Raw genomic sequence first — 55,882 nt, 5'->3', positions numbered from 1 at the left:
TGCCCGAGTTAAATTTATAACATTTTGGGGTCTGTATCTCAGGTTCCCTGAAGGCTAGCAATGCGATCCAGGGCTCATTGGAAAGGACACATCTCACTCTACTGACCTTCATCACATAAGTTGGAATTAAAGTCACTTGTTGCAAAGCATTCCCTTCTCCTGTGGTTTTATAAATGATACCATCAGCGTTTAGTCAACATCAACTTGACTTTCATCACATAACTGTCGACTTTAAAAAGTGAGGTCATTCAAAAGCTACGGTATGCATGTGAATGCAACTGTTGACTCAGTGAGATGGATATGTGACCTGAATTTCTTGTTTAGTGATCCAGATCTAAGGTCAGCCGTCCAAAGTCAAACACAACACAGTCTACTGCAAAGCAAACCCAAACAGAGTGTAAACACAACTAAGTTCAGGCAGTCGGGCAAACAGACAGAAACAGAGCAGGAATACCATATACAGGCAGAATGTCTGGTACAAATTAGATACAAATTAAACAGCAATTAAACTTTCCCAGAAGTGAATTAGCAGTAGTGCAGTAGGAGTAGGGCTGCTATCATTATGCCTATCACCAAATATATCACCGACCGCTCTTAAGAAATTTCTTTTTAAAACCCACTTATGCAGTTTTCACGAAGATTCTTACATTCATCAATGTTTTCTTAAGTGGGATAAAAACACAGCACTGCTGTGTCTGATTCACTCAGACCAGCGCAACACACACTAACACACCACCACCACATCAGTGTTACTGCAGTGCTGAGAATGATCCACCACCCAAACAGTACCTGCTCTGTGAGGGTCCATGGGGGTCCTGACCACTGAAGAACAGGGTAAAAGGGGGCTAACAAAGTATGCAGAGAAACAGATGGACTACAGTCTGTAACTGTAGAACTACAAAGTGCACCTATATAGTAAGTGGAGCTGATAAAATGGACAATGAGTGTAGAAACAAGGAGGTGGTCATAATGTTATGCCTGATCAGTGTATATTATTTTGGAAATTATATCTTATCTTAAGTGAGGAAACTGTTGTATCTGTCAGGGGCGTCATGAAACCAAAATTCTGAGGGGGCATGGGGGTCCTTCCCCAGAAAAAAAGAGAAATATAAGGACAATTATCTGCAGTTTGAGATATATGAATTTGAGGAAGCTGGCAAATAAAAATCTGACTTCAGCTCTGTGAAAGAAAGTGCTAATCAATTGTGAATATCTATATGGATTAAGGAATGCTGCAACTTACCAACATTGCTAGCTATGCTTTAGTCTAGTTCCAGTAACAGCTCAGTTTAGACTACAAGCTCAATAACTGCCTAATATTAGTTATTGTATGGCTTTGACTTTTCATACCAGACTGTAACTAGCCCAGGAAAGTTCACTGTTAGCTGGCTTATTGATAACAGAGTAGCATGTTACATAACTAAGAAATCAACAGGCACATTTGGTGGTGAAAAGCTCAGAAGTAAGGCTGTAAAGGCCGTGTTCTCATATGAATCTCCAACACTGCAATCAAACAGCTTCAGCACCGACATCTTTTCCTCATAATGGGCCTCCTTCAACAACCCTTTTTAAGAAAACATTTCTTCTTAATCACCAACAATTTTGACAAAGATTCTGATTTTCTTATTTGGGATTTGTTCTTAGGTAAGAACAGAATCTACACACACTAAGAGCACAAAGGTGAGAACACAACATGAATCTGACATAGACTTTTTCTTTAAGACCTTTCTCAAGAACACTGTCTGTCAGCACCAACACATGCAGCTGCCATCTTCATGTCTTAAAATAAATATTAATAAATATTCATAAATTTAAACAACTAATTATAAATCTGCTTTTCACCACTGCTTTCCCAAAAACTTGTCCTCAGCATGCTGGAGAAGCATTTGGTGTTCCATTCGACAAACACTATCATGAAGATGCTGTACAACAGTAGTCTAACAGTGGGACAGTGGGACATTTGGGACAGTGCAGCTCCCCAGTCTGTACTGTGTGTACGGGTGCATATTTAATTTTGATAATAACCCCTTGAAAACAAGTCACAAAGTCCAAATTTATTTTTCTGCTAAAGTAAACAGAACAAAGAGCATTCATGTAATGCTCACCAAGTCATTTCTGAGAACTCATACACTGAGCATAGCACTGAATTCTTTGATGCTCATTTAAATATGTATTATATTCACAATACTACAAAACACTGAATGCTCAGAATTAGGAACTTAACGATTAGGTTTCTTGTGAGCGGCCGCTCGAGTCTGCTCAGGATGGCCAGAAAAGTAAACTATAGTCGTCACAGAAACCACAAAGACAGAATGACCTCTTCCCTCCACTGAGTGTGGGATATATTGTGTGGCACGAATTGCTGACATAATTATTTCAGGCTCTGCTACAGTCCTTTATAATGTTAGAGCTTCTTTTCTGTCTCTTGTTTCATATGCAATGGACAGCAACATTTAGCAAGAACATTATTATCTAGATGGGTAACAAATTAATGAAATTCTTGAATTAAATGACTGGAGAAATTCCAGACAGGTGTACTGCCAGATTCAATTTAGCACTGAACATCCTGCTCGACACCCAGAAGAGCTGCTGTTCCTCAGGTGTCTCAGAACATCAACGCAGGATGTGATCAGACTGATCTGATATAGCTGCAGTACAACTTCTCTTTACGACGACCAACAATCATGTAAAAGGTCAGTGGTGTAAAACCCCTTAGCATCGGTCTGCACAGATGTGGAAAAGATTGCATGATGCACTGGTGGGGTGTTTGCATTTCTGGGGGAGGCTGACTATCCCCTAAGGGGATAAGATGAGAGGAAGTGTCAATTGGCTGCCCTTCACATGGGAAAAACTGATTGAGTGCCCCCTAGGGTGCCCCTCAATACAATAAATTATGGTGATGTGCCATCAAGAGCAAGAAAATTCCATAACGTGTCTTACTGAGTGCCCTTGTAGTGGAGAAAAAGTGATACAGTGCTCTTTAAGGTGCCCTTACAATGGTCTAAAACTTGCCATCAATACCCCCCTTCCTGACAAACAGATCATAACATACCATATATATTGTTCATATAGTTATATGTTTCATAGAAATGTTAGATTTATGCCCATTATTGCACATTTGCACTGTCTGTTTTGCACTATTGCTATTATTTGCACTTCTGGTAGATGCTAACTGTATTTTGCTGCCCTGTACTTGTACTGAGCAATGACAAAAAGTTTAATCTATCTATCTATCTAGCTAAGGAGCTAACTAACTAAACAGGTAAGCCATTCCATGGAAACATCCATTTTTGTGTCCCTAGCATTTACAGATATATTACACTTCAAAAACATGTTAGGGTTACAATTTATTTGTATATTAAAATTAAACAATAAGTTACTTTAACAATCTGAAATGTTTCTCATTTAGCTCATGATTTCATATGAAGCTTTTAGTTGACGTCACTGGCATTACCTACTTTATTCTTAGGTAATTGTGAAAAATAGAATACAAAATGTCTCATGTTAAGAAGTTAATATCTTGCTTTTTCCTTGTGATGCTCATTTTGGACAAATCAGTCACTCACTTTAAAATTCTTAAAAAACAAAGAACAGTTGTCATTGGACGTCATTGTACAGTACAGGTACTTACCATCTGCGTCCTTTCTGCAGGAAGCTGTTCAGATGGAGTTATATTGTTGTAAACAAACTTCTAAACATTAACCAGTGAACTAACATCACACTCTCTGAAGCCAGCCAGTCATGATTTACTCTCATACAACATTCAGTGAGGCAACATGTCTTAGAGCTGCTAAGGCAGCAGATTTTAGTTCCTACACTATCCAATTCTATATCCTAGTATCTAAAACTTTGATGTATTCATATTTTCTTAAACAACCCATTCTGTGTTCCGTAATCTCTCTAATTAAATATCCTAATGAAGCCAAAACACAATCCCAATTTACAGCACTGGTCCAGAAAGTAAAACAAATGCATTCTATACTTTAATTGTTTTCTGCCTAGTTGTATGTTTTAAATAATTCAGTGCTAAAAACAGCCATTTAAAATTAAATGTTTTCAAAATGCACTTATTGAGATTAAGGCTGGTTCGGTTGTTTGCAATATGTGTTGAAATATATGGTAATATGAAATTATTTCAATGTTTAAATATATTTTCTGCATTTATGAAACTGAACCAGACAGAAAAAGAAGAAAAAAGGTGGTGCAAACCTGGGTCTTCTGAATTTTGATTTCAATGTGCACTGTAAGACCTGATGAGTTAAGTCAACTGTTTTGAGGAAACTGATCGCCTCAAATGTTTCAAGTTAAATAAGTCATTCACACTTAAGTAAATTAAAGAAATTGTACTAACTCCATTTGTTTTGTTGATATTAAAATGATTGAGCATTTGGGACTTTTGTTTAAGCTGTATTAACTCAATATAATTAAGTAATCATTAATTAAATTCACTTTTATGATAAACTAGACTATCATTTTGACAAATTCATAATGTATTGCAGAGATATGATTATAGACATTTGTGACAATGTCTTGTCCAACTTAATGTTACTCCAGATCACTGCACCAAACACTGACAGCTCAATGCAGAGTGCAGATGTAGCCTCCGTAGCTTTTAGCCACAGCAAAATCACACTCAGCAGATATGAACTCAGTAACTCAGCTCTCTCAACACTGATTTTTAATCAGCACTGATTGGCATGAATCACATATGTTTATAAAATCTTGTTGACACAAAGGAAGGTATGCTAGGGAGAATGACAACATACAGACGGTGAAGAGACATGCCCGATATGTAAATATATGGTACTAAGAGCCAATAGGAATGATGTGAGTTTTACTCAAGAAGGTTGCATTGACCAAATATTTATCAAGTAAAGCCATGAGTCTAAACTACATTGTAAAGTCCATCCTGTTTGATGGGATCTTTGAGTCTGAAATCATCAAAATAAAGTTATGGAAAAAGCATGAGAGTCCAAATCATTTAAATATAAACATTTATGCTCTCTATCAAATTTTCAACAGTCAACCCATTAGTGGCCTGTTTGTATTTGCATGTAAAGTCTAGTTAAATAAAAATAGTGAATATAATACATTTAAATAAAGTTACCTTAACTCAAAATATGCTGAAAAAACAATCTTACTCAAAATGACTGAGCTACTATCTCAACAATTCATTTTTGAGTTCATTTAAATTTTTCAAATTAAGTTACTCCAACTTTCTGTAGTATTTAAGTTGTGTTAAAGTTATTCTTTCATTAAGATGTGCAGTGAGTTTTACAGTGTGAGATGAAATGCACAACTTCCTTTTATTTCATGATTCTTATACAACTTCATCACTTGTCTCTGTGCATGAAATCATTATATTTCCTTCTAAACCAGTGGTATTATTTCTTTTTTACGCTTAAATGGTAAATATTGCAGTAATATTGTTACTGTTTTATGCAATTACCTATTTTTTCTTAACTTAAGTAATATATACAGTTCTGTTCAAAAAAAATACAAAGCCAATTTTGTTGAAAGTAAATGTATAAATTAAATCTAATATGATGCTGATACTCTACTACTTTACTCAACTTCACACGTGGTAAAAAAGTTGTAAAATAAATTTCGAATGAATTAAGAGGACAAGAATCAGGACAAGAAAATTAAAACCCCTATTTTTTTACAGTACAGGTAATACTAATACTAAAACTAATACCAATAATAAATAAAATGAGGCTGTAAAAAGAAATGAAGAAATGCCAGAGATGCCCAGAATGATGAACAGAGCTTGAACCAATACCTTCACAAGAAATTACTTCAAATTTATAATTACTTCATTGAATTTATGAAGTAAATAATTTGTTATTTCCAAAATAACTGAATAAGTCTGTACTGTTGAATTAAGCATCTAACACCTGTTTATGTTTAATTGACAACATTTAAAGTGAGTTAAACGAAAGTTAACACGTGAGTGATTCTAAACTTTTGAATGGTAGTCTATGTACAAAATGGAATGCTATACACTTTGACCAACAGTGATAATGTTATGCCTTAGGCAAATTAATATATTTTACAGTTTTATTAGCAAAGTGTCTACGCGAGTCATTCGGTTCCACATACATAGTTTTATTCAGTTTGCCAACAAAAACAAACACCAAAGTAATGTACAGGTTAAAAAAGGAAAACAACATTTTATTCTTTTTTTTTTTTACTTTGAGTGATAAGGAACTGGACCAAGATAGAATGCATCTGTGCTTCATTTCAGCTGAATGGAGTTCTTCTGTGAGTCCTGCAGAACATTTTACCTTCTGACTGACAAGTGACACGAAGACCGAACCCAGTTTGCTGATAAATGAAATTACGCCAGTTCCTTCATATTGCTTGCTGTGTGGGTGGGAGTTGGCTGCCTCTATGCGGTGGGATTGGTTATCTTGCCCATGAAGAGGATGCTCTTGGTGCTGTCCTCCACAATCAAGACCACGAAGGGTCTGTTGAGGTTCATGGTGTCTGGCAGAGACATGGGCATGATCTCTATGGTGGTGGCAGCAGCTGCTTCAGTGCCCTTCTCATCAACTTTGAGGACGGCCTGATGGAGGACCTGTAGGGAAGTGGGAGGTGAATTTCTTTCCAAAGTCTAAAGAACCTGAGAAAGAGTTGTGGATCTTTTTCTAATCATGGAATATCACATTTATCAACCACCATGTTAAGAATGTAGAGAACTGTGTATATCTCTTGTAGACTACATTGTTTTGCCTAATTGCTTTATTTGTCCCATGTCTACCAAAAGCTTTGCTGAATCCAGTGCATTTTTGCAATGTGTTTGAAACCTTCTCATCTCCCATCTATTGGTACACAAGCATGCTCAAGTCTAAAAAAGTAATGGGAAAGGTATGGATGCATTTCAATGATGCTTAAGACGTGGATGCTTAAGGTTCAAATGACACTCTTAAAAATAAAGGGGTTCTTTGCATGATCCTTAAGGTTGTTTCTTCTATGACAGTGGTTCTGAAACTGATCTTCAGGGTCCCCAAGATGGTCCACATTTTTGGTCCAACCCAGCAATGCAGTGGGATAAGCAAAAATTTGGACTGTCTGGGGGTCCTGGAAGACCAATTTGAGAACTATTGCCATAGAAGAAGGACATTAGGTTCCCTGAGAAACCTCAACCTCAGTGGGTGGTTCCCTTAATTCTCTCCAAAAAATCCCACCTCACATTAACAAGACACTTCAAGCTACATAATTGCTCAGAGAAAAACAAAATCAGAATATTGTCTGATGTTTTCTTGTCAAAAATCACCTTTTTATTGTACTCACTAACACTTTGAGATTGCAGTTTTGGTGGGATACAAATGAGACTGCAAATTTCTCCACATACCTTGGAAGCCTTCACTTTGGTCCCCTCACTGATTCCTGAGAAGTCTGCGCTGCCTGAGAATGCATCGACAATGCCCATTTCCTTCAGAGTTTCCGCAAGACAGGAGGATGCAGAGATGGAGAACTTGGGCATGAAGAGATCCACAGAGCTGGAGAACAGAGAGGATTGCAAAAATGTCTTACATGCAATAAATTTGTAGAAGTGATTGGATGGTCAATGTAGTCTGCAGCAAACTATTGGAAATTTTTTTTTTCTGCAAATGTTAATGCATGATCATAAGGAATCATGAGCTGGTGACAATTCTAGAGCACAAGCAGCTGGTTAAGGATCTGCTCACAATTTCCATTGTCTGGAAAGTCATTATGAAATGGCAATTAAAGGGAACTGTGGAATTCTGAGCAAGATCTTGAAGAACAAGAAAACCCTCAGAAAGAACTGCTCATATGCTACCTTAAAGGCAAAGCAAAACCCCCAAGTGACAGCATAGAACCTGCAGAAGGTTTAGCAGACAAAGGAGTGTTGGTGCACTGTTCTACTGTGCAGCATTGCGTTCACAGACATGATCTGCATGGAAAATTGACCTGTGAACTCATCATGAAAGTCAACACTCAAGTACGCAAAGCAACATCTAGCTCAGCCAGAGGCATTTGGAAGAAGAAAGGAGCAGCACTGTGGCAACTGTTAAGCATGGAGATGGATCTGTTATGCTTTGGGTTCTGTAGCAGTTAGGCACAAGAAACATTGCATGAGTAACTAGAAGAATGGATTACACAGAATGTCGGCAAATTCTGGAAGCAAAAGCTGAAAAGAGGCTGGCTCAAAAAAAAATACCTCAAAATCTACCATAAACTACTACTGGAAATGCAAACTGACACTTTGGGAATGGCCCTTACAGTCCACTGACTTGAACATCTTTAAAAATCCATGCTGTGTATGCAGGACGACCCAAGAAAATTGCAGAACTAAAGCGTTCTCCAAGGAAAAGTTGGTGAAAATTCCTAAAATAAGACTTCTACAAAATAAGCTTTCTACAAAAAGCCTTTGCGAGCTATGATTTCTACTAAAGGAGGTGTTACTAAGGACCTACTTAGTAGGGTGTCCAAACCTTTACGCATGCCGCAACATTTGCAGAAAATGTAGTTTGTTTAAATGCAATTATGCATGCAACATAACATTAGCTAAAGAATCAGTCTGCAGTTTTTGCAGTTGGAAAATATAAATGTTTCCAAAACTAAAATTTCCTGCAGTGTGATGATATATGTAACTGGAAAGTTGTTTTAAACCAAAAGCAAATAGTGCATTACCTTCTGAAGAGCTTGGAAGTCCATTCCTTGAGATGCTCCTTGCAGATGTTTTTCTCCAACTCTTCCATCTTTCCCTCTGCAGGAAGAATGATCATCATGGAGGTGTTGCCTTTGTAGGGTACCATGATGATGGCGGTAGAGCTGTCTCGGTCGTGGTAGAAGTCATATCGGCCGGTTCTCTTCATCATGTCCACAGACACCTTGGTGTTCTCATCCACGTGGAAGTCAGCTTTGTGGGTGTGTTCCACTTCAAAAGGCTTTTCCCATTTACCTTAGAAGATGAAATTCAAGTCTTGTTAATGTTATCACCAGAAATCATGTTTCAAATCTCATATTTCAAGAACAGTACCCACTTCTTCATAGAACATTTAGGTGGTAACTGTACCTCTGAAATACATGTAGTTGATCAGCATCATCACAGTATCCTGGTCCAGGGTCTTGACCATGTCAGTGATCATATCTTTGGTCTTTTTGGCGATGTACTTGTTGACTTCTTGCACAGCGACATCAGGTTTGGAGAAGTCCACACTGAAGGCCTCTCCTTGGTAGTAATGCTGAGCGTCCTTTAGAAACTTGTCTACAGGTTTGAAGCCTTCTCGGACGGCTACAGCACTTCCTGCCTCCAGCAGCATGGCGTCCTGGCTGTGACCCAGCATGTGAAAAAGGTGCTCATAACCTTCATTGACCTGATCGGGAGTGAGGGCACTGTAGCCCAGGGTGCTGAAGATCTGTGAGTGGGTTTCACCTTTGGCTCCCAGGGCCAGCATGGACAGAGCCATGGAGATGCTCAGTGGAGAGAAGAAGATGTTCTTGCCTTTGGCGTCTGGATGGGCTGCCAGCTTCTTATAGAGGGAGAAGGTAAAGTCAGCATTGTGGGGGGCGAGTCTGTGGGACAAGGCACCTGCTCCATCGTGGCTGGGGTGAGGTTCATCCTTGCCATGGTGGAGATGTTGATGGTGGTCTGCTGAATGGTCATGGTTTCCCTGAGGGGCTGCCCAGACCACTGCCAATAGGAGGGAAACCAGGAAACAGCAAGAGATCTTTCCCAACATTTTATCTCCTGGAAAAAAAGGTTAGTGCTGATTTAAATACACATTACAGATGCAAACTACAGTGTTTAATCTTGAAATAGAAGCATAAGAAACGTAAGAGTCCAGAATGATGAACAAAGCTGTAGAAGACTTTAAAATGCCAGAAGAATGTGTAGAACATCAAGAATGTGAAGAAATATCCAGAATTAAATTATAATAAAATTTATGTTCAGATTGATGTTCTACTAAAATGAATATCCAGAATAAAGTTATAATAAAATTAATTCTCAGAATGCCTCTAATGGTTTTGCACATTTCTAGACATTTTTACTTCTTTACGGTAATTTTTTAAGTAAAATCATCTCACTATACGGGCAGATAATTTTGCTGGTTTCAAGCACATGTCTTAAAACAAGCAAAATTATCTGCCAATATTGTGAGATAATTTTACAGTTAGAAGGTAAATAATCTTAAATTATGTTAATAACAATCTTAACAGGAGGAATATTAGATTTATCAACTATATTTAAGATAATTTTACTTGACAAGATACATTTTTTTGCAGTGTTAATTATCAACTTGATTATCAACTTTTCAAGATTCTTTTTATAAAATTCCAGTGTTGTTTATCATTTAATAATGTCTTGTTTTTTCCCAGATGATTGAAATTTAGAACTTTAGATATGTACATCAAATATTTTATTTTAGATTGTATAAGTTATTAAGGAATAACCAGCATGAATATGATGGTTTTTAACAGCAGCATAAAAGCAGATTCATGGAAAAATGTAATTTCTGATTTAATGAAATATTCTCAAAATAAGACAAAATGTGTTATTCAAGACCAGTTTAGGGCCTGGCAGGTCACATGGGAATCAATGAAATAATTCATAGAAATCACTGTGTGAATTATTTAAAGATGCCATCCGAGAGACTCGCTGACCCCTCGCAGATGCCCGACAGATATCTAACATGCTAAAGATCTGGACCTGTCGGGGTCCAAATCCAGCAGTGTGAACCGTGACCTTCAGTGAATGTAGCGCCAAGCTACAGCCAATGAAACTGCAAGACACAAGGGAGGAGAAACCTGGGGGAGGAGCTATGCAACATCAACAAACGTAGTTTGTAGACAGATTTGTGGATATTCGTCTTGGAGAAAGATCTTGTAATGTAAGACCCCCCTTGCTGATTAGTCAAGTAGTGATCAAACCACGACAACGTAAACATTCCCGATTACAAGATAGCAAGTTATGTAGAGTGAACAGTGCAGCCACCTGACAACTTTGAAAGTCACATAGTGTGTCTGTGGCTTTAGTCAGCACATTTGAAAGGTTTTAGCTTAGCTTAGTTCAATTCAATTAGATTTTATTGTCATTATACCAATACAGGGTTGTACAGTATAACAAAACACTGTCTGGCTACTTCTCCATGCAGTGATTAAAAATAGGTTTAAAAAAAGGCTTTTGAATTTGTTGAATTATTGCACATAAGTGCTTACTGAATGCTGATATCTGACTGAAGTGAAATTTTAGCCAACATTTTTCAATTTGTTCCATGTTGATAACACTCTCATTTGCTAAAGTACGTACTTTTAGGCCCAAGCATAAAATATTTCATCTTTCTGATTTAATTTTATTCAGCTTTATAAAGTACATTTGCAAAATGGCATATGAATTATTCATTTTTGCATGTAACTTTTGAAGTCAGACTAAGACTTCACAAAAGTTCATACGTTTTTCATACAATAATATCTCAAAAGGGGCTAATCTTATTTGCATCAGACCTTTTGCTGAACAATGACAGTTATTCTCAGTAACATAAAAAAATTGCTCTTCCATGATTTCAATGTTTTTTGAAAATGACTTGTTTGATTAACATGCACAATAAAAATAAATAGGAAAACTAAAAAAAAAGCTTATTATTTCCCATTATCCTTTATAATGCTCCTTTTATCTTGTTGTTGGAGGATATATTATATGGCAAATCTTTTGCAGAAGCTCTCAAAAAGTAGTTTTTTTTTTTTATTTGCTTGAAAGAAAACCTCATAAGAACATTAGGAGATTTTTTTTTAATTAGTTAAAAGTACACTGGCTGTGGGTGCGATGGGACATGGTGGATAAAGTGTTAATTGATATATCAGATGATCATGTCTTTGTAAAGTTTGTGCTAATTTATTTTCATGGTGTTGATAGGTACTCTTTGGCAGCCCCTGTAATATATTTAATGTGTAAAAGATCCTCCAGCAAATGGAAGAATATATCACCTCTCAGAAAGAATATAGACTTTAAAGGTTTACTTTGGAATGTATTGTTTTTCTGTTCATTGTTTTATATTTATTTATATTGAGATTGTTAGTCAAATACCTCATGTGTAAAAAACATTAACCCATGCATGCTTTTTAAAATGTTAATTAGAGCTGCCTGTGTTCAAGACAAAGTTTGAAGAAAAAATAATTTAGTTCCTTTTTAGCTCCCTAATTTTGAAATTTGAAAAAAAAAAGTAACCTGTTGAAGAATATGTTGATAAATGTATGCATTTCGTTTCAGTGTAATCAGATAACAGCAATGTCTAATCTTAGCTTCAGTATTTAAGATGCTATTTATGTGATTTTTGACCTCCTGAGATTATCTTTAAAAATTCATAACTACAAAACTCTTTGGAGCTGAATTTTAAAACTTTGGTTTTATAAATGAAATCGATTAAGTGATTTAAATTGCTTTGAACTGATTTGGCACAGAGATAACTACAATGGCATGTAGTGTAATATTTAAAAAAGAAAATTCTACAATATTCTACAAACATTATCTGCCAGCATCTGTCTTAAGGAATCAATCACCCATGTCAAATGTATATATTTGGCTACTTACCACCAGTGCCCTGTCCACAGGAGACAACCTAAACAGAGTTCTACCCTTTTATAGGTTCTTAATGTCAGCTGACCTCAACCTTTAAACATTAACCACCGAGCCAACATCACATTCTTTGAAACCAATCAGTCATGATTTACTCTCGTACAACATTCAGTGATGCAACATGTCCTGCAGCTGCTGAGGCAGCAGATTTTAGCTCTGACACTGAGTGGGAATTTTCAAATAGAATCAAATATCTGATACAGTAAGGTCTATGAGACACTCATTTGCTCAAATTAAGCAACAAGTTCTGTGTTCAGTAATCTTTCAAAAGGATTCTTAATGAAGCCGTGATACAATTCCTACTTACAAAGATGATACAGATCAACTTTTTTTCATCAAGGTACAGTGTAAATGTACCCTTGAAGATACAGCAGTGGTTTTAAGATGCAACTGTGTACCTTAAATACGTTCTTCCTAAAAAATGTGTTTAAAAACTTAATATTTTAAAATTAAACAATAAAATAAAATGGCTGAAGACAAAACAGAGTCTTTGGAGTCAATACAACTTTAAAACATATAATTTAATTTAATTTCAAAAAATAATTTAGTTCCTTAACTAAAGGTAGCGAAGACATACCATTGAGGGTTCCACCCCGGTGACAGTTTAGTACCTTTGTTTCTAAGAATGTGCTTCAGTACTATTTTACATTAAGTGTCGACTAACTAACATTAATTAATATAGCTAAGTGATGTTTAGTAGATGGTGCTGATGCATTACTAAGTGAAGTGGAGGGCAGTGAGGGGCAGTGAGAGCAGTCAGGGGCAATGAGGGGCAGTGGCAGGCAGTGAGGGACAGTGCAGGTAGTGGAATGCAGTGAGCAGCCATGTGGGTAGTGAGGGGCAGAAGCATTATAAAGATCTGGAAAATGAATGTTTTTCTATTTACTGTTTTATTTTTTATTCTTACTCAAATGCTCATGTATGGAAAGCAGTGCAAGTAGTGAGGGGCAATGAGCAGCAGTGGGCGGCAGTGCAGGTAGTGGAGGGCAGTGGGGCTGTTTTTCACTCTGTATTTACATACTCTAAGAGCACTTTGTAAAATTGATCAGTCACTCCTGTAAAGTACAGTGAGCTGAGATAAGAAGGAGCAAACATCACGGTTCATAAACATACTGTGTATATGTGCCTCTTTCACTGGAAACCTTCCAAAAGGGGCTCAGTACATAAAATACAATTTCCATTGAGTTCATGATGTTATATAACTGTTACATCATTTTAGTGCCTGAAATTGTTATATTATTGCTATTTTGTATGACTTCTATTTAGATTTTTGGTTTTACATCCAATTGTAATATAACTACACTTATATATCATATATTACATATATATGTTAATAAACAATGCAAAACACATTAAAAACTGATAGACATGTAATTTTACATGTAGTCCAATGCAGAACACTCTCAGTTAAATCTCTCCTACACATATACAGTCACATGCAAAAGTCTGTGCGCCCCTGGTCAAATTCCATGTATAAGTTGATTTTCTCAGTGTAAATCAGTTACATATCCTCTACAGAGAGCACATTTCTGCACATTGTAATACACAGTTACTGTTTATTTACTGAATTTAACATAAAAAATAAACAACACAAAATGTGGCTTGTGCATAAAGTATGGCACATTTTATATTTTATGTTTAATTTTGTCCAGCATGTTAAACAGTAAATAGAACTCGTGCACTAACAATGGCAAAATATCATATTCAAGTGTGTTCCTGGGAGATGATGTATTAACTTATTTTCACTTAAATCAACAAAACATTTGATTTGACCAGGGGCGCCCAAACTTTGTATACATGTAGGAGTGAATGGGACGCAACCTAACGTGGGGTAAAATGTAGCATGGATATTTAATGTGGTTAAATGGGTTCCAGTATAACATGCTTTGGGTCATTTTTTCCCTGTTCCCATAGCAACATCATCTGTGAATGTTCAGCAGAACCTTCAAAAATATTGTTACTGTTAGTCTGCTTTAATATCAGACTAAAAGCTTCTATCAGGTTCTCTACAAGTACCTCAACATGGACAGAATAGAGCTCCACCCTTTTTTAATTTCAGCATGGTACACTTGTTCAGAAACAAACAAAGACATTTAAATTATTTTTGATGAAAATGTCAGACTAGTTCACAATGGTCATGATAGGAACCGGAGGTCCAAAGTGTTTAAAGCCTCTAAACGTGGCTACAAATAATCTTATTACACAAAATATAATAATAATAATAATAATAATAATAATAATAATATAAGAAACATACATCCAAAATTATAACAGGGGAGGGCAAAAACATTTCTTACTATTAATGTAAAAGTTATTGTAAAGAGATTTTATTCCAACTGATTTTGAAGAATTTCTGTTGGTCCATTCCTCATGAATTTTCACACAATGTAAAGGGTTTGTGTACTCAAATAATGTAGAAAATTAAAAAATCAAAAAAGAAATGGAAATTCCTTTTTTAGTTTTTTTTTTTTTGGACAGTGGCTATATGTTGCACACATTTACATTAGTTGGTTACCAAGGAAGCACACCATTTATTACAGTCGGAGGGCAGCAATGCTGACTCTGGGTGGGTGCAAGGCATCAAGAAAAAGGGCTTAAAATGACTTCTGAGTTGATCACCAAAATAAGCAGCTTCACTAAAAACAAATGCTTTGAATCTGCCCTTTGTGGATAAGATTGAAGCTCTAAACAGACTCACCCCTCAGTACCTGAGTGAACTTCTCTCCCACTATGAACCATCACGCCTACTTAGATCACAAGGTACTGGCTTACTTTTAGCACCTAGAATTAATAAAGTTACATGGGGGGGGGGGGCCTTCTCATACAAAGCCCCCCAGCTTTGGAATAGTCTTCCTGTTAATGTTTGGGACTCAGACACAGCCTCAGTGTTTAAGTCTAGGCTAAAAACTTGTATAGTCAAGCCTTTGGTAATTAGTTTTCCCTGTCAGATCCAGACCTGACGGAGTCTCTGCTGCTCTGTTTATACTGTAATCTGTGAGCAGTCACTCATTACAGAACTGACTCTTTGTGCCTTGATCGGGTGCCACTGCTCGCCAGCCTTCTGGACCGGCTTGACCACCATTGAGCTTCATGCTGTACAATGCTGTGCAATCCTCCGATGCTGCTGCTGCCTCTGCATAATCATAAACTAATCAAATTAACCATTGCCCCACCTGTTTTTCCCGCTCTGTACTGTAATACCTCTACTAAAAATGTTTGCTATCCGGTGTTGACCAGAGGAGGATGGGTTCCCCTTCTGAGTCTTGGTTCCTCTCAAGGTTTCTTCCTGTTTCTTAGGGCGTTTTTCCTTGCCACTGTCACCACTGGCGACGCTCATGGGGGCTTGGACCCAGATTTTCTTTCTGTAATGCTGTTTTTTTTTTTCTTTCTGTAAAGCTGCTTTGTGACAACACCCGTTGTAAAAAGCGCTATATAAATAAACTTTGCTTGCTAGCTTGCTTGCTGATTGATGTACATGTTTTCTATTATCTTTCAGTCAATGGTGAATTGGGTTCTAGTAGAGCTAGACCTTCTTTTCAAGCAATAAATGTCAAAACTCCTCTACGATAATGCCTGCTAGCATCACTATAATTATTAATAGCATTTTAGCACTAAGCTAACAGCAATTCGCATGAAATTTGTTGGCCATTTTAGATTAAACATGGAACTGTTTTACTTTCCCAACAACTACACTCTCAAAAATATGGTTTTTCAAGGGTTCCTTAGTAAACAAAATGGTTCTATATAGAACCTTGAACATTCAAAGAACCCTCTGCATGATTAAAGGGTTCTTTGCATCATGAAAGGGCTCTTCAGGTTGATGGAGAATGTGCTGTAGCTATATAGTTCTGTATAGAACCTTTTTGTTGTTCTATATAGCACCCAAAGCAGAACCCTTTTGGGTGCTATATAGAACCCTTTTCAAAAAGCCCATGGCTCATAATAACACATAGTGACATATCTAGAACCTCAGAAGGACTAGAGTGACATTTTTTCTCACTCATTGTAAATAAGAGTGTGATTGGTTTATTCCCCTGTCACTCCCTAATTATGTTGGTAGTTAATGTAACATGTAAGGCCTTCAGCTCCTGAAGTCCTAACCAATGGGAAAGCAGCTCAGCTGCATCTACTTAGATACCACAGAGGGAACAATCTTGATAATTTTCTGTTGGACTCTAACCCTTCTAACCCTTTTGGGCCCAACCAAACTTGAAATAAGAGAATTACTACAACACTTACAGAGTTTAAATACAACAAGCTTGATGGTTCTATTAAACAAAATTGGATGAAACATCGCAGATGTGTTTTTTTTTTTATTTCACAGAAATCATTAGGCCTTCTCTGACCATCTAGAAGACGCTGAGGTTTCCAAATGCTTCTAGTTTACGCACTTATGGTGTTAAAGCTATATATTTATACATGTGAAACCTATGTATAACCTCTAACTGACAGCAGTTGCACAATATTGGCTTTCTACATTCACACTAATGTAATGTTTGCACTCACTACACTGCACTGCTCTGTATTTGCTCACCTCAGACAGTACTAGTTTGCAGCCTCACACTTCAGCATCTCTTATGTTATTAGTTAAAATACAAATCTGCTGTTGTGAGGCAATATAAGACTCTTAAGTTAATTCTGCTTGCAAGGATGGCTGAAATGTATCTGCTAGCAGTATGAAACATGTTTAACCACCCCACATCCTCCACCCCTCCCCATGCTTTGGAGAAGCTTCATGCAAGTGTCCAAACTCCAGCTGAAGTTGTTTTTTTTCCCCCTGTGATGAAAGGTATTGATTCTGCTGACCCTGAACCAGCAGGCAAATTCCAGACAAACAAAGCCTTCTTAGAAGCGGCTGGCTGCCTCAGAGCTGGCACGGATCCTACAAAGGCCATGCTAGGGAGAAACATAATGGTATCACTTTACAATAAGACCAGACTCTTAAAAAGATGTGCTTCAAGGGTTCTTTGGTACAGACAATAGTTCTACATAAAATCATGAATGCTCAAAGACCCTTGCATGCATAAATGGTTCTTTGCATTGAGAAATGGTTCTTTAGATTGAGGGAGAATGTGTTGTATATGGTTCTATACAGAACCAAAAAGGGTTCTGCTATTGTATACAAGCTTAACATCAATAATAGGAGAAAACTTGAAGAACCATTTCACCATGCAAAGAATTGTTTAAGCATGCAAAGAAAGGCAAGTTTATTTTTATAGCACCTTTCATACAGAGTGGCAATTCAAAGTGCTTCACACAAACAGAAAAATAAAAGCATTAGATGATAATACAGCTTATAACATTCCTGAGATCCAGCCCCTCAGAAAGACTTCTGCTAATATAGTTACAAATGCATAATTAAAAGAACAAAGTAGGAAGTGATGAAAACACAGTTAAAATAGTCAAACAACAACATCTGAGGTTTAACAGCGTAGACGAATGTGAGCTGACTAACAAGTTACTGTTGCCCTTTTTATTGATATGTTATAAGTACTTTTTAAGTAAGGTTTAATTAAGGTTGATGACATTTATAAACTAATTTTAAACAACTGAAATGTCTTAATATAAAGTGGTACCACATTAATTAACTTCCACATTTCTGGACAAAATATACAAAATTGATTAATAAGAATATGCAAATGCAGTAATAGTCTAGAAAGTGTTTAATTAATGAGATGAAAGCAATAAAAAGAATACAAACACAATATAAAGTGTGCAGTGGATGTAATTTGACATGGAATTACTCTTATGCTAAAATCAACTGGCCATTCTTAAATCTCATGTTACAGTATCTCCTGCTGTAGTTCCAGAAGTCCAGACCTCGAATGACTTCACACAGCACAAGACTGATACAGGTTATAGAGGACGCTAGTTCATGTAAGCGTCCTTGTTCTGGTTTGAGTAATTTCTACCTAAAAAGGAACCAGATCTCTAACTGACGCAGCATGAAGATACAGTAGGTGAGAATCCACAGCAGCAGAACCGTGTGCAGCACCTCAGTCTCAGAGTTTATAGTGTCTTCAAGCACAGTGATACTCAAATCCCTGCAAAATAGAGAGAATGTTTAAGCTATGAGTTAATAAAGCAGACCTAATGACATAAAAATGTAGCTTCAAAGATATCTACACACTTAAAAAAAGATGGTTTAGTGAAGAAAGTGAACACTCAAAAAACCTTTTGCATGATTAAATGGCTCGTTGCATCGTGAAAGGGTTTTTCAGATTGATGGAGAATGTGCTGTATATGGTTCTATACAGCACCAAAATGGGCTCTGTGGCGCAATGGATAGTGCATTTGACTTCTAGACATAGGTTTGAGGCCATTTAAAGGTTGTGGGTTTGAGTCCCACCAGAGTTGGAAGTTTCTTAATCTTAAAAAATAAAAAGAAGAAAAAAAAAAACTGCTCCCCGGGCGCCGTGGATAGGGCTGCCCACTGCTCTGGGCAAGTGTGCTCACTGCCCCCTAGTGTGTGTCTTCACTAGTGTGTATGTGGTGTTTCACTGCATAGATGGGTTAAATGCGGAGGTGAAATTTCCCCATTGTGGGACTAATAGGGGTCACTTAATTGTAATCTTAATCAAAAAAGGGGGAAAATCATAACAATAAAATAACTCTTTTCTCAAGCACATTTCTTAAAACAAGCAAAATTATCTGCCAATATAATGACATAAATTTACTTAATAAAATCACTTAAAACAATAAATGATGCCTAGAAATAAGTTAAATAATCTTAATTTAAGTTTACAACGATCTCAGCAATAGAAATATTAAATTTATTGACTACATTTATGATCGTTTTACTTAAGATACCATTTTTTGCAATGTTATGTTATGATGTTATGTGTGTACAGCTGTTCAAAACTGTTTGCTAGTCATGTACTCATGTGCTGTGTTTTTGAGTACAAAATGAGACTAAAAATAGTCACTAAAAATATTATCAATTGAAAATGTAATGTAATGTAAAAACATTCTGTACAGGTAAATTAATTTAATACCACCTCTTATCACTTACTTTGCAGTCATCTCAGCTACAAAGCTGAAATGAGTCTGTTGTGTAAAGTTTCTTGGTTGAGGTTGGTCTTCATCTTCTAGGCTGTTAATCTCACTGAGTTTATCTTCCTTTCTGAGTGCGTCCTCTGTTAAACGCTTCACTGCAGACAGTGACTGAAGGTCTGTGCTATCGCTGGAGATAACATTGTGAAGACCACCTTCTTTTGAAGAAGTATTGACTTTATTTAAGCCCTGATCTCTCTCACTGTCTTTGTGTTTTTTGTTGTTGTGAAACTTATTTAGGTCATCATTCAGGGTGCAAAGTGTTGGATGTTCCTCAAGTGTTTCTCTGCGGCCTTCTGACCAGGGTTGGCGACTTTGCTTCTGTATCTCCAAAAATGGACCTAAATGGTGGCTTTTCCCATCTGCTTGATGAAAATCATTTGATATGTGATGGGCTTTTTGAGCATTGATGGTTGGACTAGAGTTGAGCTCATTATGAAGCTTCAATTCTTCATGATCCAGTTCTAAAATGTACTTGTATGCAACCTCCTCATCTGAGTCCAGCTCAGGCAGAATGTGTATGCCTTCCTCTGAACCATCTGATAGGCCTCCATCATCATCCTCCATACTCGCTGAAAGGCTCTTCTTCTGGGCTGTGGAGTTCCAACAGTGCCCCTTGATGGAACTGTGGAGGTACTGTCCATTTGAGAAGCTGGATTTCTCTGCCACTCCCGAACCACCATTCAATAAACCAGCTGACTTTGGGCCTCTGTAAGAGGAGGAGATATCAAACTGCTGTGAAGAGAAATCACGTTCTACCAGTGAAGAGTAGGACAGTGAAGAACGTCCATAAACTCCACTGGGGTTATATTCCTCCAGACTCAGTGTTGATACATGAACCTGCACATAAACAACATGAAGCAAAATAATCAGGATGAGAAATTAATGTAATATTTGACATAATTAATTGAACTGTTCTGTCGAGGTGGATACCAAACAGTGAAATGTGGTTTTACCTTTTCTACAAGTTCTACAAATTGCTAAAAAATGGACTTTAACGTAAATGTACTGATTCTTTTCATTTATTGTTGTTTACACATTTCTAGAAAGCATCAGATATACCACAGCAACCATCAGCAACTCCTTAACAACCACCTGGAATGCCATAGCAACCACCTAGTGCAGGGGTTGGCAACCCAAATGTTAAGAAGAGCCATTTTGTCCCTTTAACAAAAATCAATCCACCTTGGGAGCTTCAACATTTTATGTCCGTTTTACCATCTTGGCTGTAAATATGTCTCAGTATGTGCTAATGTACTAGCATAGGCTAAAAAAATTGAATCTAAACGAAAACACAGACTTACTTTGCTCTGCTTTAAGCTTGAGCTTAGCTATAGCCGGTTTTCTCACATCACTGGCAGGAAACTTTTCCAAAAGTAGAATAGTTTCTTGTAAAATGTTTTATGAGGCTGAAGTCAGCTTCTCATTCACCAGCTTCTTGTTCGAAATTTCCCATTTCACCTTAAATGGTGCCTGAGGTGCCAAAATGTAACTGCTGCAGCATTTAAGGTGGAACAGGAAAATTCAAACAAGAAGCTGGTAAATGAGAAGCTGACTTCAGCCTTGTGACTTTTTAGTGTTTGACATTTTCTCGTCGCAGACTAAATGTATCAGGAAACTAGCTGGAGTTATTTTAAGAGCAAATAAGTTCATTCACCTCCAAATTATTGATGTTTGTCTTAAATCTTTCTCTTTGTCGTTTCATTAGCTACTAGCTTGTTGACTGTTATCTGTGTTGCTATGGTGACCAGCACTCTGTGTACTAATCTTTAGGGTTAAAGGGTGAATTAGCAGTTCTACATTAACTCCAGCATTTTATTGTTAAACTGTGTTAGAATGACCGGCAGAGCTTTATTTTACTGCAAAGGAGGATTATTTTATTTTTACCTAAAAATCTAATTCTGCTGTGGAGCCGTAACAGCGCAGTAAATGAGCCGCATGTTGCCGACCCCTGACCTAGCGATACCCTTGCAACCTTAGCAACCACCTTGAATGCTGAGCAACCACCTAGCAACCATCAGAGAAACCATAGTAACCAGTTAACACCAGTTATTTCCAGTTATTATTCTTATCATTTTTATTAAAATAATTAAAGTTTTAAAATTAGCAACATTCAGGGAGTTACTCACATCTCTGTTCTCTGGGAAATGCTGGAGGAACTGAGCCACATAGGTGATGATGGACTGCTCATCTGGAGAACGCATCATCACATCTGCACCATAAAACATCCAAGCAGAATCAAAGAACAAACTAAAACTTCATTTCAAGGCAAATTCTATCTTTAATACTTTACAGGGTCAAAAAACAATCAAAAACAAGGTTGATAAAAGAAGCAATGAGGCAGATTACTGATTATAACTGTAATCAACAGTGGTAATTATAATACAATATGGTTGTAATATATTATAAATAAATATATTAACCCCTGAATAATTTAAAGTAGTAGTGCAAAATTCATAGCAGTTCACAAATAATTCATAGTAAATACAAAATAATTCATAGTAGACACTGAATAATTCATAGTTGATACTGAATAATTCATAGCAGATGCTGAATAATTCTTAGGAGATACTAAATAATAATTCAGATACTGAATAATTCTTATTAAATACTAAATAATTCATTGTAGATAGTGGATAATTTATAATAGATACTGAATAATTCATAGTAATTGCTAAATAATTAATTGTACATACTGAATAATTAATTGTAGATATCGAATAATTTATAATAGATACTGAATAATTCATAGTAGATACTGAAAAAGTCACAGTAGATACTGAATGATGTAGATCTTGCATAATTCATAGTAAATACTGAATAATTTATAGTGGATACTGAATAATTCTTATTAAATACTAAATAATTCATTGTAGATACTGGATAATTTATAATAGATACTGGATAATTCATAGTGGATACTGAATAATTCATAGCAGATACTGAATAATTCATAGCAGGTACTGAATAATTTATAGTAGATACTGAATAATTCATAGTAGATACTGAAAAAGTCACAGTAGATACTGAATGATGTATTGTAGATATTGCATAATTCATAGTGGATACTGAATAATTCATAGCAGATACTGAATAATTCATAGTAGATACTGAATAATTCAAAGTAGATATTTGATAAATTAATTGTACGTACTAAATAATTCATAATAGATACTAAATAATTCATTGTATCAGTTACATCAGCAGTAATTACAAAACAATTTAAAATAGTTACTGAGTTATTATTCTTAAATAATCTCTATTCTTATTCCAACCTAAGATTTATTATTAGTATCTACATGAAAACTGTGCAAATTGTCATTCTTTTTTCTTAATTCATAGGAGTGAAGAGAAGAAGCTCTACAGCTCCTGGACCTTTAAATGGTTAAAGTATCAATACTGAACCACTAAATGCTTTTAAATATCTCAACTCCTGATCCTGTTTATGCTAAACATCCAAACTGAAAGGTGTTGCATGTTCTACCCTCAGGTTCCAGCAGTGGTGGGACTCCCAGATGGTGCTGTGCTTCTCTGAAGGCCTGAATGATGTTCTCTCTGGGGCTGGAGGTCAGAGCTTCTTTCATGTCCACCAGCTCAGGCCTGGCACACTTCACCAGCGCCAGAAGCGCTAACCCACTCCTCCAGCTTTTCCCAAAGTCATGGACCTCCACACCATACCTAAACACAGAACACGGAACTTTCATAAATGAGGTTTCTGTAAGAATATTATGAGATTATTCAACCTGTTTCTAGACTTACCAAGAGAAATGATCTTGTATATATGTAATATTGGCAAAGTAATTTTGCTTTTTTCAAGCAAAACTGCTTAAAGGAAGCAAATTTACCTGCCAGTCTAATGATATAATTTTACCTAAGAACAGCTTTTGGAATTGTCAGAAGAGTATTCTAAGATAATTCTATTATTATTATTATTATTATTATTATTATTTCAGGACATGTGTATCTCATTACATCTAGTGAATTTGTCTTATTGTGTTGGCAGATAACTGTGCTTGCTTTAAAGCATCATGTATAGAAGCCCAGTTTGCCCTTATTCATTGTTTCTTTCTGTATTGCATACCAGAAACAGCCAGAAATATTTCTAGCATTACTTCTACAATTTTAGGCATCAAAATCTCTTTTTTCTACCTCAAATATATATATATATATATATATATATATATATATATATATATATATATATATATATACACAAAAGCCCATTTCCAAAAAAGTTGTGAAGAATGTAAATAAAAATAGAATGTATGTTTTAGAGTTTAAATTAGCATTTGTGGATGCAATGATGAACTGTGTTCACAGAAAGTGGTTTTCAGCAGTGTTCCTGAGCCCCTGCAGTGATGTGCCCTACAGAATCATGTCTGTTTTTAATGCAGTGGTGCCTGAGGGCCTAAAGATCACGGCCAGCAAATACTGGTTTTTGGCCTTGTCCCTTGCATACAGAGATTTCTCCAGACTCTTTGAATCTTTAATGTTATTATGTACCATAGATGATGAAAAGTTCTTTGCTATTTTATGTTGAGAAACGTTATTCTTGAATTGGTGCACTATGTCTGTGCAGTCTTTCACAGAGTGGTGAACCCCTCCTCATCTTTACTTCTGAAAGACTCAGCCTCTCTGGGATGCTGTTTTTATACCCAATCATGTTACTGACCTGTTGCCAATCAACTACCAGATGTTTCTTTTTTGTTTTTTTTTTGCATTACACAACTTTACCAGCCTTTTGTTGCCCCTGTCCCAACTGTTTTGGAACGGGTTGTTGGCATCAAATTCAAAATGGGCTTATATTTTTAGAAAAAACAATAAAATTTCTCAGTTTCAACATTTGATATGTAGTCTTTGTACTTTTTTCAATAAAATATAGGGTTTAAACAATTTGCACATGGGCAGCTGTTTTTCCCCCTTACCCTTCAGAGACCGGGTGAAAAAGAAGACTTATGCTAATTGTTAGCCATTTAGCTCCCCAGACCATCTAAATGTATCAACCTCTGATGCTGCCTCTGTTGCTCCTGTCCATCCTCATCACCCCACAATTATAATATTCTATATATCCTGTTGGTTGTTTCTCTCTCCATCAGAGCTGGTTCTTGTTTGCTCATGTTTTTTTTTAAACTCTTGGTTTGATGTTTTTCCTCCATTTTGCTCCTCTGAGCGGATTAAACTAAATAACAGAAATAACAGTTAATACAAGTGACAGCGGAAAGCTGTTTTTTCTATTTTATTTTTCTCACCTCTTTCTTGATCTGTTACCCGTATTTATTTTTTTGGGACTGTATAAGAATTTACTGTCTGAATGGAAATGGAAAAGAAAGAAAGACTTACTTTCTCGTTCTTAAATAGTTCTGGGTTTGAAAGTGCAGTTCTATAAAATTAGAATCAGTATAGACCGTTTGATTGTGTTGGTTCTTTAATCTTTAAAAAGGCTCTTCACTCTTACAGTCTGTGAGGACTGCAGTCCCTCCTGTTCACCACCTGAGGGCAACACAGAGTTCTTTTCTCCACTTCAGCAACTATCTGTATCACCTGTGTTTCACTGACACACCTCACCTGTGATTCTCTCTTTAAGACCTGCAGTCTTAGCAAGTGAAATGATCTCATATCAAAACAATACCTTTATTTCTCTTATCAGATTAATTCATTTTACAAAACACTGTAAGATCAGTTTGTTCAGTTCAGGAACTTATACACTCGTAAAAAAGATGGTTCTTCAAGGGTTCTTTAATAAAGAAAATGGTTCTATATAGAGCCATAAACACTCAAAAAACCCTTTGCATGATTAAAGGGTACTTTGCATTGTGAAAAGGTTCTTCAGATTGCAGAGTGCTGTAGATGGTTCTGTAGAACCTTTTTGAAAAAGGTTCTATATAGCACTAAAATTGGTTTCGCTACTGATACGATGTCAAGCTCGTAACAACAGAAGAACCTTTTTTGTTGAGTAACTCAGTGATGTGAGTCACGTAGGATCTCGAGATAAGATTGAATGGACAGTGGACAGGGCAACTCTACAGATTCAGGAAATGTTTGAACTGGATTTCTATGCTGGATTATTATCATCAGCATACAGGCTAATTTTGTGTTTCATGTTAGAAGTTTGTATTCCTTTCATATTTATGTTTTGACGTATTGTGGCTGATAGTGGTTCGATAAAGATAGAGAAAAGGTACGGAGAGAGTGACTGTTAAACTGTTTTAAACCATATTAAACCTGTGTTAAACCCTGTTAAACCTGTGTTACACCCATGTTAAAGCCAGGTCAGATATCAGCTCTGTCCTTACTGTGCAGTGCATGTCTGGGTCCAGCTCAGCAGTGTGCTGATGGACCTGCTGCGGTAGTATTTGGGTCGACCGAATGTTCTTTTCCTCTTTGATGGGAGAGTGCTGCAGGGGTCTTCACTGGGGGGCGCTGGAGAGCTGCGGGCTGAGTCACTGCTGTCAGTCAGAGACACCAGACTGGACACACTGGAGGAAAAGCGTCTCTCTAGATTTCCTGTGACTTCCTTTAACTATCAGAGGAAAAAAAATCACGATTAGACCTGATCAAAGACATCAAAGAGATCTAAGACTAGAATAACTTTATTACAGCAAATAAACCACAAATTATATGAATGATTTAATTGCACAGAATTGTTTTCTTCTATAATGTGTAACAACGCTTTTATTTGTTGAATTTTACCTAAACCATAACGTAAAAAAATAATTATTACTATAACTGTAAACGTTTTATAGATTATATATCATTGTATTATATAAATGTATTAATAATAGTTTAAATAAATAGTTCATATTAATCATAATAATGATAATGCTGGCAACAAATTAACTGGATAATAGTTTCATAATTGATGATAATTAATGTTCTGTTCATGTTACTCTTTACCTGAAAGTAAACTATGATATTCCAGATCAGCGCGAGAATGACCGAAGGCCGTCCGTCAGCGATGTCTGCGGCGTCTATATTTACAACTCTCACCTACAATAAAAATACATATTATATGAACGTGCAAAATAATAAAATCATTCACAGAAATTAAATTTAGACAACTGTCCCCTTTTCTGAAGTAAGTTTTGAAAAAAAAAAGGTATGGACATGTATTATATATTTGAAATACATTCCAAACACCAGTCCAAAATTTCAGACACCAAACTTGGAGGTCAGCAAAATATGATGAGGACATATTACACAAACAGGACTCACATTTCTGTCCTCAAGGAACTCCAGCACTTTAGCAATGTTGCTGAGGGTGAAAATGCGATGTGTAGATGGTCTGAACCTGTCAAGCTGGAGAGAACATTGACATCTCTGATTGAAGACTCTTCTACACAAAGTCCTACCAACCTCCACAACGACACCCAGCAAACACCTTAACATGCTAATGTTTCTACACACAGTAGCCATCTTAAAGCCTTATGCAAAAAATAGCATCTTCTCAAGTGAAATGATCTTAAATCGTGTTAGTATATCCACTATTTCTCTGTTGAGAAGCTTAAAATTAAAATTAATCTGATTTATGCTAGTTTATACTGGTCAAATGCTGGTCTAAGCTGATTTATGCTAGTTTACGCTAATCTAAGCTGTTTTATGTGGAAAGGGACCACTGTATGACAACCACTGTCCAGATATTTTTTGGGTGGTGAACCATTCTGAACACAGCAAGCAATGACATTGTAGTGTGTGTGTGTGGTGCTGGTACGAGTGGATCGGGTGTTTGGTAGGTGTTTCTATTAATATGACCAATGAGTATCATACTTTTTTTCCATTATTTTGTGTTATTTATATTGTAAATTTAATTTGAACTTTAATTGTACACTTATTATATGATTATTTAACCTATTCCTTGATTTTGAAGTAAAGTGATCTCTCTGTACTGACAGATAATTTTGCTTGTTTTATCATTTTTGTCACCATCGGTTTAAATATTTACTATTATTTTATGATGAAAATTATGATGATGATGATTTTTATAAATAATAATAATAATAATAATAATAATACTAAGCAGCAGCATATATAGATAAATAAAATGACGACATAAAGCCTCACCATCTTACAGCCTGACAGTTCCTCTATCAGAGCCATCAAAATCTTTCCATCCTGAACATCTGTAAACAAATGGTCCACCTGCAGCGGAGGGTCACACTGACAGAGAAAAGCTCATTCAGATGTTAGAATGCAACACATACAGTTTCAGTCAAAGTTCGGACCCTCCTGACTGAGAGTATGTTTTTCATAATCTTAAAGACACCCCTCCCTTTCCAAGCGTGTAGTAGAACCTACAGTGGCTTTCAGGTTTTCTGCCGTCATCCATCCTGATTTTGTTTTGCTTCTTCATGTTTTCTTCACCCTCGCTCACTTTTTCTTGTGCTAAATAATAAGTTTGATCCTCCACTTGTCAAAATTTGGGCTCTCAAATTTCTCACAACACAAAATGGTCATCCAGCACCGGCAGCAACCACTTTCTTTCTACGTCTTCTGACCAGAGCTACAGCACCACCAAATTCAAGCTGTCACTTCAGTGTAAAAACGTGAAAGGCGCCCTCTAGAGCCAGTGTTTATCTGTTCTGGGCTGCTGTAGAAACATGGCAGCGCTACATGGTGGCCTCTGTTGGAAGAGGAGCCGCTTCCTATGTAGATATGAACAGCTTATTCTAACATAATAAAAACCAATTTGTAGTTACAGGTTATACACTAATTAAAACGTATTCATTTCTGCTAATAGATCCACCTAAATCTTACACGCTGCACCTTTAAATGCTTAAAATGTGTTCTAAGACAAATAAACAGTGAAGACAATGCTTATGCATGAATGTATTTCCAAAACAAACATTTTAAATGTAAAAAAGCATCTCAGGTGGCTCCTCATGAATCTCCTGAGAGAATGCCGAATGCCTATTTTGGTCACCATATAATTCCAAATATCCTAATTATTTTAAAAAAATGTGGAAAATCATGAAAATTGTCCATTTTATCAGCTCCACTGACCATATAGGAGCACTTTGTAGTCCATCTGTTTCTCTGCATACTTTGTTACCCTGTTCTTCCATGGTCAGGACCCCCACAGGACCCCCACAGAGCAGGTATTATTTAGGTGGTGGGTCATTCTTGGCACTGCAGTGACACTGACGTGGTGGTGATGTGTCAGTGTGTGTTGCGCTGGTCTGAGTGGATCAGACACAGCAGTGCTGCTGGAGTTTTAAACACTGTGTCCACTCACTGTCCACTCTATTAGACACTCCTACCTTGTCAGTCCACCTTGTAGATGTAAAGACAGAAACGATAGGTCATCTGCTGCTGCACAGTTTGTGTTGGTCATTCTCTAGTTCTTCATCAGTGGTCACAGGACGCTGCCCACAGGACGCTGTTGGCCGGATATTTTTGGTTCTCAGTCCAGCAGTGACACTGAGGTGTTTAAAAACTCAGCAGCACTGCTGTGTCTGATTGACTCACACCAGCACAACACACACTTACACGCCACCACGTCAGTGTTACTACTCTCAGTGTTACTGAGAATGATCCATTGGTCATTTTACTGTTAGCTTGTTCATGAAGACAAAAAGTCTCACTCTTTTCAGACGTGAGTTGATCCAGCGTGTGAAAGCTTGTTTCCGGACCGCTTCTCTGGCTCCTGGAGTCAAACACAGCAAACAGATTTACCAACAGATTAAAAGCCATAGGGGCCTCTTCACAGCACAGCTGCAGATTCAGAGATTTGGCACTCACTCGTACGTTTTCATTACTTAAAGAATTGCTAACATGCTAGTATGGCTCGCTGTGAGTGAAAGGGCATCAGTTAGCATGACCTGACCTAACCCTGACACCAATCTGACTGCTCCTCTCAGTGTTCAGTCATTACTCCAAAAAATCTGAAATTATTTGCATACTCAGAATCAGCTTCTACTGACTGGTTTTAAATACTCCAAGCTTACGTATTCACTGTAGCATTCATTTTGCCTTCTCATATGCAAAATTAAATGTATTTACATATATTCATCAAAGTATCTCTCATTTTGTTTGTTTGTAATATCTTTCCATGTCTTTGACATAATTGTAAATATTAAAAAATGACACTATTACACATCATCACTTCTTGAAAATAAGACATAACAAAACAAAAAAAAAAAAACATGTATCTCAATTTTTTTATTGCTTTTTTGCTTTTCTCTCTTTTTTTAAAGTTAATTTGTCCTTTATATGAACATTTTGTGATGAATGGACCAAAAGAAATGGGCCACTGTGCCGCCTCATTTATTGATTACATTTTTTTTATAATTTACTGCTATGAGTATTATTACTTTTTAGCATTTGTCTCAATCCCTGATGTTTGTAATGGCTCAGCTACACTGTAAATAAGGGTCTCCCTCAATGTACTGCAAGTTTAAATAAAGGGTCATTGATTGATTGACACTTTTTTTTCTTTGGACAGCGACGATTTATGTAATGTACCTTTGTGTGTATGTTTTATATATTTAGCACCTACTGAATATAGTATGGATACTTTTAATATAAGGAAACGAATGTTGATTCAATTTTCTTCCATATGGTTTTATGGTTTTCATTAATGCTTTCTTCTCTTAGCACACATTTTGTGAAGTACCTTGTTTTTGTTTTTTTTTTGTACATAAAGTGCTACAGAATTAAATATAACTATTTCTGTTATTGTAGGTGAAGCACTCATTTAAGAATGCACTCAGAGTGCAGGTGAGAACACGTACTGGCTGGATTTCGTCCCATCTGGAGGAGTAAGTCAACTATTCTACATTCTTAATAATGAAGAAAGGCTCTAAATGGTCCTTGAAGTGGAAGTATGGTTCCAGGAAAAACCTTTAACTGGTTTAGAACCTTTATATTATAAATAGAGTGATTCATGAGTGGTTTGGTGTAAAATGATCCATTCTAGAAAAACTTACCTGTTAGTCAGAATTGTTCACAGTGATGGCACCAGACGTCCTCTTCTAAAAGCTCCGTCACAGAAAGGTATTACATAAAATGGTTATGAATTCACTGCCTGATGTCTGAGACACTGTTTTATGATAGTTTTGATACTTAAAGTCCAAAGAAACCCCCAAAGAAAACATATTATTTCAGATTTTCCGCTATTTTAAATCCTCATTATTCCATATAAAACTCAAAAGACTCGTGTAGGTTCACTGGTGGTTTTGGATAGTAAATAAAATGTCTATATTTGTGTTGTAGAGTTTGCCTGTTCTCCCCGTGTCTGCGTGGGTTTCCTCCGGGTACTCCGGTTTCCTCCCACAGTCCAAAAACATGCAGTCAGGCTGATTGGACATGCTAAATTGCCCCTAGGTGTGAGTGTGTGAATGTGTATGTCTGTCTGTCTGCCCTGCGATGGACTGGCGACCTGTCCAGGGTGTATCCTGCCTTCCGCCCAATGACAGCTGGGATAGGCTCCAGCACCCCACCGCGACCCAGAAGGATAAGCGGTTTAGATGATGTATGTATGTATGTATTTGTGTTGTAGTCATGGTGACCCCTGGTTCCTATCACCACCACTGTAAAGACATCTGAACCATTTCATACCAAACCACTCTAAATCACTCTGTTTACATCTGAAACAGTGAATAAGGTGGAATTTTGGAAAATTGGTGAATTCCCCTTTAAGAGTGTAGCCTATGGGGTAATACATTGGAATTTTAATGAAATAATCTACCTTTCTAAGCTTTCCCTCCTTCACTTACCTTTTTTCACATAATTTAGAGTATGTACCTTATAATACGGCCCTAGAAAGGTGTATATTACAGGACTGAGTTAGCAGCCAAACAGCAGGGCCGTGCTACAGTAGATAAAGTTTGATTTGTGACACAAGAGTGAACCTGTCTGAACGTGTCGTCTCTTACCTCGACCTTTTGGGATTGTTTTGTCTTTCCTGGGCTCCGTAACTTTCTCACGCTCTAAGCGCCTGTCCACCAGGTGACCCGCAGGTGAGGACATTTCACTCAGGAGGCCGTATCCAGCGCAGAAAAGTGAAAAACTCGTGGCTGGATGTGAAGCATAGTGCACACGCAGTTCCCTCTGCATGCCTTGCCTGTACACGCCTGCACTCACCTGAATACCTGCGGTACCTGTTCACAGTGATTCACCGCCTGAAGAACTGTTTAAGGGCTTAAAGCAGATACACTTCTCTGTGATAGACACTTCACATCAAATCAAGACACAGCAAAAGAGTTATCAAAACATGAAACTATTCTTTTGTAAAATGAATAAATGCTTTTAAACTGTACTCTGCAGACCTCAAGAAAAAACTGACAAAAAAAAAAAATACCACACAAAATCTCACCAGCTAAATATAATATCAGCTGTTTGACTGTTGAGTGTCACTCTTTACATTCATTACAGCTTCTATTCTTTTCAGGAGACTCTCTTTCAGTTTTTCACAGAAATGTGCAGACACACCTCCAAAGTTCAGTCATCAAAGTTGGTTGAATCAGGCCCTCTAGTGCTGCCTATAATATGTTTTTCTGTGTTGTGCATTACAAACACATTTACTGTATATTATAGTTCCAGATTTTTCCTCCAAGCCAAAAACTATATTTTTCTATTTTTGCCTTTTTTTTTTTTTTTGAAAACTCCAATACATCCAAAATTTATGGTGAAATGGAATAATTACTTATATAATTACATACATACATTCATACATACATATATATTTTTTCTGGGCCTCAGGAGTATATATATATATATATATATATATATATATATATATATATGATATATATATATATATATGATGTGTGTGTGTATATATATCCTCCTGAGAGCCAGAAAAAATTAACTTTGAGAATTTGTATTTTTATAATATTATATTTTAAAATAAAATATGTCTATTGGCTGAAAAAAACTTGTCACAGTGATCACAGTTTTTATTTATTTTTTATGTAACATCCTTAGTGGACAACAGAATGTTACACAGTAATTATGCTGATGTTTCTTGTTTCCTATACTGCATCAGACCAAAACCCTGTGGCAACATCAGCAACAACTTCAAAAACCTTGTCATCAATCGTCAAAGTCCTTATCAACAATGTACTGCTCAAAGTCATTCCAGGGGGTCCAATCAGTACAGCTTTGGGTGTCATTTAGCAGCAAATTATTGCATGGTAGGGATGAGTCTTGGGTATAAATGGAGAGGAAATAGAATTCATTTATCTTTAATGTTTTAATTTTTAAATCTACAACTGTGAAGATTTTCTAATTAGGAAACTCAATAAAGCTCAGATCCCAAGTTTAAATGCCTGCATACATATCCATTTAACAGTAAGATTTAAAATACTGGCTGTACAAAAAAATGAGGACCAAAAAGAAAAAAAAATAGATACAGTAATATCACAGTAATGTATTTAACTGCTAAGCTTATATGTTGTTGTTTCTAACCCAAACTGGATCAGGAGGAGTGAGATCATCCTTTAATTTTCTCTACCTTACATTGTGCAAAGTATGTGTCTTAAGTTAAAGTGCTGAGTGCAGCAGCAGTTAAAGGGTGTATAGTGGCAAAGAAAGGGAGAAGTGAGTAAACAGTCAGATAAGGCAGGTTAGTAAGTTGCTAGAAAAAACACTGGTCAGAGACGGTACTTTCAGGGGATGGAATGTTGAGTGGTATACTATATACCAATATATTTAGAAGTGCAGTTTAGAAGATGGGAGTGTCTAACAGAGTGGACAGTGAGTAGACTCCAGCAGCACTGCTGTGTCTGATCCACTCATACCAGCACAACACACAATAACACACCACGACCACGCCAGTGTCACTGCAGTGCTGAGAATGACCACCCCCCCTGTTTCAGTATGCACTGAAACAGATGGACTACAGTCTAAACTGATAAAATGGTCAGTGTGTGTGTGGAAACAAGGTAGGTGTTCCTAGTAAAGGCCTCAGTAAATGTAGGTTAATCTAGGTGCATGGATCAGCAAGAAAGTATTCAGTCTGCACCTGACAATCACACAAGTGAGTTCTCTGTGCTTCACCAACCACACGGCCAAATCAAATCAATCAAGCTTTGTTTTCACTTGGAAAAACATTGAGGGAGACTCTCATTTTCAATGTATCTGAGCAATTACAACATTAAATTCAAGTGTAATCTCTTTAATCAGGTTAAACTAAAATGAACAAAAATACACAAACAAATGACCAGAAAAAACAGATGTGATGCATGGCAAAACAATGAGAGAGCAATTAAGATTTGATTAAAAATTTCACTACATGGTCATTTCATTTTACAGTGTTAATGTGTCACTCAACAGCTCCTTATTATGCCTCTTTTTCCTCTCAGATCTTTTATAATTCTGAGAATGTCTTTACAAGTTGTTCCTCCACTTGAACTTGGTTCAGGCAGCCAAGACAGATCCGATCCACCTACAGAAAACAGAGAGAGAACAGGTCAGTACAGGAAGCAGCCATTACTGTAAGCAGCTGAAGCAGCTACACAGTAAGAATGTGGCAGCTCAAAGTGCCTGAGAGGTCAGCTCGTCCTCACAGACAATATCTAGCTGCTCATCTGCTCTGCCCGTTTGTAGATCGGTAACAGTACAGGCCAACCGTTACCGCCGTGGAAACAGGGCCAAAGGGTGAATCTGTAGGAAGAATATCGCACGAAACACCTCGCCGCCTCCAGAGGCCTCGCCTTCGGTTCTTCCATCAGTCTGGGCAGTGCTGCTGGGTCACTCGCCATTGATGGGAGAGGACCATGCAAGAAAGACTGCAGCACTGCCACATTAAAGAGCCAATAACATACATTTTTAGTCTTTAACTCATAAATAGAAAACACTTATTTATTTTTTACATTTTAAGAACTAAAACTCAGCATGTAAAAGTGCAGCTTTCACAAGTAAAAATCATTTTAAACGTAGTAATGAGAATTTTAGAATTTCACTAAATGAAAGAGCCTTTTGGCTAAATCTGGCAGAAAGCAAAGAGCTTATCACAAAAAGATTTTTACATATTTTAACTGAATTTGATACTAAATAGAGGAACTAAAGAAGAACCCCATAGTCATGCACCGTCAATTCCTCACAAAAGTCGATAACTAGCAAAGCAGAAAGCGAGCAGATAGACGAAGGAGATAATACAAGCTAAACCGTAAGGGTGGGTTATTTTTTTTTTTTTATTTGTTTTGAGTTGTTTTTTTTATTTTTTAAAAGAATGTTAAAAAAAAATAAAAAATTAGCAAAAATAAAATAATAAAGAAAAAAAAAAATTATAAAAAAAATAAAAAAAAAAGAAAATGTAAAAAAAAAAAAAAAAAAAAATTAATAAAAAAAAAAAAATAATAAAAAAAAAAAAAATCTTTTGTGATAAGCTCTTTGCTTTCTGCCAGATTAGCCAAAAGGCTCTTTCATTCAGTGAAATTCTAAAATTCTCATTACTACGTTTAAAATGATTTTACTGTGAAAGCTGCACTTTTACATGCTGAGTTTTAGTTCTTAAAATGTAAAAAATAAATAAGTGTTTCTATTTATGAGTAAAGACTAAAAATGTATGTTATTGGCTCTTTAATGTGGCAGTGCTGCGGTCTTTCTTGCATGGTCCTCTCCCATCAATGGCGAGTGACCCAGCAGCACTGCCCAGACTGATGGAAGAAACCGAAGGCGAGGCCTCTGGAGGCGGCGAGGTGTTTCGTGCGATATTCTTCCTACAGATTCACCCTTTGGTTTCCACGGCGGTAACGGTTGGCCTGTACTGTTACTGATCTACAAACGGGCAGAGCAGATGAGCAGCTAGATATTGTCTGTGAGGACGAGCTGACCTCTCAGGCACTTTGAGCTGCCACATTCTTACTGTGTAGCTGCTTCAGCTGCTTACAGTAATGGCTGCTTCCTGTACTGACCTGTTCTCTCTCTGTTTTCTGTAGGTGGATCGGATCTGTCTTGGCTGCCTGAACCAAGTTCAAGTGGAGGAACAACTTGTAAAGACATTCTCAGAATTATAAAAGATCTGAGAGGAAAAAGAGGCATAATAAGGAGCTGTTGAGTGACACATTAACACTGTAAAATGAAATGACCATGTAGTGAAATTTTTAATCAAATCTTAATTGCTCTCTCATTGTTTTGCCATGCATCACATCAGTTTTTCTGGTCATTGTTTGTGTATTTTTGTTCATTTTAGTTTAACCTGATTAAAGAGATTACACTGAATTTAATGTTGTAATTGCTCAGATACATTGAAAATGAGAGTCTCCCTCAATGTTTTTCCAAGTGAAAACAAAGCTTGATTGATTTGATTTGGCCGTGTGGTGGTGAAGCACAGAGAACTCACTTGGTGATTGTCAGGTGCAGACTGAATACTTTCTTGCTGATCCATGCACCTAGATTAACCTACATTTACTGAGGCCTTTACTAGGAACACCTACCTTGTTTCCACACACACACTGACCATTTTATCAGTTTAGACTGTAGTCCATCTGTTTCAGTGCATACTGAAACAGGGGGGGTGGTCATTCTCAGCACTGCAGTGACACTGGCGTGGTCGTGGTGTGTTATTGTGTGTTGTGCTGGTATGAGTGGATCAGACACAGCAGTGCTGCTGGAGTCTACTCACTGTCCACTCTGTTAGACACTCCCATCGTCTAAACTGCACTTCTAAATATATTGGTATATAGTATACCACTCAACATTCCATCCCCTGAAAGTACCGTCTCTGACCAGTGTTTTTTCTAGCAACTTACTAACCTGCCTTATCTGACTGTTTACTCACTTCTCCCTTTCTTTGCCACTATACACCCTTTAACTGCTGCTGCACTCAGCACTTTAACTTAAGACACATACTTTGCACAATGTAAGGTAGAGAAAATTAAAGGATGATCTCACTCCTCCTGATCCAGTTTGGGTTAGAAACAACAACATATAAGCTTAGCAGTTAAATACATTACTGTGATATTACTGTATCTATTTTTTTTTTCTTTTTGGTCCTCATTTTTTTGTACAGCCAGTATTTTAAATCTTACTGTTAAATGGATAACTGGAATGTATGCAGGCATTTAAACTTGGGATCTGAGCTTTATTGAGTTTCCTAATTAGAAAATCTTCACAGTTGTAGATTTAAAAATTAAAACATTAAAGATAAATAATTCTATTTCCTCTCCATTATACCCAAGACTCATCCCTACCATGCAATAATTTGCTGCTAAATGACACCCAAAGCTGTACTGATTGGACCCCTGGAATGACTTGAGCAGTACATTGTGATAAGGACTTTGACGATTGATGACAGGTTTTGAAGTTGTTGCTGATGTTGCCACAGGGTTTTGGTCTGATGCAGTATAGGAAACAAGAAACATCAGCATAATTACTGTGTAACATTCTGTTGTCCATTAAGGATGTTACATAAAAAATAAATAAAAACTGTGATCACTGTGACAAGTTTTTTTCAGCCAATAGACATATTTTATTTTAAAATATGATATTATAAAAATACAAATTCTCAAAGTTAATTTTTTCTGGCTCTCAGGAGGATATATATACACACACACATTAATCATATTACATATATTATATATATATTATATATTATATATACTGAGGCCCAGAAAAAATATATATGTATGTATGAATGTATGTATGTAATTATATAAGTAATTATTCCATTTCACCATAAATTTTGGATGTATTGGAGTTTTCAGGCAAAATAGAAAAATATAGTTTTTGGCTTGGAGGAAAAATCTGGAACTATAATATACAGTAAATGTGTTTGTAATGCACAACACAGAAAAACATATTATAGGCAGCACTAGAGGGCCTGATTCAACCAACTTTGATGACTGAACTTTGGAGGTGTGTCTGCACATTTCTGTGAAAAACTGAAAGAGAGTCTCCTGAAAAGAATAGAAGCTGTAATGAATGTAAAGAGTGACACTCAACAGTCAAACAGCTGATATTATATTTAGCTGGTGAGATTTTGTGTGGTATGTCAGTTTTTTCTTGAGGTCTGCAGAGTACAGTTTAAAAGCATTTATTCATTTTACAAAAGAATAGTTTCATGTTTTGATAACTCTTTTGCTGTGTCTTGATTTGATGTGAAGTGTCTATCACAGAGAAGTGTATCTGCTTTAAGCCCTTAAACAGTTCTTCAGGCGGTGAATCACTGTGAACAGGTACCGCAGGTATTCAGGTGAGTGCAGGCGTGTACAGGCAAGGCATGCAGAGGGAACTGCGTGTGCACTATGCTTCACATCCAGCCACGAGTTTTTCACTTTTCTGCGCTGGATACGGCCTCCTGAGTGAAATGTCCTCACCTGCGGGTCACCTGGTGGACAGGCGCTTAGAGCGTGAGAAAGTTACGGAGCCCAGGAAAGACAAAACAATCCCAAAAGGTCGAGGTAAGAGACGACACGTTCAGACAGGTTCACTCTTGTGTCACAAATCAAACTTTATCTACTGTAGCACGGCCCTGCTGTTTGGCTGCTAACTCAGTCCTGTAATATACACCTTTCTAGGGCCGTATTATAAGGTACATACTCTAAATTATGTGGAAAAAAGTAAATGAAGGAGGGAAAGCTTAGAAATGTAGATTATTTCATTAAAATTCCAATGTATTACCCCATAGGCTACACTCTTAAAGGGGAATTCACCAATTTTCCAAAATTCCACCTTATTCACTGTTTCAGATGTAAACAGAGTGATTTAGAGTGGTTTGGTATGAAATGGTTCAGATGTCTTTACAGTGGTGGTGATAGGAACCAGGGGTCACCATGACTACAACACAAATACATACATACATACGTCATCTAAACCGCTTATCCTTCTGGGTCGCGGTGGGGTGCTGGAGCCTATCCCAGCTGTCATTGGGCGGAAGGCAGGATACACCCTGGACAGGTCGCCAGTCCATCGCAGGGCAGACAGACAGACATACACACACACTCACACCTAGGGGCAATTTAGCATGTCCAATCAGCCTGACTGCATGTTTTTGGACTGTGGGAGGAAACCGGAGTACCCGGAGGAAACCCACACAGAGACGGGGAGAACAGGCAAACTCTACAACACAAATATAGACATTTTATTTACTATCCAAAACCACCAGTGAACCTACACGAGTCTTTTGAGTTTTATATGGAATAATGAGGATTTAAAATAGTGGAAAATCTGAAATAATATGTTTTCTTTGGGGGTTTCTTTGGACTTTAAGTATCAAAACTATCATAAAACAGTGTCTCAGACATCAGGCAGTGAATTCATAACCATTTTATGTAATACCTTTCTGTGATGGAGCTTTTAGAAGAGGACGTCTGGTGCCATCACTGTGAACAATTCTGACTAACAGGTAAGTTTTTCTAGAATGGATCATTTTACACCAAACCACTCATGAATCACTCTATTTATAATATAAAGGTTCTAAACCAGTTAAAGGTTTTTCCTGGAACCATACCTCCACTTCAAGGACCATTTAGAGCCTTTCTTCATTATTAAGAATGTAGAATAGTTGACTTACTCCTCCAGATGGGACGAAATCCAGCCAGTACGTGTTCTCACCTGCACTCTGAGTGCATTCTTAAATGAGTGCTTCACCTACAATAACAGAAATAGTTATATTTAATTCTGTAGCACTTTATGTACAAAAAAAAAACAAAAACAAGGTACTTCACAAAATGTGTGCTAAGAGAAGAAAGCATTAATGAAAACCATAAAACCATATGGAAGAAAATTGAATCAACATTCGTTTCCTTATATTAAAAGTATCCATACTATATTCAGTAGGTGCTAAATATATAAAACATACACACAAAGGTACATTACATAAATCGTCGCTGTCCAAAGAAAAAAAAGTGTCAATCAATGAATGACCCTTTATTTAAACTTGCAGTACATTGAGGGAGACCCTTATTTACAGTGTAGCTGAGCCATTACAAACATCAGGGATTGAGACAAATGCTAAAAAGTAATAATACTCATAGCAGTAAATTATAAAAAAAATGTAATCAATAAATGAGGCGGCACAGTGGGCCCATTTCTTTTGGTCCATTCATCACAAAATGTTCATAGAAAGGACAAATTAACTTTAAAAAAGAGAGAGAAAAGCAAAAAAGCAATAAAAAAATTGAGATACATGTGTTTTGTTATGTCTTATTTCAAGAAGTGGATGAGTGTAATAGTGTCATTTTTAATATTACAATTATGTCAAAGACATGGAAAGATATTACAAACAAACAAAATGAGAGATACTTTGATGAATATATGTAAATACATTTAATTTTGCATATGAGAAGGCAAAATGAATGCTACAGTGAATACGTAAGCTTGGAGTATTTAAAACCAGTCAGTAGAAGCTGATTCTGAGTATGCAAATAATTTCAGATTTTTTGGAGTAATGACTGAACACTGAGAGGAGCAGTCAGATTGGTGTCAGGGTTAGGTCAGGTCATGCTAACTGATGCCCTTTCACTCACAGCGAGCCATACTAGCATGTTAGCAATTCTTTAAGTAATGAAAACGTACGAGTGAGTGCCAAATCTCTGAATCTGCAGCTGTGCTGTGAAGAGGCCCCTATGGCTTTTAATCTGTTGGTAAATCTGTTTGCTGTGTTTGACTCCAGGAGCCAGAGAAGCGGTCCGGAAACAAGCTTTCACACGCTGGATCAACTCACGTCTGAAAAGAGTGAGACTTTTTGTCTTCATGAACAAGCTAACAGTAAAATGACCAATGGATCATTCTCAGTAACACTGAGAGTAGTAACACTGACGTGGTGGCGTGTAAGTGTGTGTTGTGCTGGTGTGAGTCGATCAGACACAGCAGTGCTGCTGAGTTTTAAACACACTCAGTGTCATGCTGGACTGAGAACCAAAAAATATCCGGCAACAGCGTCCTGTGGGCAGCGTCCTGTGACCACTGATGAAGAACTAGAGAATGACCAACACAAACTGTGCAGCAGCAGATGACCTATCGTTTCTGTCTTTACATCTACAAGGTGGACTGACAAGGTAGGAGTGTCTAATAGAGTGGACAGTGAGTGGACACAGTGTTTAAAACTCCAGCAGCACTGCTGTGTCTGATCCACTCAGACCAGCGCAACACACACTGACACATCACCACCACGTCAGTGTCACTGCAGTGCCAAGAATGACCCACCACCTAAATAATACCTGCTCTGTGGGGGTCCTGTGGGGGTCCTGACCATGGAAGAACAGGGTAACAAAGTATCAGAGAAACAGATGGACTACAGTCTGTAACTGTAGAACTACAAAGTGCTCCTATATGGTCAGTGGAGCTGATAAAATGGACAATTTTCATGATTTTCCACATTTTTTTAAAATAATTAGGATATGTGGAATTATATGGTGACCAAAATAGGCATTCGGCATTCTCTCAGGAGATTCATGAGGAGCCACCTGAGATGCTTTTTTACATTTAAAATGTTTGTTTTGGAAATACATTCATGCATAAGCATTGTCTTCACTGGTTATTTGTCTTAGAACACATTTTAAGCATTTAAAGGTGCAGCGTGTAAGATTTCGGTGGATCTATTAGCAGAAATGAATACGTTTTAATTAGTGTATAACCTGTAACTACAAATTGGTTTTTATTATGTTAGAATAAGCTGTTCATATCTACATAGGAAGCGGCTCCTCTTCCAACAGAGGCCACCATGTAGCGCTGCCATGTTTCTACAGCAGCCCAGAACAGAATAAACACTGGCTCTAGAGGGCGCCTTTCACGTTTTTTACACTGAAGTGACAGCTTGAATTTGGTGGTGCTGTAGCTCTGGTCAGAAGACGTAGAAAGAAAGTGGTTGCTGCCGGTGCTGGATGACCATTTTGTGTTGTGAGAAATTTGAGAGCCCAAATTTTGACAAGTGGAGGATCAAACTTATTATTTAGCACAACAAAAAGTGAGCGAGGGTGAAGAAAACATGAAGAAGCAAAACAAAATCAGGACGGATGACGGCAGAAAACCTGAAAGCCACTGTAGGTTCTACTACACGCTTGGAAAGGGAGGGGTGTCTTTAAGATTATGAAAAACATACTCTCAGTCAGGAGGGTCCGAACTTTGACTGAAACTGTATGTGTTGCATTCTAACATCTGAATGAGCTTTCTCTGTCAGTGTGACCCTCCGCTGCAGGTGGACCATTTGTTTACAGATGTTCAGGATGGAAAGATTTTGATGGCTCTGATAGAGGAAACTGTCAGGCTGTAAGATGGTGAGGCTTTATGTCGTCATTTATTTATCTATATATGCTGCTGCTTAGTATTATTATTATTATTATTATTATTATTTATAAAAATCATCATCATCATAATTTTCATCATAAAATAATAGTAAATATTTAAACCGATGGTGACAAAAAATGATAAAACAAGCAAAATTATCTGTCAGTACAGAGAGATCACTTTACTTCAAAATCAAGGAATAGGTTAAATAATCATATAATAAGCGTACAATTAAAGTTTAAATTAAATTTACAATATAAATAACACAAAATAATGGAAAAAAAAGTATGATACTCATTGGTCATATTAATAGAAACACCTACCAAACACCCGATCCACTCGTACCAGCACCACACACACACTACAATGTCATTGCTTGCTGTGTTCAGAATGGTTCACCACCCAAAAAATATCTGGACAGTGGTTGTCATACAGTGGTCCCTTTCCACATAAAACAGCTTAGATTTGCGTAAACTAGCATAAATCAGCTTAGACCAGCATTTGACCAGTATAAACTAGCATAAATCAGATTAATTTTAATTTTAAGCTTCTCAACAGAGAAATAGTGGATATACTAACACGATTTAAGATCATTTCATTTGAGAAGATGCTATTTTTTGCAGCACAGGCTTTAAGATGGCTACTGTGTGTAGAAACATTAGCATGTTAAGGTGTTTGCTGGGTGTCGTTGTGGAGGTTGGTAGGACTTTATGTATAAGAGTCTTTAATCAGAGATGTCAATGTTCTCTCCAGCTTGACAGGTTCAGACCATCTACACATCGCATTTTCACCCTCAGCAACATTGCTAAAGTGCTGGAGTTCCTTGAGGACAGAAATGTGAGTCCTGTTTGTGTGATATGTCCTCATCATATTTTGCTGACCTCCAAGTTTGGTGTCTGAAATTTTGGACTGGTGTTTGGAATGTATTTCAAATATATAATACATGTCCATACCTTTTTTTTTCAAAACTTACTTCAGAAAAGGGGACAGTTGTCTAAATTTAATTTCTGTGAATGATTTTATTATTTTGCACGTTCATATAATAAGTATTTTTATTGTAGGTGAGAGTTGTAAATATAGACGCCGCAGACATCGCTGACGGACGGCCTTCGGTCATTCTCGCGCTGATCTGGAATATCATAGTTTACTTTCAGGTAAAGAGTAACATGAACAGAACATTAATTATCATCAATTATGAAACTATTATCCAGTTAATTTGTTGCCAGCATTATCATTATTATGATTAATATGAACTATTTATTTAAACTATTATTAATACATTTATATAATACAATGATATATAATCTATAAAACATTTACAGTTATAGTAATAATTATTTTTTTACGTTATGGTTTAGGTAAAATTCAACAAATAACAGCGTTGTTACACATTATAGAAGAAAACAATTCTGTGCAATTAAATCATTCATATAATTTGTGGTTTATTTGCTGTAATAAAGTTATTCTAGTCTTAGATCTCTTTGATGTCTTTGATCAGGTCTAATCGTGATTTTTTTTCCTCTGATAGTTAAAGGAAGTCACAGGAAATCTAGAGAGACGCTTTTCCTCCAGTGTGTCCAGTCTGGTGTCTCTGACTGACAGCAGTGACTCAGCCCGCAGCTCTCCAGCGCCCCCCAGTGAAGACCCCTGCAGCACTCTCCCATCAAAGAGGAAAAGAACATTCGGTCGGCCCAAATACTACCGCAGCAGGTCCATCAGCACACTGCTGAGCTGGACCCAGACATGCACTGCACAGTAAGGACAGAGCTGATATCTGACCTGGCTTTAACATGGGTGTAACACAGGTTTAACAGGGTTTAACACAGGTTTAATATGGTTTAAAACGGTTTAACAGTCACTCTCTCCATACCTTTTCTCTATCTTTATCGAACCACTATCAGCCACAATACGTCAAAACATAAATATGAAAGGAATACAAACTTCTAACATGGAACACAAAATTAGCCTGTATGCTGATGATAGCTTGCTTTTCTTGCAAAACCCAATCACATCAATAACAGAAACTATTCAAACTATCAAAACTTATTCAAAATCTCAGAATATTCCATCAATTGGTCAAAATCCACAATCCTTCCATTAAATATGAATAAGCTTAATGATAAAATTAAAACACTACCCGTCCCTGTATGCACTAATTACATCACATATCTGGGTATTATCATTTCCCCCAAGCTGTCAGAGTTGTTTAAACTTAACTTTAATCCATTAACCAAAACAATAACTGATGACCTTCAACGTTGGACAAACCTTCCCCTCTCCCTTCTCGGTAGAATAGCTGCAATCAAAATGACAGTATTACTTAAAATAACCTATTTATTTTCAATGATCCCCATTCAACCCCCAGCTGTTTGGTTCAAATCTTTGGACACTGCAACAACCAGTTTTTATTGGAAAAATAAACCATCCAGAATTAAACTCTCCACATTACAAAACCTTTTTCAAAAAGGTTCTACAGAACCATCTACAGCACTCTGCAATCTGAAGAACCTTTTCACAATGCAAAGTATCCTTTAATCATGGAAAGGGTTTTTTGAGTGTTTATGGCTCTATATAGAACCATTTTCTTTACTAAAGAACCCTTAAAGAAGCATCTTTTTTTTAGTTGCTGAAGGGGAGAAAAGAACTCTGTGTTGCCCTCAGGTGGTGAACAGGAGGGACTGCAGTCCTCACAGACTGTAAGAGTGAAGAGCCTTTTTAAAGATTAAAGAACCAACACAATCAAACGGTCTATACTGATTCTAATTTTATAGAACTGCACTTTCAAACCCAGAACTATTTATGAACGAGAAAGTAAGTCTTTCTTTCTTTTCCATTTCCATTCAGACAGTAAATTCTTATACAGTCCCAAAAAAATAAATAAGGGTAACAGATCAAGAAAGAGGTGAGAAAAATAAAATAGAAAAAACAGCTTTCCGCCGTCACTTGTATTAACTGTTATTTCTGTTATTTAGTTTAATCCGTTTGATGCCAACAACCCGTTCCAAAACAGTTGGGACGGGGGCAACAAAAGGCTGGTAGTTGTGTAATGCAAAAGAAACATCTGGTAGTTGATTGGCAACAGGTCAGTAACATGATCGGGTATAAAAACAGCATCCCAGAGAGGCGGAGTCTTTCAGAAGTAAAGATGAGGAGGGGTTCACCACTCTGTGAAAGACTGCACAGACATAGTGCAACAATTCAAGAATAACGTTTCTCAACATAAAATAGCAAAGAACTTTTCATCATCTACAGTACATAATAACATTAAAGATTCAAAGAGTCTGGAGAAATCTCTGTATGTAAGGGACAAGGCCAAAAACCAGTATTTGCTGGCCGTGATCTTTAGGCCCTCAGGCACCACTGCATTAAAAACAGACATGATTCTGTAGAGCACATCACTGCAGGGGCTCAGGAACACTGCTGAAAACCACTTTCTGTGAACACAGTTCATCATTGCATCCACAAATGCTAATTTAAACTCTAAAACATACATTCTATTTTTATTTACATTCTGCACAGCTTCACAACTTTTTTGGAAATGGGGTTTTGTATATATATATATATATATATATATATATATATATATATATATATATTTGAGGTAGAAAAAAGAGATTTGATGCCTAAAATTGTAGAAGTAATGCTAGAAATATTTCTGGCTGTTTCTGGTATGCAATACAGAAAGAAACAATGAATAAGGGCAAACTGGGCTTCTATACATGATGCTTTAAAGCAAGCAGAGTTATCTGCCAACACAATAAGACAAATTCACTAGATGTAATGAGATACACATGTCCTGAAATAATAATAATAATAATAATAATAATAATAATAATAATAGAATTATCTTAGAATACTCTTCTGACAATTCCAAAAGCTGTTCTTAGGTAAAATTATATCATTAGACTGGCAGGTAAATTTGCTTCCTTTAAGCAGTTTTGCTTGAAAAAAGCAAAATTACTTTGCCAATATTACATATATACAAGATCATTTCTCTTGGTAAGTCTAGAAACAGGTTGAATAATCTCATAATATTCTTACAGAAACCTCATTTATGAAAGTTCCGTGTTCTGTGTTTAGGTATGGTGTGGAGGTCCATGACTTTGGGAAAAGCTGGAGGAGTGGGTTAGCGCTTCTGGCGCTGGTGAAGTGTGCCAGGCCTGAGCTGGTGGACATGAAAGAAGCTCTGACCTCCAGCCCCAGAGAGAACATCATTCAGGCCTTCAGAGAAGCACAGCACCATCTGGGAGTCCCACCACTGCTGGAACCTGAGGGTAGAACATGCAACACCTTTCAGTTTGGATGTTTAGCATAAACAGGATCAGGAGTTGAGATATTTAAAAGCATTTAGTGGTTCAGTATTGATACTTTAACCATTTAAAGGTCCAGGAGCTGTAGAGCTTCTTCTCTTCACTCCTATGAATTAAGAAAAAAGAATGACAATTTGCACAGTTTTCATGTAGATACTAATAATAAATCTTAGGTTGGAATAAGAATAGAGATTATTTAAGAATAATAACTCAGTAACTATTTTAAATTGTTTTGTAATTACTGCTGATGTAACTGATACAATGAATTATTTAGTATCTATTATGAATTATTTAGTACGTACAATTAATTTATCAAATATCTACTTTGAATTATTCAGTATCTACTATGAATTATTCAGTATCAGCTATGAATTATTCAGTATCTACTATGAATTATTCAGTATCTGCTATGAATTATTCAGTATCTGCTATGAATTATTCAGTATCCACTATGAATTATGCAATATCTACAATACATCATTCAGTATCTACTGTGACTTTTTCAGTATCTACTATGAATTATTCAGTATCTACTATAAATTATTCAGTACCTGCTATGAATTATTCAGTATCTGCTATGAATTATTCAGTATCCACTATGAATTATCCAGTATCTATTATAAATTATCCAGTATCTACAATGAATTATTTAGTATTTAATAAGAATTATTCAGTATCCACTATAAATTATTCAGTATTTACTATGAATTATTCAGTATCTATTATAAATTATTCGATATCTACAATTAATTATTCAGTATGTACAATTAATTTTTTAGCAATTACTATGAATTATCCAGTATCGATTATAAATTATCCACTATCTACAATGAATTATTTTGTATTTACTATGAATTATTTGTGAACTGCTATGAATTTTGCACTACTACTTTAAAATCAGGGGTTAATGTATTTATTTATTATATATTACAACCATATTGTATTATAATTAACACTGCTGATTACAGTTATAATCAGTAATCTGCCTCATTGCTTCTTTTATCAACCTTGTTTTTGATTGTTTTTTGACCCTGTAAAGTATTAAAGATAGAATTTGCCTTGAAATGAAGTTTTAGTTTGTTCTTTGATTCTGCTTGGATGTTTTATGGTGCAGATGTGATGATGCGTTCTCCAGATGAGCAGTCCATCATCACCTATGTGGCTCAGTTCCTCCAGCATTTCCCAGAGAACAGAGATGTGAGTAACTCCCTGAATGTTGCTAATTTTAAAACTTTAATTATTTTAATAAAAATGATAAGAATAATAACTGGAAATAACTGGTGTTAACTGGTTACTATGGTTTCTCTGATGGTTGCTAGGTGGTTGCTCAGCATTCAAGGTGGTTGCTAAGGTTGCAAGGGTATCGCTAGGTCAGGGGTCGGCAACATGCGGCTCATTTACTGCGCTGTTACGGCTCCACAGCAGAATTAGATTTTTAGGTAAAAATAAAATAATCCTCCTTTGCAGTAAAATAAAGCTCTGCCGGTCATTCTAACACAGTTTAACAATAAAATGCTGGAGTTAATGTAGAACTGCTAATTCACCCTTTAACCCTAAAGATTAGTACACAGAGTGCTGGTCACCATAGCAACACAGATAACAGTCAACAAGCTAGTAGCTAATGAAACGACAAAGAGAAAGATTTAAGACAAACATCAATAATTTGGAGGTGAATGAACTTATTTGCTCTTAAATAACTCCAGCTAGTTTCCTGATACATTTAGTCTGCGACGAGAAAATGTCAAACACTAAAAAGTCACAAGGCTGAAGTCAGCTTCTCATTTACCAGCTTCTTGTTTGAATTTTCCTGTTCCACCTTAAATGCTGCAGCAGTTACATTTTGGCACCTCAGGCACCATTTAAGGTGAAATGGGAAATTTCGAACAAGAAGCTGGTGAATGAGAAGCTGAATCCAGCCTCATAAAAAGTCGAACGTTGAGAAACATTTTACAAGAAACTATTCTACTTTTGGAAAAGTTTCCTGCCAGTGATGTGAGAAAACCGGCTATAGCTAAGCTCAAGCTTAAAGCAGAGCAAAGTAAGTCTGTGTTTTCGTTTAGATTCAATTTTTTTAGCCTATGCTAGTACATTAGCACATACTGAGACATATTTACAGCCAAGATGGTAAAACGGACATAAAATGTTGAAGCTCCCAAGGTGGATTGATTTTTGTTAAAGGGACAAAATGGCTCTTCTTAACATTTGGGTTGCCAACCCCTGCACTAGGTGGTTGCTATGGCATTCCAGGTGGTTGTTAAGGAGTTGCTGATGGTTGCTGTGGTATATCTAATGTTTTCTAGAGATGTGCAAACAACAATAAATGAAAAGAATCAGTACATTTACGTTAAAGTCCATTTTTTAGCAATTTGTAGAACTTGTAGAAAAGGTAAAACCACATTTCACTGTTTGGTATCCACCTCGACAGAACAGTTCAATTAATTATGTCAAATATTACATTAATTTCTCATCCTGATTATTTTGCTTCATGTTGTTTATGTGCAGGTTCATGTATCAACACTGAGTCTGGAGGAATATAACCCCAGTGGAGTTTATGGACGTTCTTCACTGTCCTACTCTTCACTGGTAGAACGTGATTTCTCTTCACAGCAGTTTGATATCTCCTCCTCTTACAGAGGCCCAAAGTCAGCTGGTTTATTGAATGGTGGTTCGGGAGTGGCAGAGAAATCCAGCTTCTCAAATGGACAGTACCTCCACAGTTCCATCGAGGGGCACTGTTGGAACTCCACAGCCCAGAAGAAGAGCCTTTCAGCGAGTATGGAGGATGATGATGGAGGCCTATCAGATGGTTCAGAGGAAGGCATACACATTCTGCCTGAGCTGGACTCAGATGAGGAGGTTGCATACAAGTACATTTTAGAACTGGATCATGAAGAATTGAAGCTTCATAATGAGCTCAACTCTAGTCCAACCATCAATGCTCAAAAAGCCCATCACATATCAAATGATTTTCATCAAGCAGATGGGAAAAGCCACCATTTAGGTCCATTTTTGGAGATACAGAAGCAAAGTCGCCAACCCTGGTCAGAAGGCCGCAGAGAAACACTTGAGGAACATCCAACACTTGCACCCTGAATGATGACCTAAATAAGTTTCACAACAACAAAAAACACAAAGACAGTGAGAGAGATCAGGGCTTAAATAAAGTCAATACTTCTTCAAAAGAAGGTGGTCTTCACAATGTTATCTCCAGCGATAGCACAGACCTTCAGTCACTGTCTGCAGTGAAGAGTTTAACAGAGGATGCATTTAGAAAGGAAGATAAACTCAGTGAGATTAACAGCCTAGAAGATGAAGACCAACCTCAACCAAGAAACTTTACACAACAGACTCATTTCAGCTTTGTAGCTGAGATGACTGCAAAGTAAGTGATAAGAGGTGGTATTAAATGAATTTACCTGTACAGAATGTTTTTACATTACATTACATTTTCAATTGATAATATTTTTAGTGACTATTTTTAGTCTTATTTTGTACTCAAAAACACAGCACATGAGTACATGACTAGCAAACAGTTTTGAACAGCTGTACACACATAACATCATAACATAAACATTGCAAAAAATGGTATCTTAAGTAAAACGATCATAAATGTAGTCAATAAATTTATATTTCTATTGCTGAGATCGTTGTAAACTTAAATTAAGATTATTTAACTTATTTCTAGGCATCATTTATTGTTTTAAGTGATTTTATTAAGTAAATTTATGTCATTATATTGGCAGATAATTTTGCTTGTTTTAAGAAATGTGCTTGAGAAAAGAGTTATTTTATTGTTATGATTTTCTCCCTTTTTTGATTAAGATTACAATTAAGTGACCCCTATTAGTCCACAATGGGGAATTTCACCTCCGCATTTAACCCATCTATGCAGTGAAACACCACATACACACTAGTGAAGACACACACTAGGGGGCAGTGAGCACACTTGCCCAGAGCAGTGGGCAGCCCTATCCACGGCGCCCGGGGAGCAGTTTTTTTTTTTCTTCTTTTATTTTTTAAGATTAAGAAACTTCCAACTCTGGTGGGACTCAAACCCACAACCTTTAAATGGCCTCAAACCTATGTCTAGAAGTCAAATGCACTATCCATTGCGCCACAGAGCCCATTTTGGTGCTGTATAGAACCATATACAGCACATTCTCCATCAATCTGAAAAACCCTTTCACGATGCAACGAGCCATTTAATCATGCAAAAGGTTTTTTGAGTGTTCACTTTCTTCACTAAACCATCTTTTTTTAAGTGTGTAGATATCTTTGAAGCTACATTTTTATGTCATTAGGTCTGCTTTTATACTCATAGCTTAAACATTCTCTCTATTTTGCAGGGATTTGAGTATCACTGTGCTTGAAGACACTATAAACTCTGAGACTGAGGTGCTGCACACGGTTCTGCTGCTGTGGATTCTCACCTACTGTATCTTCATGCTGCGCCAGTTAGAGATCTGGTTCCCTTTTAGGTAGAAATTACTCAAACCAGAACAAGGACGCTTACATGAACTAGCGTCCTCTATAACCTGTATCAGTCTTGTGCTGTGTGAAGTTGTTCGAGGTCTGGACTTCTGGAACTACAGCAGGAGATACTGTAACATGAGATTTAAGAATGGCCAGTTGATTTTAGCATAAGAGTAATTCCATGTCAAATTACATCCACTGCACACTTTATATTGTGTTTGTATTCTTTTTATTGCTTTCATCTCATTAATTAAACACTTTCTAGACTATTACTGCATTTGCATATTCTTATTAATCAATTTTGTATATTTTGTCCAGAAATGTGGAAGTTAATTAATGTGGTACCACTTTATATTAAGACATTTCAGTTGTTTAAAATTAGTTTATAAATGTCATCAACCTTAATTAAACCTTACTTAAAAAGTACTTATAACATATCAATAAAAAGGGCAACAGTAACTTGTTAGTCAGCTCACATTCGTCTACGCTGTTAAACCTCAGATGTTGTTGTTTGACTATTTTAACTGTGTTTTCATCACTTCCTACTTTGTTCTTTTAATTATGCATTTGTAACTATATTAGCAGAAGTCTTTCTGAGGGGCTGGATCTCAGGAATGTTATAAGCTGTATTATCATCTAATGCTTTTATTTTTCTGTTTGTGTGAAGCACTTTGAATTGCCACTCTGTATGAAAGGTGCTATAAAAATAAACTTGCCTTTCTTTGCATGCTTAAACAATTCTTTGCATGGTGAAATGGTTCTTCAAGTTTTCTCCTATTATTGATGTTAAGCTTGTATACAATAGCAGAACCCTTTTTGGTTCTGTATAGAACCATATACAACACATTCTCCCTCAATCTAAAGAACCATTTCTCAATGCAAAGAACCATTTATGCATGCAAGGGTCTTTGAGCATTCATGATTTTATGTAGAACTATTGTCTGTACCAAAGAACCCTTGAAGCACATCTTTTTAAGAGTCTGGTCTTATTGTAAAGTGATACCATTATGTTTCTCCCTAGCATGGCCTTTGTAGGATCCGTGCCAGCTCTGAGGCAGCCAGCCGCTTCTAAGAAGGCTTTGTTTGTCTGGAATTTGCCTGCTGGTTCAGGGTCAGCAGAATCAATACCTTTCATCACAGGGGGAAAAAAAAACAACTTCAGCTGGAGTTTGGACACTTGCATGAAGCTTCTCCAAAGCATGGGGAGGGGTGGAGGATGTGGGGTGGTTAAACATGTTTCATACTGCTAGCAGATACATTTCAGCCATCCTTGCAAGCAGAATTAAGAGTCTTATATTGCCTCACAACAGCAGATTTGTATTTTAACTAATAACATAATGAGATGCTGAAGTGTGAGGCTGCAAACTAGTACTGTCTGAGGTGAGCAAATACAGAGCAGTGCAGTGTAGTGAGTGCAAACATTACATTAGTGTGAATGTAGAAAGCCAATATTGTGCAACTGCTGTCAGTTAGAGGTTATACATAGGTTTCACATGTATAAATATATAGCTTTAACACCATAAGTGCGTAAACTAGAAGCATTTGGAAACCTCAGCGTCTTCTAGATGGTCAGAGAAGGCCTAATGATTCTGTGAAATACACATCTGCGATGTTTCATCCAATTTTGTTTAATAGAACCATCAAGCTTGTTGTATTTAAACTCTGTAAGTGTTGTAGTAATTCTCTTATTTCAAGTTTGGTTGGGCCCAAAAGGGTTAGAAGGGTTAGAGTCCAACAGAAAATTATCAAGATTGTTCTCTCTGTGGTATCTAAGTAGATACAGCTGAGCTGCTTTCCCATTGGTTAGGACTTCAGGAGGCCTTACATGTTACATTAACTACCAACATAATTAGGGAGTGACAGGGGAATAAACCAATCACACTCTTATTTACAATGAGTGAGAAAAAATGTCACTCTAGTCCTTCTGAGGTTCTAGATATGTCACTATGTGTTATTATGAGCCATGGGCTTTTTGAAAAGGGTTCTATATAGCACCCAAAAGGGTTCTGCTTTGGGTGCTATATAGAACAACAAAAAGGTTCTATACAGAACTATATAGCTACAGCACATTCTCCATCAACCTGAAGAGCCCTTTCATGATGCAAAGAACCCTTTAATCATGCAGAGGGTTCTTTGAATGTTCAAGGTTCTATATAGAACCATTTTCTTTACTAAGGAACCCTTGAAGAACCATATTTTTGAGAGTGTAGTTGTTGGGAAAGTAAAACAGTTCCATGTTTAATCTAAAATGGCCAACAAATTTCATGGGAATTGCTGTTAGCTTAGTGCTAAAATGCTATTAGTAATTATAGTGATGCTAGCAGGCATTATCGTAGAGGAGTTTTGACATTTATGCTTGAAAGAAGGTCTAGCTCTACTAGAACCCAATTCACCATTGACTGAAAGATAATAGAAAACATGTACATCAATCAGCAAGCAAGCTAGCAAGCAAAGTTTATTTATATAGCGCTTTTTACAACGGGTGTTGTCACAAAGCAGCTTTACAGAAAGAAAAAAAAAAACAGCATTACAGAAAGAAAATCTGGGTCCAAGCCCCCCATGAGCGTCGCCAGTGGTGACAGTGGCAAGGAAAAACGCCCTAAGAAACAGGAAGAAACCTTGAGAGGAACCAAGACTCAGAAGGGGAACCCATCCTCCTCTGGTCAACACCGGATAGCAAACATTTTTAGTAGAGGTATTATAGTACAAAGTGGGAAAAACAAGTGGGGCAATGGTTAATTTGATTAGTTTATGATTATGCAGAGGCAGCAGCAGCATCGGAGGATTGCACAGCATTGTACAGCATGAAGCTCAATGGTGGTCAAGCCGGTCCAGAAGGCTGGCGAGCAGTGGCACCCGATCAAGGCAGAAGAGGCAGCAGCATCAGACACACAGGATGGGCAGCTGTTCAACTCGGCAAAGAAAGGAAAACACACAAAGAGTCAGTTCTGTAATGAGTGACTGATCACAGATTACAGTATAAACAGAGCAGCAGAGACTCCGTCAGGTCTGGATCTGACAGGGAAAACTAATTACCAAAGGCTTGACTATACAAGTTTTTAGCCTAGACTTAAACACTGAGGCTGTGTCTGAGTCCCAAACATTAACAGGAAGACTATTCCAAAGCTGGGGGGCTTTGTATGAGAAGGCCATGTAACTTTATTAATTTTAGGTGCTAAAAGTAAGCCAGCACCTTGTGATCTAAGTAGGCGTGATGGTTCATAGTGGGAGAGAAGTTCACTCAGGTACTGAGGGGTGAGTCTGTTTAGAGCTTCAATCTTATCCACAAAGGGCAGATTCAAAGCATTTGTTTTTAGTGAAGCTGCTATTTGGTGATCAACTCAGAAGTCATTTTAAGCCCTTTTCTTGATGCCTTGCACCCACCCAGAGTCAGCATTGCTGCCTCCGACTGTAATAAATGGTGTGCTTCCTTGGTAACCAACTAATGTAAATGTGTGCAACATATAGTCACTGTCCAAAAACACGAAAAAAGGAATTTCATTTCTTTTTTGATTTTTTAATTTTCTACATTATTTGAGTACACAAACCCTTTACATTGTGTGAAAATTCATGAGGAATGGACCAACAGAAATTCTTCAAAATCAGTTGGAATAAAATCTCTTTACAATAACTTTTACATTAATAGTAAGAAATGTTTTTGCCCTCCCCTGTTATAATTTTGGATATATGTTTCTTATATATTATATTATTATTATTATTATTATTATATATTTTGTGTAATAAGGTTATTTGTAGCCACGTTTAGAGGCTTTAAACACTTTGGACCTCCGGTTCCTATCATGACCATTGTGAACTAGTCTGACATTTTCATCAAAAATAATTTAAATGTCTTTGTTTGTTTCTGAACAAGTGTACCATGCTGAAATTAAAAAAGGGTGGAGCTCTATTCTGTCCATGTTGAGGTACTTGTAGAGAACCTGATAGAAGCTTTTAGTCTGATATTAAAGCAGACTAAACAGTAACAATATTTTTGAAGGTTCTGCTGAACATTCACAGATGATGTTGCTATGGGAACAGGGAAAAAATGACCCAAAGCATGTTATACTGGAACCATTTACCACATTAAATAGCCATGCTACATTTACCCACGTTAGGTTGCGTCCCATTCACTCCTACATGTATACAAAGTTGGGCGCCCCTGGTCAAATCAAATGTTTTGTTGATTAAGTGAAAATAAGTTAACCACATCATCTCCCAGGAACACACTTGAATATGATATTTGCATTGTTAGTGCACGAAGTTCTATTTACTGTTTTAACATGCTGGACAAAATAAACATAAAATATAAAATGTGCCATACTTTATGCACAAGCCACATTTTGTGTTGTTTATTTTTTATGTTAAATTCAGTAAATAAACAGTAACTGTGTATTACAATGTGCAGAAATGTGCTCTCTGTAGAGGATATGTAACTGATTTACACTGAGAAAATCAACTTATACATGGAATTTGACCAGGGGCGCACAGACTTTTGCATGTGACTGTATATGTGTAGGAGAGATTTACTGAGAGTGTTCTGCATTGGACCTACATGTAAAATTACATGTCTATCAGTTTTTAATGTGTTTTGCATTGTTTATTAACATATATATGTAATATATGATATATAAGTGTAGTTATATTACAATGGATGTTAAAACCAAAATCTAATAGAGTCACACAAAATAGCAATAATATAACATTTCAGGCACTAAAATGATATAACAGTTATATAACATCATGAACTCAATGGAAATTGTATTTTATGTACTGAGCCCCTTTGAAGGTTTCAGTGAAAGAGGCACATATACACAGTATGTTTATGACCGTGATGTTTGCTCCTTCTTATCTCAGTCACTGTACTTTACAGGAGTGACTGAATCAATTTACAAAGTGCTCTTAGAGTATGTAAATACAGAGTGAAAACAGCCCCACTGCCCTCCACTACCTGCACTGCCGCCCCACTGCTGCTCATTGCCCCTCACTACTTGCACTGCTTTCCATACATGAGCATTTGAGTAAGAATAAAAAATAAAACAGTAAATAGAAAAACATTCATTTTCCAGATCTTTATAATGCTTCTGCCCCTCACTACCCACATGGCTGCTCACTGCATTCCACTACCTGCACTGTCCTCACTGCCTGCCACTGCCCCTCATTGCCACTGACTGCTCTCACTGCCCTCACTGCCCTCCACTTCACTTAGTAATGCATCAGCACCATCTACTAAACATCACTTAGCTATATTAATTAATGTTAGTTAGTCGACACTTAA

At 36.8% G+C, this 55,882-nt stretch overlaps 3 protein-coding genes, 1 long non-coding RNA gene and 2 other non-coding genes across 6 annotated transcripts; 2 read left to right on the top strand and 4 right to left on the bottom strand.

Moving 5' to 3' along the window:
* Nucleotides 1-6,087: 6,087 nt before the first annotated feature.
* Nucleotides 6,088-12,664, bottom strand: LOC118802749 (alpha-1-antitrypsin homolog). Its single transcript, XM_036563217.1, has 5 exons — nt 12,560-12,664; nt 9,047-9,721; nt 8,662-8,932; nt 7,358-7,505; nt 6,088-6,580 (listed from the first exon to the last, which is right to left on the bottom strand). The coding sequence occupies exons 2-5, from the start codon at nt 9,711-9,713 to the stop codon at nt 6,392-6,394; spliced, it is 1,275 nt and encodes a 424-aa protein (XP_036419110.1). The 5' UTR covers nt 9,714-9,721; nt 12,560-12,664; the 3' UTR covers nt 6,088-6,391.
* A 5,588-nt stretch (nt 12,665-18,252) lies between these two features.
* LOC118802748 (interaptin-like) lies at nt 18,253-31,718 on the bottom strand. Its single transcript, XM_036563215.1, has 10 exons — nt 31,528-31,718; nt 29,236-29,297; nt 27,716-27,811; nt 26,870-26,953; nt 26,552-26,644; nt 25,951-26,177; nt 23,142-23,335; nt 21,787-21,869; nt 19,617-20,497; nt 18,253-18,648 (listed from the first exon to the last, which is right to left on the bottom strand). The coding sequence occupies exons 1-10, from the start codon at nt 31,706-31,708 to the stop codon at nt 18,513-18,515; spliced, it is 2,037 nt and encodes a 678-aa protein (XP_036419108.1). The 5' UTR covers nt 31,709-31,718; the 3' UTR covers nt 18,253-18,512.
* A 2,036-nt stretch (nt 31,719-33,754) lies between these two features.
* Nucleotides 33,755-34,440, bottom strand: LOC118802747. Its single transcript, XR_005006778.1, has 2 exons — nt 34,162-34,440; nt 33,755-34,040 (listed from the first exon to the last, which is right to left on the bottom strand). It is a non-coding gene; the product is annotated as an uncharacterized LOC118802747 (long non-coding RNA).
* Nucleotides 34,118-34,401, bottom strand: LOC118802765. The gene has a single exon (XR_005006783.1).
* Nucleotides 34,441-35,178: 738 nt separating the features above from the next.
* Nucleotides 35,179-35,458, top strand: LOC118802766. The gene has a single exon (XR_005006784.1).
* A 6,345-nt stretch (nt 35,459-41,803) lies between these two features.
* On the top strand, nt 41,804-49,227 carry LOC118802758 (calmin-like). The gene is made up of 7 exons (XM_036563229.1): nt 41,804-41,814; nt 42,578-42,661; nt 42,886-42,978; nt 43,353-43,579; nt 45,905-46,098; nt 47,249-47,331; nt 48,637-49,227. Exons 1-7 carry the CDS (start codon nt 41,812-41,814, stop codon nt 49,225-49,227), a joined length of 1,275 nt encoding a protein of 424 aa, XP_036419122.1. The 5' UTR covers nt 41,804-41,811.
* The last annotated feature ends 6,655 nt before the right edge of the window (nt 49,228-55,882 follow it).

The sequence above is a fragment of the Colossoma macropomum genome, unplaced genomic scaffold, assembly GCF_904425465.1.
Source record: "Colossoma macropomum unplaced genomic scaffold, Colossoma_macropomum, whole genome shotgun sequence".
Lineage (NCBI taxonomy): Eukaryota > Metazoa > Chordata > Actinopteri > Characiformes > Serrasalmidae > Colossoma > Colossoma macropomum.
Note: the sequence above shows the minus strand (reverse complement) of the source record. Positions and strands in the feature narration are given on the sequence as shown.

Bases quoted from the DNA above. Each gene is read 5' to 3' on its own strand.
- LOC118802748 (XM_036563215.1), bottom strand. From the start codon at position 31,708: ATGCAGAGGGAACTGCGTGTGCACTATGCTTCACATCCAGCCACGAGT. The intron at 27,812-29,235 runs GTGAGACTTTTT...TTTCTCTGTCAG, and splicing joins TCAACTCACGTCTGAAAAGA to TGTGACCCTCCGCTGCAGGT. The intron at 23,336-25,950 runs GTAAGGACAGAG...TTCTGTGTTTAG, and splicing joins ACCCAGACATGCACTGCACA to GTATGGTGTGGAGGTCCATG.
- LOC118802758 (XM_036563229.1), top strand. The intron at 42,662-42,885 runs GTGAGTCCTGTT...TTTTTATTGTAG, and splicing joins AGTTCCTTGAGGACAGAAAT to GTGAGAGTTGTAAATATAGA. The intron at 43,580-45,904 runs GTAAGGACAGAG...TTCTGTGTTTAG, and splicing joins ACCCAGACATGCACTGCACA to GTATGGTGTGGAGGTCCATG.
- LOC118802749 (XM_036563217.1), bottom strand. From the start codon at position 9,713: ATGTTGGGAAAGATCTCTTGCTGTTTCCTGGTTTCCCTCCTATTGGCA. The intron at 7,506-8,661 runs GTAATGCACTAT...TCTGTTCTCCAG, and splicing joins ACTTCCAAGCTCTTCAGAAG to CTCTGTGGATCTCTTCATGC. The intron at 6,581-7,357 runs GTATGTGGAGAA...ACTTCCCTACAG, and splicing joins CCAAAGTGAAGGCTTCCAAG to GTCCTCCATCAGGCCGTCCT.